At 35.6% G+C, this 72,089-nt stretch overlaps 6 protein-coding genes and 1 long non-coding RNA gene across 9 annotated transcripts in view; all 7 read left to right on the top strand.

The window, feature by feature from the left end:
• The first annotated feature begins 4,919 nt into the window (after positions 1-4,919).
• LOC116165297 (uncharacterized protein K02A2.6-like) lies at positions 4,920-9,998 on the top strand. 2 transcript variants are annotated; one of them, XM_031479600.1, is made up of 3 exons: positions 4,920-5,154; positions 5,197-8,514; positions 9,164-9,998. In XM_031479600.1, coding segments are annotated over exons 1-3 (4,053 nt in total). In that variant the 5' UTR covers positions 4,920-5,152; the 3' UTR covers positions 9,897-9,998. The 2 variants fall into 2 exon arrangements, with proteins under 2 accessions (XP_031335460.1, XP_031335459.1); XM_031479599.1 differs by having other exon boundaries at positions 4,920-8,514.
• A 14,092-nt stretch (positions 9,999-24,090) lies between these two features.
• On the top strand, positions 24,091-37,021 carry LOC116165848 (transmembrane protein 272-like). Its single transcript, XM_031480550.1, has 4 exons — positions 24,091-24,346; positions 33,901-34,023; positions 34,238-34,354; positions 36,815-37,021. The coding sequence occupies exons 1-4, from the start codon at positions 24,259-24,261 to the stop codon at positions 37,000-37,002; spliced, it is 516 nt and encodes a 171-aa protein (XP_031336410.1). The 5' UTR covers positions 24,091-24,258; the 3' UTR covers positions 37,003-37,021.
• Positions 37,022-38,363: 1,342 nt separating this feature from the next.
• On the top strand, positions 38,364-40,583 carry LOC116165833. The gene has a single exon (XM_031480521.1). The coding sequence runs from the start codon at positions 38,364-38,366 to the stop codon at positions 40,581-40,583; it is 2,220 nt and encodes a 739-aa protein (XP_031336381.1).
• A 227-nt stretch (positions 40,584-40,810) lies between these two features.
• LOC116165832 lies at positions 40,811-43,522 on the top strand. Its single transcript, XM_031480519.1, has one exon. It carries the CDS (start codon positions 40,811-40,813, stop codon positions 43,520-43,522), a length of 2,712 nt encoding a protein of 903 aa, XP_031336379.1.
• Positions 43,523-56,822: 13,300 nt separating this feature from the next.
• On the top strand, positions 56,823-59,522 carry LOC116166211 (transmembrane protein 272-like). Its single transcript, XM_031481073.1, has 4 exons — positions 56,823-57,058; positions 58,697-58,820; positions 58,875-58,990; positions 59,135-59,522. Exons 1-4 carry the CDS (start codon positions 56,977-56,979, stop codon positions 59,305-59,307), a joined length of 495 nt encoding a protein of 164 aa, XP_031336933.1. The 5' UTR covers positions 56,823-56,976; the 3' UTR covers positions 59,308-59,522.
• A 3,850-nt stretch (positions 59,523-63,372) lies between these two features.
• On the top strand, positions 63,373-65,236 carry LOC116166208 (UDP-glucuronosyltransferase 2C1-like). The gene is made up of 4 exons (XM_031481072.1): positions 63,373-63,656; positions 63,703-64,503; positions 64,550-64,769; positions 64,819-65,236. Exons 1-4 carry the CDS (start codon positions 63,419-63,421, stop codon positions 65,096-65,098), a joined length of 1,539 nt encoding a protein of 512 aa, XP_031336932.1. The 5' UTR covers positions 63,373-63,418; the 3' UTR covers positions 65,099-65,236.
• A 441-nt stretch (positions 65,237-65,677) lies between these two features.
• The window catches only part of LOC116166209, a 6,586-nt gene continuing 174 nt past the window's right edge, over positions 65,678-72,089 (top strand). Inside the window, exons 1-5 of one of the 2 annotated variants that reach the window (XR_004144289.1) lie at positions 65,678-67,128; positions 68,369-68,462; positions 69,780-69,902; positions 69,953-70,065; positions 71,789-72,089. The exon at positions 71,789-72,089 is cut by the window's right edge and continues 174 nt beyond it. This is a non-coding gene — a long non-coding RNA (uncharacterized LOC116166209). The remainder of the gene's footprint in view (positions 67,129-68,368; positions 68,463-69,779; positions 69,903-69,952; positions 70,066-71,788) is intronic. The other variant, XR_004144290.1, reaches the window with a different exon arrangement.

Raw genomic sequence — 72,089 nt, 5'->3', positions numbered from 1 at the left:
AAAAGTTTTTAAATTAAATGCGTCACCGCCAGGCTTATTCTTTTAAACGGAATACCCTACTGTTTATTAGATTTTTGGAATTTACAACATATTTGTGATAACTTTACTTATAAGTGCTATTAATCTATCTCGTTTACTTTTCGGATATGCCTAGGTGCTAACATAAATGCTGTATCTGTGTTACATCTACAGAATACAATCTTTTATCATTGTTTTTGTTTTGATAGAAAATCTATCACGTTATCTTCATTCATTCGAATTTTTTGAGCATTTATGTAGGCACCAAGGTACATGCTAAATTAATAAAAATTATTATTTTCCCGAAAAGTAAACGAGATAGTTGGTAGCACTTATATGTAAAGATGTCACTAATATGTTGTAAATTCTAAAAATCTATTCAAAAGTATAGGATATTCCATTTAATAAAAATTAAATTAGGAATACGCCATCTGGCGGTGAAGCATTTAATTAAAACGCGTATCACAAAGAGCTTATATTTGTAAAAAGTTTTAAGAATTTTAAAATCTGCATTCGATCCCGAGATATCGCGCTGTCCCATTCCTCGCTGAATACCTGTACAATTGTAAAAAAAATGTATCTAAAGGTTTTACGTGTTATAGATAACATCTATACAATGTGGTTTCGTTTGGACACTTGTCCGACTTTAGTATCATTATCACTTCTTCCAAATCGTAGAGAGAAAGGTTTTGTGGGAGGTGTCATTTGGCAGGGAATGTTAATGAACTCTTCTATTTCCTGGTCTTCGTCTTCCTGTTCAGTTCTGAAAGTTTCAGCTAGGTACTTCGCAAACGCGTCAGCTTTGTCTTTATCCAATCTGGCACATTCTCCGTTAGTTTTGCGGATTGGTGGTACATATACTTGTGGCCTCTTTAGCTTTTTTGTTGCCTTAAAGCGTTTGGTCTGTTGCAGAGAGGTTTGTTAGGTAATGCTCTAAGTCTAACGAGTTTGTTTTGTGCTTCCCGGAGTACCGTTTTTAATTTTCTGATTAGCTGTTGTAAGTAGGCTGGTCCACAAGACCACAACGTTTTTAGTCCTAGCGCGTCTTTTTTCAGTGATAAGTGTAACGGAACAATAGCAATATTCGAAGCATTACTGCTTGGTGGATAGGCTTTCCAAGCGGCATCTTGTACCATTTTCTTGAAGTAATAATTTTTCGTGGAAGTTAATTTTTGGTATACCTTTTATTATAAAAAAATTTAGGTCATCTGGAATTTTTCTTGGGTCACTGGGGACTCCATTGGTAAGGTGATCATATATACACATATCAATAGTTATAAGCAGTCATTGATTTTAGTTCCGTTGTTTTGGCCTTACGACCCTAGAACCCCATTGCGTATACCTGGCATTCCAGTCGACTCCTATATCGAATGTCTTGTATTCTTCGGTGCTTATATTATGCGGGCTGTATACTACTGCGACGTTTAACTTCCAGAGCATATAGCTGCTACTTCAATACTTGCTACTTGTATCTTTTCTGTTTGGTATTTTTGCAATTCATGATGTAGGATCGATTGACAAATTAGTATAACAGATCCTCCATGAGTAGTGCCGTCCGGTTAAGGGGTACTGTAGGTAACGTAATGGGGAATTTTAAATTCTGGCAGATTTGTAGACTAAGGTACAAATTTTTTGGAGTTATAAAAATGTTATGAGTTCCTGCTTATTATGGAGCAGTCCGTTTGAGTTCCACATGGCTATGCGAAGTATCTTCATGAATTTAATTTATTGATAAGTGTCGTACAAAACCCTGCTGTTTTGATTTATTAGTTGGGATAAACTTTGTTTTTAAAGTTTGTTAAAAAATGTCGCTAGATGATCTTCTAAGCTACTTGGTTGTTCAGATCTTCAGGGTGGCCCAATGAAAACGAAACATACGGAATAACTCGCAAGGCAATAGTTTTGTGAAAAATCGCAAAAACTTGGTTAGAAACTTACACCCTTGCTGTCAACTCCCTAAGCAGGGTCCCCACCTCTTCAATAAGTTTAAATTGAACGTTGGGCCGAGTGACACATCATTGGAAAGGGCTCTTAATTTCCTACACGCCTATGGTTTAGTTTTCAAATGCGAGCGACTATTTTGGAAAATTAACCTGACTGTAAGGCTTAGATAAATAAAACAAACTATGTAACATAAGTACGTCTGGTTCACAGAAATAAAATCGTATCAGTATTTTAACATCAGTACCTAAAAACTGAGCTAAACCCCAAACCAAAACATTGGTATCTGACATATCAGATAATTCAACAGTTGTTCATAATAGGGATAGCTTTATCCAGTTTTATGAATCTAAATATTTCAGGATATTAGGAGATTTTATTCTGCTGATTTTTCATGGTTTATGTTCTTCAGGATTGTTTTGTGTAGCAAATATGTCCATTTGAATTATCTGTGCCACCCTGTATCCTACAGCCGACTTGCTCAAATTTAAAAATAAGCCATGGGCGTGTAGGAAATGAAGAGCCCCTTCCAATTATGTGTCTCTAGATCCAACGTTCAATTTAATATTAGTTTCTCTTCCAACCAAAATCGCCGTGTTTATGTGTTTGTTTCAAACACAATTTCCTTACTAGTTATTCAGTCTGTTTCGTTTTCATCGGGCCACCCTCAATAATAGGGATAAGTGGGATGTTTCACACTTTGTGCCCTTCCTTGGTAGTACAAAAAAACACTACCTAACCAATAGAAAATTTAGACATCGACATTTTGAAGTTAATCCGCCATTTTGTGGGCGTAAAACAATATGGAAGAAGCTAAGGGCATTTTTGAAAAAAATACGCTACCTATTATATTCGTTATGGCTGGCAGGCCGGCTGTCCGCGTGAGATCTCCACAACTACAATAACTAGAGAATTCAAATTTTCACTAAAAGCTTTCTGCTGTAGTGTGTATAGATGTGCAGGCACTAGTCTATTTTGAGTTAGATTACTTGTGAGATCGATAATTGAAGAAAATAATTTCGATATGGGTTTCGGAGGTGCTATAATTTTACCAGTATAAAAACTTATTATTTACTTTGTGATTTGTTTTACAAAATGAAGACGTAGCCTCAATTGAAATTAAATAAAATTAATTATTTAACGCAGCCAAAATTACTCGTGAGATAGATAATTTTAAACTTCGCTAATAAAATACTGACCTGCATTACCAAAAATGCGCTTTAATCATGCATATGCTGATTTACAACTTGTTTAAGTGTTTTGAGATATTTTGCATGAAGGATTCTTTGTTTAACTTAGAATTGAGTAATAACAATGTACAATTGTACACCATAATAGTTATGTTATAAACAAACAGAAACAGGAATTTGGATAATAATTTCTATTGAACGTACCTAATCTACCTTGTTTTTAAATTTACCAAAATTTCATATGTTTAGAATAAGAAAAAATGCAATAAAATTAAGACCTTATTTACTTCAATTTGCTGTCGGGCAATGATGTTGAATGTTGATACAATCATACGACAGGAAACCCTCTCCGTACATTGATAATGGGGTTCACGACGGAATAAAGTAATTCTAATGGAAAATTGAACCGCTGACACTCTCACTGACAGATACTGATTTTCTTTTACTGCATGATCCAGAACGTCAACATCAAGAGGATATTCTTCGTACAATGATGATCACAATCAAATCCAAATTTCTTTGATAGTTTAGTGTCGTATTAACGGCTTTTATAATTGTTGTCTTTATTCACAGAAAAAGGAGAAATTGGTTTTCTAAAAATCTAAACAACACATTATTCTTCTGATTAAGTAACATATATTTTCCAAAGTATAGCAGTAGTATTGTTTAACGATTAGGTACCACAACAGCGAAGTCCAAAACCCTTATTGTTTATTCAGATGTGCAGAAATTCCTTCGCGATAAATGGCGCACTACTATTGCAGCTTCGAGAATGTTTTCTTGGATCAAAAATAGATGGTCCCGAATTGCTTATTATTACGATACCAGAGATTTATTTAACTTTTGATAACTCGAGAGTAATTTTTAATTCGAATATTAAACTACCTCATAAGCATCCCTTTTTCGCTAGAAAAAATATGCCACTGAAATTCTTTAAATCGTGATTTAAAAACGTTCTTTCCGAAATGTTGAAAAAACATTATTTTGCCCGAAATCACGACGCTAATTTCAAATCAATTTTTTTTCAAGCCTACCCAGTTAATACTTTGGCTGTTGGACGTCGAACGCTCCCTACTATATTCTTGATGACTTCCCAAAAACAAAATGGCGAAGTAAATGAAAATGGCCATATACAAATTCTCTACTGGTTAGTGCTTCCTTTTCAACCAATCCCGAATGGTTTTCAAAACCCACGCATCTCCAAAAAACGTATACTCAGCACTTTACAGGCTACTAGCTTTATCTCAGGATGTGATAATTAATTTAAGACTATACCTATACCTATTAAAAAGGATGAAACCGCTATCTAGGCGTCAAAAGTAATTCAAAGCTACGATTACAACAGCGATAAAGGTACAAATTATTGTTTATTATCTGTGCCCTTTTGCGAATGAATCACCAATATTTACTACCCTCGTATTTTCATACGAGGAGAGTCAAGGGGCGCTCAACCCCATTGGAAAGTGGTGATGAAGGACGAAGATCATATGCCCAGAAGGAACTACCGCTGTGGATGATCTCAAGCTTTTATTTCATTTCTCAACCCTGAGCTAGTTGGCCGTTACTGCGGCAGGTTTGAGGTAACGCAGCGCCAACTCTGCCTACCGTTATAAGACTCTTCATAATATATGAGAGTCTAAACTCTTTGAGTTGATAATATCTCCTCCATTTTTTTTCAAATTGTTAGGTTGGCAATAAGCGAGTTTGGGACAAGAGACACTTGCAATAATGTAATTGTCAGAATGTATGTACGTTTTATCCGTTAATGTTTGTAATATACAAAATCGTCCTGAATAGCGTTTATCATTGCTCTCGGTATTTATCCATACCCATCCATTTACCACAATTGGCGACGAGGATAATTGGATTAAAGATAATTGGAAAGGATAATTGGTTAAAAGAAAAGGTCGATATTTTTTTTCAACATAACCTAATTGGACGCGTGCTCTAATTTTTCTAATACATATTTTTTTGGGTTACGTTCGTTACAACTTGGTGGAAAGATGCCAGCCGGTGTACAAAACGCTGTAGTTACTGACCCAGTTAGGCCAGCCGGTGCACAAAACGTTGTAGTTACTGACGCAGTCATGGGACACAGACCAATTGTAGGCTCGATGGCAGAATACAATCCAAAGGAAGATTGGGAGTTATATAAAGAGCGTTTGGATCAATTTTTTGAGGCGAACCAGATTACACATGCACCATATTGCACAGCGACACTCATCACGTTAATTGGAACATCAACGTACCGAATTTTGCGAGATTTATGCAGCCCAGTTTTGCCAAAGGAGAAGACATATGCGGAGCTTTGTCAATTGTTAAGACAGCATTTTACTCCAGCGGTAGCAGTATTTAAAGAGAGGATTGAATTCTATAGTGCAAAGCAAGAGGACGGAGAAACTATCAACGATTGGTATTTACGAATTAAAAGCTTAGCTTCAAATTGCAATTTTCATCATTTGGAAGACATCCTCAAAGACAAATTTGTCACGGGAATGTTGCCAGGCAGAATTTTAAGTCGTATTTGTGAAGAAGATCCAACCAAGAAAGATTTGGAAGCACTCAAAGTTTTAGCACAAAGTTTGGAGGTGACGCTGAAAGAGAGAGACAACATTCATTTTGTGGGGCGAAGAAAATCTTCACAGTTGCAGGGGAAATCTGGACAACAGAAACGAGAGGTGCCGTCAAGGAGTTTTCAACCGATTCAAAAATCTTCAAGTAAATTCCAGCCAGGGGCTAATACGAGGTGCTACGCTTGTGGTGAGACAAATCATAATTATAAATTTTGTAAATATAAACGATATAAGTGTACTAACTGTTCAAAGTTTGGGCATATTAGTAAAGTATGTGCAATTAATATAAAAAAGCAACATTTTTTACAAGTTAACGATGAAGAAGTTGTTGAAACAGACGATTTTCCAGAGGCATTGTACAATCTATTTAAATTGAGCGATAAAGACATTGTAGATAGGCAAAGTTTATTTAGTATTCAGCTAGAAATAGAGAACATTAAATTTTGTTTTGAGGTAGATACGGGGGCTAGTGTGTCCATTTTGCCCGAAGGTATTTATAAGGAAAAATTGTCTATGATTCCATTAAGAAGATGTAATACTAGTTTACAATGTTATGATGGGAAAATGATTATTCCATTAGGATCGATAAGGGTAAACCTATGTTATCAAAATAACAATTTTATGACAACTTTGTTAATTGTAAATAGTAATGGTCCACCATTATTGGGTCGAGATCTGATAAGTAGATTAGGAATTAAGTTAGTGGAATCGAAAAACAATAATGTTTATAGTATTAACGTGGTAGGGAATTCTAAGAGCTTGAACGCTTTGTTAGATAAATATGAAATCATTTTTCGTGACGAGTTAGGAAAATTTTCCAAAAGTAAAGTTTCTATTACCGTTCCAGTTAATACAAAACCAATATTTTGCAAACCTTATAATATTCCATTTGCATACAAGGCCAAAGTTGAGCAAGAACTTGATAGATTAGAGAAAATTGGCGTAATTACAAAAGTCGAAACAAATAATTGGGGAACACCACTAGTTCCAATTATTAAGAAAGATAATTCAATTCGTTTATGTGCTAATTACAAAATAACTGTAAATAAGTTTTTAGATAACTTCAATTACCCAATACCTTTAATTGAAGATATATTTGTAGCATTACAAGGAGGTGTAGAATTTACCAAATTAGATTTAAGCCAAGCATATAATCAGCTCATAGTGGATGATCAGACAAAATCACTATTAGCGTGGAGTACTCACAAAGGAGTTTATTTAGTTGAACGATTACCATTTGGGGTGAAAACGGCATGTGCAATTTTTCAAAAAGAAATTGATACTATCTTAAAAGGGTTAAAAGGAGTGTGTTGTTTTATTGATGACATTATTATAACAGGTAGTACTCGCCAAGAACATTTGCAAAATTTAGAAGCAGTTTTAGTTAAGTTAGCCGCTTCTGGTATCAAAGTAAAGCTAGATAAATGTGAATTTTTTAAAAGTAAAATTAATTATCTAGGTTACGTTATTGATCGAGAGGGGTTACACAAAGATAATGCGAAAATTCAAGCAATTAAAAATGTAAATAGGCCTGAAAATGTCACTCAATTAAAAGCTTTTATAGGTATGGTCAATTATTATGGCCGATTCATAAAAAATTTGGCAAATATTCTAAAACCGTTGTATGAACTATTGCGTAAAGATGAAAAGTTTCGTTGGAACAAAAGTTGCGAGGAGGCAATGGAGAAAGCAAAGGATGCTATTAGTTCAGATAATGTACTGATACATTTCAATCCAAAGTTACCACTTCAGTTAGCTTGCGATGCTTCTATGTATGGCATTGGTGCGGTTTTGTCACATATTGACGAACAGGGAATGGAAAGACCAATAGCATTCACTTCAAGAATTTTATCGAAAGCTGAGCAAGGATATTCAATGTTAGATAAGGAAGCTTTAGCTATTTATTATGGAATTAAAAAATTTTCTCAATATTTGCTAGGACATTCATTTACGTTGCTTACCGATCATAAGCCGCTTGTATCATTATTTGGGGAAAATAAAGATATGCCTGCGTTAGCAGCAAGTCGATTACAGAGATGGGGTATATATATTAGTAATTACGATTATAAAATTAAGTACATAAAGGGAACACAAAATTCTAGTGCTGATGCATTATCTAGAATGCCATTAGTAGTAAATTTTGTAGAAAATCTAGATGTACACCCTCAGCTCAATTTTATTGAAACTGAAAAATTAGCAAACTTAAGTCAAATTCAACAAGAAACTCAAAATGATACAGTACTAAAGCAAGTATATAACTTTATAATGAGGGGGTGGCCTAAATATTTAAATAAAAACGATGTTGTATTAAAACCGTATTTTGACAAAAGGAATGAATTAACTGTAGAAGAGAACATTATCATGTTAGGATATAGAATAGTGATTCCTGAAATATTACGAAAAAGTATACTTGAGGAATTACATTCCACTCATTTAGGAATTAATAAAACCAAGAGTATAGCTAGATCATATTTTTGGTGGAGCACAATGAATAAAGAAATTGAAAATTTGATATTATCATGTGATGCTTGTTTGGTGAATAGACCAGAACCACAGAAATTAGTAAAACCATGGCCAAAAACAAATGAAGTTTTTGAGCGAATACATTTAGACTTTGCAGGACCGTTTAAGGATAAATATTTTTTAATCATAATTGATTCTTTCAGTAAATGGCCTGAAATATTTCAGTTAAATACAATTAATACAAAAATTACAATTGAAAAATTAAGGGAAACATTCGCTCGCTATGGAATTCCTAAAACAATCGTATCAGACAATGGAAGACAGTTCACATCTTTTTTTTTTTTTTTATCGATGAAATTCTCCATTTTTATTAGCTTTATTCATATGAGGTTAAAAAACACACAGGAAGTGCAGTCGAGCTAATAGGTTTTTATTTTTCTGTATAGGCTATCGATTTCGGTACGTTAAGCAATACCATCTTCAGGCCGTAGCGTCATTAGTACAAGATACAATATAAGAAGCAGGTGAATGAAACATTGTGTGGGAGATGTTAGAAATATGTAGCTTGGATGATCACAATCAGCAGAAATCATAAAGGTGAACGAAAACACTGTGTTGATGTCTAAAAGGTGGATGTAAGCGTGTATGGTTGAAGTGTCGAATTGTAGGTTATGTGTTCACATAACCTACAATTCGACACTTCAACCATACACGCTTACATCCACCTTTTAGACATCAACACAGTGTTTTCGTTCACCTTTATGATTTCTGCTGATTGTGATCATCCAAGCTACATATTTCTAACATCTCCCACACAATGTTTCATTCACCTGCTTCTTATATTGTATCTTGTACTAATGACGCTACGGCCTGAAGATGGTATTGCTTAACGTACCGAAATCGATAGCCTATACAGAAAAATAAAAAACCTATTAGCTCGACTGCACTTCCTGTGTGTTTTTTAACCTCACAGTTCACATCATCGGAGATGAAAACCTTTTGCGAAAATAACGGCATTAAACATGTTTTTACACCACCTTACCATCCGAACAGCAATGGAGCAGCTGAAAACACAGTAAAAACCTTTAAAGCAAGTTTGAATAAAGCATTAAAGGATCCCAAATGCAGAAGTGCATCCATAGAAACACTGATATCAAGATATCTGTTGTGGTATAGGAATGCAATGCATAGCACAACAGGAGAATCACCAGCCCAAAAGATGTTTGGAAGGAAACTACGAATGAAGTTTGATAGGATTAGATCAAATAATAACATCGAACTGGAAGGCCAAGTAACAGACAAGAAGCAATGTTTGGTGGGGGCACAAGTTTATATAAGAGATTATAGAAATCCCAAAGAACAAAAATGGATTAGAGCATCGATAACAAAGAAGATCGGCGAGGTAATATATGAATGTGAAATTCCGGAAACCGGGACAACGCACAGAAGACATCGGGACCAGATAATACAAGTAGAAAAACATTCAAGGAGCACAGGAGACAAAGGAAAATCAAAAACTAAAAGGATAGGGTATGTACCGAAGACGATGGAAGAAAATAAGACGACATCAAATTTGGATGAGAGAAGCCACACGATTCAAGACGAAGTATTAGTTGAAGACGAAGTATTAGACAATATCGATCAAGGAATTGTTACTGCAAGTACACGACCAAAGCGTAATATTAGAAAGCCAGATAAGTTAGATTTATAGTTCGAAATAGAATTGTGAGGGGGTAGTGTTAGGTTGGCAATAAGCGAGTTTGGGACAAGAGACACTTGCAATAATGTAATTGTCAGAATGTATGTACGTTTTATCCGTTAATGTTTGTAATATACAAAATCGTCCTGAATAGCGTTTATCATTGCTCTCGGTATTTATCCATACCCATCCATTTACCACACAAATTTTGACTTATTGTCGATTAATGAGATGTCAATGAAAGAGAAATGAACTAAATTCTTTCCTTTCCTTAAACCTTTTTACCTGAGCCAGCTATCAAGTAAAAGTATACAAATTACTTTAGTTCCAAACGTACTACAACCAAAAGAAAACGAAGGAAAGGTAAGGAGAAATTTACACCACGAACTACAAATTTTGACTTATTGTCGATTAATGAGATGTCAATGAAAGAGAAATGAACTAAATTCTTTCCTTTCCTTAAACCTTTTTACCTGAGCCAGCTATCAAGTAAAAGTATACAAATTACTTTAGTTCCAAACGTACTACAACCAAAAGAAAACGAAGGAAAGGTAAGGAGAAATTTACACCACGAACTACATCCTGAATCTGAGATGATCATTAACAAGTTGTAAGCACAAAATAGTTCCCATCCGCGGAGCAAAGGTCTCCTTGAGAAGCTCCCAAATTTACATTTTCTTTTCATTTTATTCTGAAGAACCATAAAATGTACTAAGAAAGATGTCACGTCTTTGGATAACGTATTGGGTATGCCCTTTTTTTCCGATTTTGTAAAAATGTTTCCAAAATTCCCAGCTCAAGATGACCTGCGTGTGTGTATGTATATATCAATGGCAGAAATGTGTAAAATCAAATTAATAGGCACAGTTATCCCTTTCAACTCGAAATTGTACATAAATGAGTGATAAATTAAACCACAATTGTAAGGGTTGACAAAATGTAATTGTACTTTTAGTAATCGAATCTGCGAGTGAAATGGGCGCTTTATTCGTTCGTTCTATTTGCTCTGTAATAATAAAAGCGTGATCCCATCCATTGAAAAGAAATGATTGAAAGCAGTGGATTAGAAAGTCAGGCTTTGTCAGATTACACGATCAATTTAGTATGAACAAACTATGTTGAATATGTTAGGTGCGAGAGTCCTTTCCAGTTCGGCTCAGAATTCAGATTGCTCCAATTGATGAGCAGGTTCGAATTTTTGCACGTCTCGAATTCCTTACAAAGCTAGGGATCGAGAGTTTGGAATTTCCTTATTCGTTGCGTGTATACTGTACAAGAATTCAAAAGAAATATGAAAATTTTAGAGTGCTGATTGGGAAATGTAAACAAAATATCTGGAGTCTACTTTTCCGCTGCCAGTCTAGAATAATGAACGTGAGGCTTGAAACGTTGCAACATTCTCTAGCGACTTTTAATTATCTCGAAATAAATAGAACACAAGTGCTTTGAAGTTGCCTTAAAGGAGTGCCGGATGCAATAATGGCAATGTATTTGTAATGTACGAGTACTATGACACCAATTAATCTGCTTACGACGAATAGATAAGCTTTGTATATTGGAAAGTTTTCATCATAGAACTGTTGGTATCAGTGATGTAGTGGCAAAATTTCCAGTGTTGGACAGCTAAATATACTTATTTGACAAATTACACTAAATTTTATATATTTCGGTTGGCTTTGCAACCTTCATCAGAAACTAAAAATGTTAACGTGATTATTCGAGGTACGGAATACAAGAACTTAAGATTTATTATATTGGTCCGAAACTGGTGATCACAACATTAATTAGACTAATTTTGTAAAACATTACTACTGTTATAATAAAAACGTTGACAACGATGTTAAAAGATTACACATTAAAAACAGAAAAGCAAAAAAGGCAAAAGTTACGACGTTTAATCCATGCGGCCAACAGGTGTTCAATTATAAAATTTTTTACAGGTACAGATTTTTAGTAATACACTAGAAAGTTATGAGTACCCACTTAAGTGGTGGTGAAAATCCCTAAAGATTATAATATATACGGTGTATCTTAAAAAGAGACAAACGAATTACATAATGATTGTACCTATACATACAAAATTTAATTTGTTAATACGGCACATTGAAACTGCATTACTGTTATGTTAATATAAACAAAATTGTTGAATTGGCAGTTACTAACTATAACCAAGACTAAATTAAATGGAGGATTAATTGAAAATTTAGAACTATTTTTGTCTTAACTGTGAAAAGGACGGTGTGACAGGGGGGAAAGGACTTACGAATGTATGAGGTTGTTCAAAAACTGCATTTATGACCTTCCTTTCTATTTGGTGTAGGGTTGCTATAATAAACAAGTATAAATTGTGCACAACTCTTGTGCAGATAAAGCGCATTTTTTTAACCGAAATAACTTTTGTTTTGACAAATTTAAAGGAAATTTTGATGGTAGTTCCATCTAAAAACAGTAAATAAAATACATGCGCAAAAAATCATGTTGCAAAACTCAACTTTCTTATTTATGAAACAATTTAAACGAAATTTTCATGGTAGGCAGGGGCGCCCGCAGGGGGGTGTCAGTAGAGGCAGTTGCCCCCTCTGAGATTTTGAGTGGAAAATATGTTAAACATATCATTTGAAGAAAATGACACATATGACATATCCCATTAACAACTGCAGCGCAGCGGTAATTAATTATTGTGCAAAATAATTTGACGATCGTAGCTGGATGACTGTTAAAGAACATTCTCAGACCAATGATGAAGACTTGAAATATAATATGTATTTTATAGACTTACTACAACATGCGCACACCCATTTTTTGCCTGCAATGGCAAAATGTCTTCAGATTGCATTATGCTTACCACCAACAACCTGCACGGTCGAAAGGTCTTTCAGGTCAACAACAAACTAATATAAATTATGCGTCAGCGTCAGTAATAGTTAACACAAGTAATGTTGCGGCAGAACTATTTTGGCTATTATACAATTTTAATAACACATTCTAAAAACAACCAAATCTTTTAAACAGTTCAGCTTATACCCTTAAAATTTATTTCCATTTCCAGTTTCTAGAAATAAATAATAATTTTTACTTTTGGTGGTAACTAAAACTAAACTGGTAAAGACAAATAGACCTACATTTGCCTACATTTATGTATATATGATTTATGGATGTTCTTTAATAGTACATTATATATCAAGGTAGAGAAGTACAGTATTATTGCTTGAGCACCAAGATTACATCTCGAGGCGCTTGCTTCTCTACCGTGGTATATATACTATTTTTTTCACTACTAGTACTTGAAGTCCTCTTTAATTAACATATTATATTGATAAGAAAGTGAACGGTTGGACAGAATTTTTTGTTTCTTAATTTAACATGTCAATCAAGTGCATGGAAGTACAATTCAAACAGGCCGTATTTTGTTCTGTCATTGAAATATTTTCAAAGAGTAATTTCGTTCGAATTTTTTCAAAATGTGATAATTTTAGGTATGTAATTTCTCTAGAAATGGCGGATGGTGGCAATTATTCATTTTAGAGAACTTGTCCAAACGTTTATTGAGCGAAATTTGGGGTTGTGTTTTTTAAAAGTGATATCGTGTCAGTTCTCATTATTGACTACTAGTTAATAATGTCCACATTATTAACCACTTTGAACAAATGCCGAGAAAGCCTATACTTTACAAGTGGAAAAAAGGTTAATAATCATGTCATCAGACGGTAGTAGTGAAAAAAAAATTTATTTTGACTTGATCTTAACCTACTATCTCTTGTCGATAACTAATCTTAACATTTTTGATTCACAGCACTCTCAGACGAGTAAAGACATGGATAAGAAGCACGATGTCAAATAGTCGCCTGATTTGACTGTGTCTTCTCTCTGTCCACAGAGGCCAAATTAAAGAAGACAAGGACAATTTCATTGAAAAAGTTGTTGACAGATTTGCCCTTGACTCAAGACGCGTTAGGTTCCTGTTAAAATAAAAATGTGTGATTATGTGAAGCATACTAATAAACAGCTAGATTTTCTTGAAAATTGTTTGTATTATTTTTCAATTCCTATAGTACCTACCTATATGTAAAGTATAAAATTATGAAAAACTGACTTTGCCTGCCCCTCCTGGCTAAAAATCCTGCGGGCGCCCCTCATGGTCCGTCCCTCTAAACAATAGTAAATAAAATGCAGGCGCAAAAAATCGTGTTGCGCATGCGCAAAACGCAATTTTCTTATTTCTGGAGCAATTTGAACGAAACTTGGATGGTAGATCCCCCTAATCGCGTTTCTCATTCAAATACTAACCGGGAGTAACGTTGCTTGACTTTAGACTATAAATGATTGAATTATTGATAATAATAATTATAAGATTAAACACAAACAACAGTTGGTTTTGAGCTAGGGAGCTGTTCTATCAAGAATTTGGCAACTGGTTTTATCTTTGACATTTTTTTCTGTTTTTTTGTAATAAAACCTGGCACAATTTTTGTAGGTTGTACACAGAGAGTTAGGTCTTTCGAATTCGAACAAAAAAGTTCGATGTGGCGCTCCAAAATTTTTTTTCAAAAATCCGGCCCGTTATTTTTCTGTTCCGTATACCTAATATACATATCCAAAATTTGAACAAAATCCGTCGCGCCGTTTTCTCGCAAAATTACCAACATGCGTACGCACGTACGTACGTACATATAGACGGAAACAATTTTATTCTTTAAAAGTTGCTTAAAATGATCAAAAACGTCGACATTTTAACGAAATTTTGACATCCCCAAAAAACGGCTATCTCAATAGCTACATAGCTCGCGCTAGGAAGTCAAAATTTCACAGATTTCGCAATCCTTGCAACCGTCGGAGACATTGGAAATAACGCACAAATAACCCTTATCCACCCGGAATCACTTGCTATTCCAATGCTAAGGGTTACACAATCATGAAAATTCAGTATTGCTCATTCGGTTACACCGTTGAGTGAAGTTAATTACTCAATGGTTACACAAAAGGTACATAGTTTATTTAATTAGGTCCCTTAATTTTACGATAACAGAGGGCGCATTTTTCTATATTTCTGTGGGCTTTAGATAATGTCGTATACAGCAGACATCCCTATAAACAAGAAAATGCTAGCATAAAAATCAAAAGTAATAAATTGAATCGTTTTTCCAATCCGAAAAACATTAAAATTTATATCATATTCATAAAACTTCGTCCCGCTCTTACGTTTTCAGTTTCACGCGACCTTTTAAAATGTTTTATTGAAGTTCTAGGTAGGGTTTCAGCGATTAAATTAGCGATGCGTAACTTGATGCTAACGCTAACGCTGTACCATACAGCACAGATCGCCTTCTCACATTCGACAGCTTCTTGAAAATCAATACAGAATTTTCTATTTCCACGCATGAAGATGAGGATCACACGTAGTCGGATTTTGGAGTAGAAATCATTGAGTAATTAAATATGAGAAAATATACGTCTTGGTTTTCAGATTCTAATTAGATTGTAGACTGTTAAATATTGTCTAAAATGCGTTTAGTAATTCGAGAGTTTAAGGGATGCTGATGGATAACATACAAGTTACTTTAAGTTGAATTACGCAGTTAGATAGTCCTTATGTTAACCATCGGAACACATTTATTACGTTGTTTTCTTCTGTGTGAAAATTTACGTTAGAAGGGATAGAAATAACCGCCGTAAAAGCGTGGAAGCCTATCTTTCTCATTACAGACCTCCCTTATTACAGACGCCTTCAGAACCGAACGTCACATTAGATTCAATGGATGCCGCCCGCAGCATCTTGGTTAGCGTCGAGTTTTTGATTCGGTATTCCTTTTAATTTTATCCCAGGTGCCTACATAGAAAATGTCATGTAATTCGTTTCATAATTAACGGAGATGTCAAAAGGGCCTTCCTTATTTTTTGGCGTAGATTGGCAATTCACGAACTCCGATCTACAAATTTGATAAAGAATCCACATGAAAATTTCACTGTAATCGGTCCATCCGTTCTCTTTTAGATCGATGGACATGACGCTATCGAGCGACGATTGGAAGAAAGCATCCTTTAAAGATCGACGCTAAAAGGTATAACACCCTTCGCAATCCTTTACGTTCACTCCGGATATCCAGTGTTAACACAAAAGCACATTCTGTGTTGCCCCGACAGCAATAAAATATGTAGCGCTCGTGCCATTGGGATCGCTTACGAATATGAAAATGAAAAAATCTCAATTTTCAGTTCATGATCAGCCAGATGCAAGAATTTTTGTCACTGCACAAGTTTTGGGCACCGCCAACTACAATACATTGGAATAGATTTTTGCTAATGCCTAAAATTCACAACCATCCCCCAATGAAGATCGTTGAAATTGGTTTAGAATCTGGTCTGGTTTTATTCACTCCGTGCTACGCTGCACTGCGTTTAGCGAGTATCAGTAGGTACTCGATTGCAACGAAACCATACCTTTGATTCTATTTCTTAATGATATAATGATAGTGAACTAATGATAATGATTGTATATACCCATCATAAGTGAGTTGCAGTTTAGCAGCTACTTCAATGGGAGGTAAGAAAAGAAAAGTTAACAACGAAAATAGACAGTTCTTATCAGAATGGACGCATAAGTAGTTGTTCATTAGGTACTTTCATGTCAAAACGACGGACGTTTCACCGCACTTTCGAATCTGGGATACAGTCGGTGTTATAACTGGCGGTTTAGACAACACAAATGGGAAAGAAATTGAATAAAAACTTTGCGCGTAAGAAAAGACAAGAACTCAAAATATATTAAGCACACAACCACGCAATGTCATGGAAATCTTCTTCGGGACAAAAACCCTGGCGAGAACTAAATTAACAAAAACAACAAATGAAAATCCAGAGAACATTTCAAATTGTGTAACAATAAAAACTAGATCAACGTGCATCGTTCCAGTGGTTGTTGAACGTCGCAAGGGGGATAAACTTTAATGAAATATTACCGATGAAAAACACGACATATGTTTCGAAACTCAACTAGTCCATTTTCAAGTAGTAACAAGAATAGTATATTAAGTATGGAGAACGGTAAGGGATTTTTTACCGTTCGAAGACAATTGTTTGGAGGAGGAGCGAAGCGACGACTCCAATTATTGTCTGAGAACGGTAACCCTTAACGTTCGACGTGCTTATAACATTTTTTGCGCGATCGAAATTAAAATTATCCAACCAATATAAATATGCACTAAGAAATTAACGAGCAGAATAAATCGAAATGATCGAAGTGGTATGGTGTACATCACTAGGTAACCAGTTTAAATGTCAAAATTGAAATTAATAATTTCATAAAAATGTGCATGTGTCTGATGTAGTTTACTAGCTTTGCACTTCCTTTATGATTTTATGAGCGTCTTGCTATAGGAAACAACAGCACAAATTGTACGTTTAATGTACCTAACAATAATTAAAGATTAAATGTAATGTAAGACTGTTGATTTTTAAAAAGGCGTCGGTAAGTATTTTTGCTGTTCTGTTTTTAGATCGGTAAGTAATTTTGGCGTCGTCGTAATCATAGCAACTGGTAAATTCTACGTACTGTCATGAAAACACCCATGGTAAATAGTCAGAAATGACCGATCGCGCAAAAACAATTTTTCAGTCATTGATGCTGAAAAGTTTTGTAGGTATATGAATTGAGTCAAACAAATTACACTTACCTAGAGGAAAAATTGAATTCCGAAACATATATGTCGTGTTTTTCATCTTTAATATTTCATTAAATTTGTGCATGGGGAGATCGTGAATTTTATATATTAATAACTTTACCCCCAAACACTAGGGGAAACAAGTACAATTTTTAGTGTACACCAAAAATTCAAATTCAAATTAATTCACCTTAATTCAAAATAATTCACGTTAATTCAAATTAATTCGCGTTAATTCAAATTAATGCAGAGGAGTGTACACCAAAAATTCAAAGTTGTTTCCCCCTAGCTGTACCCCATTAGTGAGCAACGAACCTTCAACATGTCTAATTAACAACTACCTGACCGACCGCATGTTTACCGTAAGGGTAGCCGAAAAGCTATCCGCCCCAACACCAGCTATGACAGAAGTACGTCAGGACGGGTGTGTACCACTGACTAATGACTAATGTTTACATAAACAACTTTCCAGTCGAACCATTAGCCTAGCAGGAATGGGGAAATAAATATAAAAGAGGGCCACATAAAATAATTACAGCATTTAAGCGGGCCAAAGGGGATTTATTATAAATAATAAATATCCGCTGGGCAATATAATATTTGTACAACTAGAGAAGAAAGTGGAGTTTTTCCAATTGAACGAGAGTTGAAAAACACTTTCTTCTCAAGTTTTACACATATTTTTTTCTGAAAGTAGGTAGGTACAATGAAAATTGCAAAATTATCGTATGCAATATTGAAGTTTGACACATAGCAATCTAGATACGGGTATTGTCCTTATTAAGATTAACGCAGTAATTGTTCTTTACTTTCTTCACTAGAGAGGAAAATTACATTTTCCTCACCCTGATTAGAGACGAAAGTATATAGTAGTTTCTAAAGTACGAGTAGTTTCAGAAATTCGCAAAACGCTCTCAAGATGTGCCCAGCTGTCCTGTTCATAAATTTGTTTTTGCGATTATAGATGACTCGTATCAACCGCGGGTCGGATCGAACCATGTCGCGGGCCGAATTTGGCCCGCGGGCCGCTATTTCCCTATCCCTGTAGGGCCTAGATTGTGCTATGCGCTGACGACCTTCTTATCTACAGCAGTTACAGATTACCGGGCATTGCAATGATAAAGGTGCTGGTATCCATCAACGCCACCATACAATTGACGAGCTGCTGGCAGCCCAGGTTTTAGTCTCGCAAATACGCAGGCGACCATATACAAGAATAAACAGATCCACCAACTAAGGATCCAGCTTCGCAAGCTGTCATTTACCAAACACGTCGAGGGGATTGTATTCAAAGCCCGGACAAAACGAGCCCGACGATCTGCTGAATAGTAACGCGCTAGGGCAGCAAACCAAGTTGGCGATCTAGAAAATCTACGTTCGACCAACGATCACGACGTACGCTTCTGCAAGTTGGAAGGCGGAAATCTCCAAAACAAACGTGAGCATTTGCAAACGGAGAGCGGTGATATCCATTGCATTACGGACTATCAACAAGGCTGATACATTCATAAGGCACCAAGATATCTGACGGGCCCTGAAGTTCCAAACTTATCAGTCACATATCCGCTCGCTGGCCGAGAAAATATACAAAACCAAATGGTGACTGGAGGTGGAAAATTCATCCATCCAGCAATATATTTGCCCTACGAAACTTAGCGAATTATGTATCTCCCACTGAGTCCCACTGTGTTGAGGATGGCGTACTTTGCCCTTTGCCAGTCACACATGGCATATTGCATCACTATTTGGGGCCATGTCGCCAGTGCAAAAAGGGTTTTCGGCATGCAAAGTAAGGTCATTCGTGTTGTAGCAAGACTACCTTACAGAGCTGACTGCAAGTCTGCATTCAAAGGACTCAGGATAATGACGTTCTATTCGCTTTATGTATATTCTTACTTGTGCTATGCGAAAGCAAACTTGCACTGTTTTAATACATGCAAAGATATCCACTCACACAGCACAAGAAACAGCGAAAACTTACCTACGCACTCCCTTCGTGAGACTAGCCACCTCACAATACGGGCCTAACTTCTGGTCCGTAAAGAAACATGGAAAGGAAACGTTGCCTTGCAATCCCCTATATTGTATAGACGATTACTTTGTTGTTAAGTTTAAGTGTTAAGTTTTATTGTGTTCTCTACTTGACAATTGGCATGTGTAAATATCTTCAGATAATACTACACGAATAAAGTTTATTATTAAAAACGCATCGCTCCAAGAGCAAACGCAAAATTAGTACTACTTTAAGGCCAGAACAAAGCAGCAAGAAAGGAAGGAAATACAAACAAAAAATAGTTATAGGAAATATTGAAGTACGATTGAAAAACAGGAAGTGCCCTTTTGGCTATAAAAATTATACTTATTAAATAAGGAAGCAATAAAATTTTGATTGAGAGGAGGTTGTGTAACTTTTAGATCACGTCTAATAATAATTAATTTAAAGCTCGCGTTATCAATAGTTGATTGTGTGATTAAATACAGTTGTAGACAACATAATAACCGTGTAATAATTTTATCGGTGCGATTGCTGAGGTTCCAGCCGCCCCGTTGGCTGCAATTTTTTTTAATAATTATAAAATTTCATAGAGAACTTTTTATGAATATTAATGTTTCAGTTTTGATAGCTAGTCTGGTAGAGTGATAGGAGGCGGGAACAGTAGTCAGGGAAAGTCCTACTGCCACTGTCATAGAAACGAACATGTCCATCAAAAACGTAACTTATTTGGCAGTACTGACCCACTTAGCCTCCTTGTTTAGTAATATCTAATTCAGCGTGGAACTACAATGGCCCTCGTATCAGTATGTAAGTAATTTAATCGTGCAGTAGGTACCTACCTACGTCAAAGGCTACATAACAGACGGGGAAGTATGACCCACTTGTTCGCTTTCCAATGTTCTTGCTTTTCGCACGTTCAACTACTTGTTATTACACCCTGCTTTGAACCATCGACGATGAATTCTACTCAAAAGTATATCTCAAAGAAACATCTCAAATCGACTGCATTTTTTCGACCGACCTAACATAGTGTATGTATAAAAAGCAAACCAAATCAAAGAAATTTGATCTCATTATTAACCAAACATTGTATAAAGAGTTTAAATTAAATCGATGTTTACTGTACATACAAGCAGACACAAAACATACAGCAAACAAAATGTAAGTTGTGTGGATGCACATTGACATTTAAATGAATGTAGCGATTAAAAGAGTAATTTTAGTGAACATTACTTTTAATTCGTTTTCAGAGTATTTTCCCTTTGTTCCTAATTTTTTATTGAGGATGTGTTAATGTACATTGGATGCCTATCGTTTTGTGGCTCTGACATTAATTAATTAATTAGGCCATTTAATATGATTTCTTTATGAAGAATTTCATTTTATTTGTATGTATTTGTAGAGATGTAAAAATAAAAAGCTTTTTATGAAATTGTGCTTTTGCCGGAATTAATAGATTCACGTAAAAGTCGAGCTCATGATATCAGAAGCAGTGTAGGTATTGGTAATATAAATGATTTTGTGAAATACTCGTAATTAAACGCAGTTGCATATACGATCACCGATCCGTATCTTTCATTTTTTAAAAATAAACTTTTACTGTTTCTTCGTCTTATGTGGGTATACACTGTGTCCAAGATATAAGGATGTCTATCATGGGGATTTCCTTAACCATAGAAGATACGTCGATGGTCAAATTAGACAAAAAAGTGCAATTCATCATGGTTTAAAGAAAGCAAGAAAATTCCGATTCCGATTATTATTCTGATTATATTGTTATTATGATAGATCAGTATTATATTAGCCAGGTTTGACTCCACCATAAATGAGATTTTGTCGGGGCCTACCATATGCCCTTTGTCGGTAACCATTTCAGACGTGCCGTTCACCCGCAATTCGCATTGGATTGGATTTCACTAAAAACCTAGCTAAAAACCCTCTACAACATTTTTACGGCACTTCTCATAGCTCGAGACACGAAAAAGAGAGACCGCGCTTGGAACTTTACGAAACTTTTGGGCGCCAGAAGTCCGCTACCACTCAAAGATGTGCGTCTTGCAAAAGGTAATTAATTTTGCTCCCAGGAAAAAAGAAAATTCCGTCACGCAGGAGTTGTACGCCTTTACAAGATCTTTCCGATGACGCCAATTTGAAAACAATAGGCCGAAAACTGTCGAAGAAGATAGGAAGAAAACTGAAAAATCACCACATTAGTAAAACCACGCTAGGGGATGGCGCCCAGATCATGCAGTCTAGTCCCCAAGAGTGTTAACACGTTGACTGCGGTAGCTTAAAACAAGAACTTGCTGTTGATGCGTTACATATCGCCGGGGTATTGTAATGCAACTTTACCATAGTGCTATACATACCGCCGGGGATATGTAGACAACTGGTCAAGTAAACCCCATCTAGTTTACTTGTGCGTAATTTTTTGAGTTCCACAGCGTGGGGACCTGTAAGCTAACACTATTATTAGCTATACGTAAAACTTATATACGTTAAAAATCAAGGAAGATATGGCTTTCGCACACAACGAATGTTTGGCAAAATTTCGCTTCGTCACCACGGAAAGAAACCCACATATCCCCGAGGATATGTAACGCAGTCAACGTGTTAATTACACGGCCCCGGTAGGTATACGTACGTTTCTCGTCTTTTCTAAGTTCTTTTACGCTCCCTCATTTCAAGCCAGCCAGCCGGCCAATGTGAGATTAGGAGCTTCCTCTTCACAAACAAATTTACAAAAATGGGCTAAAAATAGGTCATAAACTTGATATTTCACTAAGATATTTATTCTTCCTAAAAATTAAAATAATCATAAGTTGCGAAAAAAGCTATAGAGTGGGCCCCAAGATTTAAAATTTTTGTTTAGATGGTTCGGAGCTTAGGAACCACTGGCGTAAAGCATTTTTACGTTTATCCATTGTTTTGTTTCGGGCAGAATGCTGACAGGCCAATCGAACACTTTTGGAAGCACTCGCTTTTTCCAACGCATAATAGGTACAGTTAGTTTTGGTTTTAGCAGAAAAGTTGTTTGTGATTATTTCGCATTTTTCATCGAAGTTTTCATTTCGACCCAATTTACACTGTAGTGTGACTTTAAACTGCTCGTCTTCCTCATATTGCACATGCAACAGAACAAAATCAGGAACCGTGGAGCTTATAATGCTTTTGAATTGTTCTTCATTCATTGTATTTACTTTAAGCAATATAATTGTAAGTGTATGTTTAATTTTTTAAGCACGCCACGTGCACCTCGTAGATAAACAAATAAACAGCACACAAACACAGACTATGGACGGACGGAATGGAGACGGATTTACGTGCGCATTTTCTGAAAATCTAGCAAGAACGAATGCGTTCCGATTTCTTTGCAGGAAATCAATTGAAGACGCTTTTCGAAATACGCTGCGGGAGACTTGATGTATTGTGGGCAGTCTATCACTTAATTTTCGCGCTTTCGATGTAAACTTAAATCGTTTTTCAAAATCTTTCCATAACAATGAATGGAACTATCTCCACAATTGCTATAAAGTTGTAATGTGAATTGAATATCTAGGCAATAACGCCAGAGAAATTTATTTCCTTTTTTCTATTTCATCAATATTTCAAACTATGGCACTCTAATAGTCCTCGAAGTTTCCCTTAAAAGAAAAGGATATCCCAAATCATTTGCTTTCACTGGAATATTGGACCCCTTCTGCATCTTCACTCAGAATTGAGATATCAAGATAATCAAACGATTTCGGACGCAACGAAACAGGTGTACTGTCTATAGCTACTTCCTAACGATTCTAACAGCTTTTGATTTAGAAAGTAAGAGAAGTACTCGTTAATTTAAATTTGTTTATTACTCTTAATTTAAAATACTGCCAGACATTATGAATTAGTCCGTGATAAATATGTCAGGATTAGTAATTGTGCTTGTCTTCAGAGTTCTCTAAAAATACACAAATTTGTACCCGGTAAGAAAAGTGTACTCATGCAATTTAGCAGAGGTTAGGTATCGATAGCACCATTAATAGATAATATTATTGATTTTGCTTCCACATAATTGCAATGTAACTTTAAAGTGATTAGTTTTCAACAGTTCAGTTTTAGCATCTAAATTATATTTGAAAAATTTGTAAATAACGCCCAATGCCGTACACAATGCTCTGTTAAGTATATTACCGTTGACTGAATAATTACTCAATATTACCTAGTATATTAATGTGGTGTGATTCTGTAATAAATTGCGGAGAATTGTTCTGGGTTTTTATTAGCTGAATTATAATTATACCTTTTAGTTGCCAAGTCGAAATGAATAATTAGTACAGTTGTCACCCTTTGGCTTCAGTTTCATATTAACGAAAAAATGTGGTACTAGTTTTAACCGACGTTTTTATCTACCTAAACAAAGTCCTTCTATCTCACTGCTCCTAAACCATCAATCATTTATGGCTGAATTTCGTTCATATAACAAATCGAAAAAATTCACATCCATAATTATAAAATCCAAGGTAAAGTATTTTTACACATTGTTTGCGTAATAAAAATAGTTTAACGGCACGCTAACCCAAAACGTGTGGCATTGGTTTTGGTGCTCCCAACTGTGATGTGTTTACATTAAAATTCCTTAACTGCAATATTGATGAGTGACGACCGCTCTGTTGTTCGTTATAAGTTTAGAGTCGTTTAGAGAAACAAATCGTGCCTCAGTAGTTAGCAGTGGTTAAGTATGGAAGTCGAAAGGACTATAACGAGCCGTAAAAGTGAATTATCTATTCAAGGGATTAAAGAGCACATCACAGAAAGGGCAAATCATCGTAAGTAACTTTGATGGCTACTACACAAATCTTAATTAGGATGCAAAGTGTAATTACAACGAATTTTCTCAGTTGTAACGGAAATTAAGTATTAAATGTGAGCGTCTTTATTTCATTAATTTAATTCGTAACTATGCAGCGTAGTAGTACGTTCCGTGGTCCACATATCGTCTCTGTAAAAGTATAACGTGAAGTTTTAGTTTCTAAAGTTTGTTGTTTTTATTAAAACCTCAACAATTTGTTAGCTCTTTCAACTTATAATCCTGTTAGATTCCTTGAAGCTGTCAACGTGTAGGTAGTCTTTTAGTGAAACGATGACAATTTGACGTATGGGGTAGTTTCCCTTCCTCTTCTAGATCGGTAAGGGATACTATTTATCGATCTCGAAGGGGAAGGGAACCCAATTGCTTGGCCTTAGAAAGTACACTGTGCCACAGTTTCACTAAATGACTATAGGCGTTTCATATACCTACAAAGTGTTACAATTTTGGGCAGTGTTGACCAATTTTCATAGATTCATGTAGTGTAGAGATTCCGGTGCAAACAGAAGACTTACGTTGTGTTTTTGTTCGTAAAATTTCTTCCAACATTGCCGAAATAGTACCTAGGGTTGCTTTATATAATTATTCTTTTGCCCTTGCGTGGTAAAAGTTTACCCGAGAGTTTACCTGACCGACAGCTAAAATTCCAATATGTACCTTACAGAAATTTAACCATTTCCTACTATTGACCAGATAAAATTCGATCCAAATTTCACTCCCTATTACATCTTTCTTACTGAACAGTTTTATACCTTTACAATGAATACTGAATATGACAACTCTATACTGTGGCCATGTTTCTTTTTACCACCCGCACGTGAGTAAATACACGGAAATACACGTTTTGAAGCACCAAGAATCCAAATCAAACAAAATCTCGATGATGTCGATTCCGTCTGTACTCTCATTTCCGGCAAACCGGCTAACCGATTGGAACCAGATTTGGTACACATCTTCTTAGACATAAAAGGGCAGAATCGCGCATGAACAGGTGTGCGGGTGGTACCTGTGCTAGACAGCAAATTTTTTACCTTACTCTTATATGAACAATGAGACGTATGGCAATTTTTTCACGAAAAAAACATAAAATTGAGTATTGTCATTTAAATGACCATACAATTTCAAAAGAATGAAAGCCACCAACACTTCTTCTAAATGAGGCCAAACATTGTTATTAAAAACGATACACATTTGTTACATTTAGCCAATTTACAAAGATGGATTCGTCTAACAATTTTCTGATTATTTTATAACAGTAAACAGAGCTGCTTATACTCAAAACCGCCGCATAAACGGCCAACTAGCTCACGGTTGGAAAATATAATGAATGTTTAAAATCTGTTACAGCGGTAGTTCGTTCTGGGCATACGATCTCCGTTGTTCGTAACCACTTACTAATGGGGTTGAGCGCCACTCAATTTCTAACTTAACTCTCCCCTTATGAAATTGAGAAGATACAAAGGATAGTAATAACAGTACAAATCAATTGAGGTTCCAAAAGAATTACGGTTTCTTCGAAATGTCAAATCAAAGTATCTCCAAAATTCACATTCATTACACAAAATATTCCCATATACGCATTTCCCCAAGTGTACGTTTAACTTCCCAGAAAACTCTCAATTAACTTCCTTCAAAAGAAATACTCCCAAGTCAATAATGATGGATTTAACTAATTACTGAATCTGAAAACCACTTTCTACAAATAACTTGATATTCCAAGGAAAAATTCGCACGTATATTGCCAAGTACAATAAAGTTAGTCGTTGACGCCAAGAAGTGAGCTCAGTTCTCGCATCCAAGCCTGAAAACAATCAAAAAGAAAAACCTCCCAAGCCGCAGGGCTCGTTATATATAATTAGCTGATTAATACCGGAAAGGTCTCCCTCTACTCGTAATCTGCTTCTATGTCAGGTACGACACCTAATCGGCCAATTCCTTCAGAAAGAAGTGGTGGTCTCCTACAACATACGCATTGCAAACTCGATCATAATTTAACCTAAATTGCAAAGGTATTGAGTAGGTACTGATGTTGATGTTGCCAATGCGAGCTTAAATGTAATCAGATATAACGCTGAAGGGCAATCAACTAAGGCGCTAAAGGGTTCTGCCTTAGGAGGCTCGATCCTCGATAATAAATCTCCTTCTTGACCCGCTGACCTATCTCACAGCAAAATCGCCGCCTGTTATCAGTAGACGTGGAATTAAGCCAAGGGCGTCGGCACCCGCGGGTATCAGTGAATTTATTTATTTATTTATTGTCCCTCTTGTTCTAGACTCTCAACAGGCTTACGCCCAATTACAGAGTGACCCGCATATTGCTTTTTAGAGGTGCCCCTGCAGAAGGTCTTAGGTTGCTCTATACCTACTAGGTACTCCGGTATTTACCTTATTACTAGGGAATGCAATACCGGGATATACCGGGATCCCGCAGCATTTTTGCGGGATTAATCCCGCACATAAATGGAGCGGGATCCCGCGGGATTTGTGGGACTGAGGAATTTGTCGACCAAGGGGACGACCCTGTTTACTTTGTTAATGAAACGCATAACGGAGAAGTTATTCTTTAAATAATTGTTAAACTTTTTTCGTTAAAAATGTACTATGATTTTTGAGGCACCTTTTTGTGCTTTACAGGTGAGGTTTTTTTGAGTTTTAAGTTAGGCTGAAAGTATTTTTTTTGTTAAATATTGTGATAATTAGCGAGTTATTTTAATACAGAAGTTAACCGCACAGAATTGCTTATTTGCAAATACCGGGATCCCCGTGATTAACATCTAACAATCCCGCAAATACCGGGATTGAGATTTTGCTGCGGGATTGCATTCCCTACTTATTACGAATTAGGAAAACTGCAGGAAATCCTAATTTGGAGTAGTCGGTAGAATGCTCGAAACTGAGGAAATTCTCATCTCTGCCACAGTTGAAAAATTCACCACAACTCAGGTTCGAACACTCGACCTCTGGTTTTGTAGCCCAACGCTCCATCACTGAGCTACAAAGCCGTTAATTTAAACTAAGGTACAAAACTTGTACGTCGAACAAGAATTAGTAGGTATGTAACCTCGTATGTAACGTAAACCGTGTATGGACTCTAAAAGAAATCAAAATGTAATGAATCCAATCGGATACCAAATTCGAAATCGAAATTTTTTTCTATCACTGAGATCCTATATTGGAAGAGTACCGTAATAGATCCCCGTTAAATTTTCCGCAATATGCAGGTGGGTTCATTTTGTTCTTGGTAGTCATGAAGTAAGACTGGTATTGCGAATAACACCAATATTGATCAGATTCTGTAATTTTAGTTTGATATTCCATAAAATTCCGTGATGCGTTCCAACATGTGCTGAAAAATATCTTGTGTTGATGGTGTTGGTGGGGATCAAGGACATGAATTTAATTCACAAAAATGTTGGTTTTTTGTGGCATTTATCCCTGGGTGCATAGTCCATATGCGGCAGAAAATTGTAAAGCAAATACTGTAACATTCAGCCCTGTGATGTATCAGAAACGTCACAATTAACATGCAGGTTATCTGTCAAAAAAACGTTATTTTGCGAGGCAAAATGACGTTTTTGACAGATAAGCTGCACGTTAACTTTAACGTTAGTGATACATCACAGGGCTGAATGTATTAGATATTTTAAGCGACTAATGTTACTATTTTCTTGTGTGATTGTCATTGGTTGTATATGTATAATGTAATTCTTGCCTTTGTAGAGTGGTACGACGAAAACAAAACATACTGAACAATTTTTTAAAAAACGCAAACCAGGACAATTTTGGTTGGAAAGTGAGCCCTATTTACTTAAAAATGTACACCCCTGGCGTCAACCCCCTAAGCAAGGTTGCCAACCCTTCAATAATTTTAAATTGAACGTTATCAGGCAGCACAGTTAACCAATTTTTCTAGCACGACATTTGATGCCAATGCAATTTAAATTTGGGGAATGGTTACTTTTTTGTTTCAAAACAATTTTGGCGACGACATGGCCACCTGATTGCATATGTGGAAATATTTTAGTGTAAATTTGCATTTCCTTTATGTTTGGTTAACTGGAACCTTGAATGTTCTTACGAAATAGAATTTTAGCTAAGACGTAAATGCAAAATACTGGCAGGTGTGAACTATGTTATTTTGTATAAGTAATGCAAAAGGACGAAGATAACATTTTCGTTTAACCGGTTCTGTTTGCTATTGGTTATTCTACAAGAATGTACACAATAAACAAGATACAAAGAATAACCATAACACATTGTGGGTTCTTCATTTTACTCAGAATGCGATAGGAGTTTAGTTGTTCGACGAACGGGTATTAGGTAAAACAATTTAATCAAAACCGTTGTAAGTAGGTATATTTCTTCACCCATGATAATCCGAAGCAAAATCTCATGTGCGTTGTGGATATCTTCGTTTGCCCATATAGTACAGTCAAATTAGACCAAAAAATGGGCATTCCGTGCATCAGATATGTCATCTCTATTTTTTCTTTTAAATTGTTAGGATGAATATGGATACGAAAAATCCAAGTTTTCGACATTGAAAGACCTGTGCGAGCGACACAGCACTAGGAAAATATGTCATTTTTCTTTCCATTTTTTGGTTTTTGTAAGTTTTAATCTTGAAGGACCGATTTTAATGCAATTATTGTTGTATACTTTTTTGAACTAGACAAAATTTCTGACAATTTAAGCCCTTAAAGATCTCCGCAAGTCTCATAGTTTCCGAGATACGGCGCTTCAACTATTGGTAAATTATTAGTTTTACAAGTTTTATCAACATTTGCGTTTTTCTTCGCAGAAATTAAACTTACCAAATATGCACGATGAATTGTCGTAAGTCGTGAGTCGTAATAAACTTGTTGTTGAAGAAGTGCTAAAAATTGCGGATAATCAAAGCAAATTAAATATTGATTTTTGTCTTTTAGTGGAAAAACATCCATGTTTATATGATGCCTTATTCATTCAAACCATAGTGTTGTGAGTAAGCTTTCTGATACTGTCACAGATCTTCTATATTCGGTGTCCCTTTTGAATGGTCGAGCAAGGTCAGCCAAAAGGAAAAAAATCACAGATTTCGCAATCCATGCAACAGGTAGTGGATCTTGCTGAAGAAGAAGAAGATGACAACTTTCTTATTATGGGAGATGCTGGGGATCCAGAGGATATCAACATTCTAGCTCTTTCTGTGCGGATTTATGGAGACTCCGCACCACAAAGTTCCCCCAAACGAACAAAATTATAAAAATGTTCATGAGGTTTTTATGCGAAAAAAAGGCAAATTTGATTAAAACTGAAGAATTTACGAATTTTTGAAACGCTGTATCTCCAAAACTATTAGACTTACGAGGCCGGTTAAGGGCTTGAATTGTCACAAATTTCGTCTAGTGTAAAAAAGTATGCTACAGTAATTGCTTTAAAATCTGTCCTTCAGAACTAAAACTAACCAAAACCTAAAAATAATAGAAAAAATGGCGCATTTTCGAGTGCTGCGTTGCTCGCACAGGTCTTTGGATGTCGAAAACTTGGATTTTTGACATCCATACTCAGCCTAACAATTTAAAAAGAAAAATAGAAGTGACACATCTGATGCAAGGTATTATGATAATTTGACTGGACTAATAATATAATACTTTTGAATTCTCTATCAAATGACCCAAAAAGTAAAAATTACTTCCATAAGAAAAAACAAAGTTGACGATGGTTAATCGGAGACGAAACGTCAAATTTAAAATTTGAAACTGCCATCTTGTAGAGGAGAAAAAATTGACCGTAATAATCTGTTATGTATTTCGAAATATCTTTTTAAATACCTTCAGTAAAAAATGAAAACGATTTTGCAAGATTTCGTTTTTTTCCGGAAGTAGTCGGAGTTTTTGCAGTTTCAAAACTGCATTTTGTTAAGCATCAAAATACGCGACTTTGCCAAATTTAAACTACCTATCTATTTCTTACAGTTTCCGAGATCCCCACGGTGGCCCTCGAAGTTGAATCAGCCTGTATATTCTGATATGTAGTCCGGTTTTAAATTTGGTACTGTATTATAAAAATACATTTGAATGTTAATTAATCAAATCTACATTATGTATCCGACTTTGTATCTCATTTTATAAGTCTAGGTATATCCGATTATCAGAAACATCAGTTATCCGAACACCCCTAATCCCCAATTGTTTCACATAATCCAATCTCTACTGTGTATGCTCTACTACATTAGTTGTTGTTTCTTCACTATTATGACGTTTCATCAGAAATTATACAAGATAATTAAAAAAAGATCCTTTAATTTCGAAAATTTGTACGTATACATTGCTGTACTTCCCTTAGTCACAAAATACGTTACCTACACTATAAAGTCGTGTAGAAAGCTTCGTGTCACTGTCACTGGCAACATCAGCCGTTATAAATATAAAACAAATATTAGATGACAGGGGGGGGGGGTCCATAGATGTGGCGTGTGACCTTTATTAATATGACACCCTGTACACAAACCCAACGATTTCAACTGCCTATTGTCCCGTTACGTAACGATTGTACTCATTTCACCGATGGTAAAGATTCAATACACATTTCTCCTGAAGCCACAACGCGGATCAGAATGCGACACCATTTCGACTAGCGCCAAAACAAAGATAATTGGAAATTAGGCATCTTAAAAATTGGTATAACGTAAAATTTTCTGCAACATGAGTGCTTCCAAACAACGAATTATATTCTGTTTTTGGAAACGTGTTTTCGGTATATGGGAACAATGTTATACAATGTGAGCAACAATGATTGAAGCGTGCGTCATCACCGCTTGTTCCTATTAATATCAAAACTACCTTCTTTGTATGGAGTTGTATACGAAAATGACGTTCTGCGCTGTCACGGTGACGTGCGTCTATTCGTATTTCGTATCTTGTATCAAATCAGCATATGCTATGAGCGGCACATTGCCAATTTAGCTGAAGCGGCACGCTTCAATCTTTGTTGCTCACTCTGTAGAACACAAATCAGTTACATTTTATTTACCAGCCCTCCCACCAATAATTGATACAGCTTTTCTGCTCATTCAAGGACCTTAGCTGCATCTAAGGCTGAGGAATGCATTGTGTCACAATGCAGGACTCCTGCCCCTTGTATCGGTATCAATATTACAATAAGTATTTCAATACCAGATAACGGATACAAAACACAGATACTGTAACGATGCTTCTAGAACATGTTCGAGGCGCCATAATAATATGATATGCCCTCTAGATTTTTTAGGAAGGCTTATTGTTTGCTATATACGTAATAGTTATTTATGTATTAAGGGCATAATAGTGATGTTTATATTCTCGAGGGCGACAAGTTAAACAGCTCGAGGGCCTATGGCCCGAGAGCTTTTTAGTCGCCCGAGAGTATAAACATCAGTTTATGCCCGTGGTACATACACAATTTTATGATTTACAAATAGTGTTCTTCGGCAAAATTCGTTTACAAAATAATTCATTATGTTTGATCGAGTATGCGTGGTTCGAATTTGTTAATGTGATTAAAACCATCCAAACGTCAACCGTAATTTTTAATAATTCAATTCATCGCGAATGAGCAAGAAGTTCCAGAAACTATACGAAATAAGGCCAATCTTGTGATTTAGTAGGTATTGACAATTAATAATTTACGTTTCTAATTTTCAATGGCCTGCAAATATTTGTTTGTTTTGTCATTAAGTATAAATGAGTTACTATGGTGATACTTAATGCCCTAGGGCATAAAGTGGTACTTTATGCCCGCGTATCACAGATATAAAATGTGCTATTATAGGTTAGTAAGACATAAATTAAATTGTGTTTAGTCTCAGTATTAACATCGATACCGAATTAACAAATCCGCGCTAGTGTTATAAACATGTTATAAAATATAAATGTGGGTACATGTAATGATAACTAATAATTAACTGCTTTCACTTTCACTTCTCAAAATTGGGAAAGATTCCCGCGTTTTCTTTTATTAACGTACTAGTTGACTCGACAGACGTTGTCCTATTCCTATCTTAGCTATGAATATTCAATTGGAACTGGAATAAATAATGATAAAAAAGTACCTACTTCAAAAACATATCGTTTATTGTAATGCTTTTGGATACACAGCATTGTTAGTTTTGTTTTGTGGCGCGTAAATAAATAATGTTGAAGGTTTTCCGACATGGGAACAGGCGACATACAATTGGTCATGTGAGAAACATGGATTTTTCAAATTGATCCCACAAATACGACCTGCCCTTGTGATTTAATTGTCGACATTGTAACCGTCGAATTGCATGTCGTTCGGAATCATAGGGATACGTGGAATCACAACGTCTTGGCTTTTTGGAGAAAATCGATGAGCTTCTTCGTAATCTGCCCCTTTCCAGGAAATTTATGCGATAGGTATGGCGTTGTGTGCGGGTGCACCATCCTGTTGATACCAACAATTTCCAACTTTTGTTTGTTGTGTGCCGCATCGTTGTATTCTTGATAAAAAATGCTACTCAATGCAGTTGATAATTTTTACGAAACGAAACGTTGTATTGAAAAACCCTCAACGCTGTCTTCTAGTTCTCAAATTGCGAAAGAACAAATTTATTGTTTTTTTTCACAACTTTTGGTTCATGTAAATATAAAATATCTGAACGTTTTTTGTATGAACCAAGGCGGAAGATTTTCACTACGTAACGGTGTTTAAAGTCTTTCTTCTTGGTAGTTACTGATTTTACAAGAGTTCGCCCTTTGCATTTATTTATGACGATAATATTTACAATGGAATTTTTTCTTAAACGTTCCATGACCGAAACAAGATACCCGTTTCACTACGTTCTTTGTGAAACTACGGTTTAATTCATGAAACGGAAATTGCACGTCTTTTTGATGAGTTTATATAGGATGTAATGTGTTCTTACGCAATAATTTCTCTTCCGATAAAAATTACGCCACCCTCACACACCATAAACCGCGGCTCTGAGGCGCTGGAGACTTCCGGGGCTAATTACATAACAAAGAACACATAAAAAAATAAACGTTCCTAACCCTACAATCACCAAAACAATTACTTTACGTTACACCCAGAACAATATTTGTCTGAAAAAAATAATTTCGCGACCAGAAAAAATACTTTACTTATTTTTGCGCAAAAAAATCGAAAACGTAAATTCAAAAAATAAAAAGATACCGTAACGTGCTCTAAAGATTGCAAATGTGGCAAGCATCAAAATTAGGCGCAATTCTTTAATTTGAACAGCGTATTTCATTTATACAACCTGAGATAATACAGATAAGTAATTATGAAAATTCCTGGTGCAAAATTACATATCAAATATTCATTTAGCCATATACTAAAAAATTTCCAAAACAGAAATGCTAACTAAGCATTTAAATTATAGATTCTTGTAGCCTTATTTGTCAACGAACGGTCACGCAATCATTTATTTCCGATGACCAATTTAAAGTATAACAAAATAGCCCTATCATTTATTTTTCAACTATGTTAAAACGTGCTTTTTTGTTTTAGCTACGGCCAGTGGTACATTGGTACTATTCCTAATTTTAAATGCCGTAATGCTAATAGTGGGATCTATAAAGAAGGATGACTGCCCAGCTGAACCGTTCATTCCAATTTATCTTATTGTTGCCGGTGAGTATTTATTAATAATGCTATGCTCCTTGCATTAGGTTTGTTCGTTGGCCTGTCCTGAACGATTAAACGATTCCAGTATTACATTTGCATTATACCAGGAAACGTTTTTACTTCTACTCCTAAAATGTGACCAACGAATAAATCCTAACATGTGTGTTTATTGGTGATTCACCTCTTTGACATGTTGGTTAATAAAGACTCACTTTTTCAGGTGCCGTTGGGGTTGTTTCCAAATTATTACCTTTTGCGAACCGCAAATTAGACCTAAAATGTCTTACGCTAGTGATTTACATCCTGTATATATTCGAATTTGTCTGGATGGTGTTTGGTAAGTAAAATACACGCATGAACGTGTACCTTAAGATATTAAGTACAATAACAGTAATTACTAATTATTGGTTTTAGTCCAAGGTTTTAATTTTTTCGAATTCACATTCTTTTACATAGGACAATGCCTCATTTGATCTCAGTTTGACAAATAAAGAAACATTTTGCGATCACATCGGTAATATAAATCTTATGTAAGATAAATTATATATTGTTGTGTCTCCTTATTAGGTAATTATTAATTTAGTATTATATTATTACTTACCATCACTCGATCGAATTAAATTACACCATTGAATAAAAAATTACACATAGGTGTTCGTATTAGTACATAATGGAGAGTCCGTACCAAACCACGAATTATTTTTATGTCTTACTAACCTATAATAGCACATTTTATATCTGTGATACGCGGGCATAAAGTACCACTTTATGCCCTAGGGCATTAAGTATCACCATAGTAACTCATTTATACTTAATGACAAAACAAACAAATATTTGCAGGTCATTGAAAATTAGAAACGTAAATTATTAATTGTCAATACCTACTAAATCACAAGATTGGCCTTATTTCGTATAGTTTCTGGAACTTCTTGCTCATTCGCGATGAATTGAATTATTAAAAATTACGGTTGACGTTTGGATGGTTTTAATCACATTAACCACGCATACTCGATCAAACATAATGAATTATTTTGTAAACGAATTTTGCCGAAGAACACTATTTGTAAAACATAAAATTGTGTATGTACCACGGGCATAAACTGATGTTTATACTCTCGGGCGACTAAAAAGCTCTCGGGCCATAGGCCCTCGAGCTTTTTAACTTGTCGCCCTCGAGAATATAAACATCACTATTATGCCCTTAATACATAAATAACTATTATAATCTACCAATCATATAATACTAGTTTTGCGAATAGTTGATAATTATCAAGGCTGAGGTGATCAGTGCCTTGATTGGAGAAAGTTAGTTTCAGAAATTGCATTTCAGTCCGAATGGAGTTTGTGCCCACACGGAGATGATTCTAAGGATTGTTTTCAAATGGGTGTCGTCGGAAAGATCTTGTCAACGCGCACAACTCCTGCGTGGCGGAATTTTGTTTTTTTTCCCTAAGGGCAAAATGACTTTTACATGACGCTCTTCGAGGGTGGTAGTCGACTTTGAGCGCCCAAAAGCTTAGCCCTTAGAGCTTGAATCGCGGTCTCTCTTTCTCGTGTCGCCAATAGAAGCTCGAGCTATGAGAAGTACTCAAAAATGGAGTACTATTTTGTACTGGGCTTTTAGCGAAATCCGCCAAAATGAGAATTGAGAACGGGACGTCGGAACTGTGTACCGACAAAGAGAATCTAGTAGCCCCCGACAATATCTTACTGATGGTGGAGGCAACGCTGGCTAATAAAACACTGATCTGATGCCACACACAAATGCGCTAAAGTCCCTTCGATCTTACACGAGGACTTTGACAGTTTTTTCCATAAAAATTCGTCATTTTAGCAACTAGGTTGAGAAGTTGTTTCAAATCATGCCAGATCAAAATGTACCTATGTCCATCTGCGTAATAGACATGTAACTGCTCAACATTAAACCTAATCTAAGTTCAGAAGTGTAGGTTTACAATCTGAAACAACCATTGGGCCAATAATCATTGCCATGGATTTTAATGTAAATACTACCACTAAGGTCCGAAAGTGTTGTCACCCCCCTCCCCTCCCCCTTTTTGTTTTGTCCAGATCTGATATACGACAATTCCATGTTCGGAATAATTAATATATAAGCAAAACGTCTTGAAGCGATGATACCAGACAGTTGAAACGGGCTGTTCGAGAAGGGAAATCAGATGTTGGAGCTTGGAGTATCAACGTTCATCACACATCTACTATGCCAAGTTCGAAATAAATACACATCAACACCAAAATAAAAGAAAATGATAAAACTTTTGGATCTTACTGTAGAATATGTTCTAGCTGGCAAGTTTGATTGATTGAATGTTTGTACATTTACATTTCTGTTGAAAATAATTATTCAGAAACACCTCACATCGTAAATAGAGTGCATCGGTCAAAATCCCTTTATTATTATGACAAGGATCGGGTGTGGTAACAATTATCACCTACGACGCGACGCGATGTAGCGCTTTGCGACTATGTTTAGCTTTAGAGTTTATAACTAGCCCTCCTAATGTTACCTAGCATGCAGGAATCCCTCCGCTAGATAGTGAAAGACAGAAAATTGGTTGGTAACAGGGCTGTTTGTAAAAGACAGAATGCATAACTGCATTGATAATTCTAGTCATTAGCTTACAACCAGTTGCATGGGTCTCACAAAATTAACCACTCATGCAGTGATTCGAAAATACTAATGTAACCATTGTGGTAGACAAAATAAGATGGCCCTTATCGTTAGTATGAGATTAGATAATTAATGAGATTGAAATTTACTAATGCGAATTATTTTCAGGTTCCTATTGGGTGTTTAGTAATTACAAACCAATTTTTGACGATAGTGGTGATAGGAGTTGGTATTGCAATCGTACAGCATACTATCTCGCATTTGGACTGCTAACTGTTAATTGGATTTTATTAGGTATTACAGTTATGCTAATCTGTTGTGCTTTTGTTGTATCTATATTCTTAAGGGACAAATAAATGGAATCGAGTTTTTGTATGCATGCCCTATTAATTAAGTAATGAATCATGGAGGTATTTGCGAACAGTATTTTTTTTACAGTTGTACACAATTAAAAAATTATGGCACCCAAAGGAAAAAGACTACAGCGCGCGTTGTTTGACAAGTAATTAGACAATTTTAAGTTTGAGGTTGTCCATTGGGATCTGAGAAACCGAAGTCAGTTAAATGGAGGTAAAGTTGCACATTTTGGAGCCCGATGTAACTCTACTTAGAAATTTAAGGAATTCCAAATACTTTCGGAAAAAAATCCGAAAATTTTTTGTGACTTTATTTGAAAAAACTTTTGTCTCCTATAAGCTGGCATGATTAGATTTTAATGCTGACGTTTCTGTTTTTTGGGACCATTATCAACGTAATGTTAAGTTTAGTTTGAGACGGACTATACTAATGTTTTTGCTATTCTTAAAAATGTTCCGGTAGAAGAAATGTGGGTTCAGCACAATGGTGACCCATCTCATACTGATGTATCCTTAAAAAAATGGCGGAATCAACAGTTTCTTGGCCGGTGGATAGGTCGAGGAGGCACTATGAATTCCCCAGCGCGATCTCCAGACCTTACATTACATCACCGGAATCTTATGAGGATACATGAAAGGAATTGTATGCAAAGAAGTCCCATAACAAAAGATAATGTGAAAATGCGCATTCGTAATGCTTTCGCATCCATAACGGCAGTTATGTTTCGTCGTGTCACAAAATGCTTTTCTAAACGCATCGACACATGTGTTAAGTCCGGAATCATATCACCTTTTTTTTAATACAAATTTAAATTATGAATCCCGCATATCCTATCCCAATCCTGCACGAGGAGAGGGACAGTGCCGGAAAGAGTGCAGTGCAGCGCGCGCGCTAGAGCAGAAAAGTTGGTGCCAATAAATACTGTTTTTTTGGGGAATTGGGGTAAGTGCAGGTCCTTTTACTACACAAACATTGATGGTCCTTCGTCCCGGATTTAAATCCTTTTAATTACCATTTCATAAATTAAAACTCATCATAATTGATTTTTGATTTTGATAGTAGTTTGGTTACGGTAATTTCATATTTCCACCACATAAATTATACACGCATTAATCCTTATTAATTGCTTAATTACGCAATTACGTTATTAGCTCAAGCAATAGATAAATAAACAAATTCGATAATTTTGTTCGCAACGACAAGGTTGTGTCGTTATCAATACAGCCATACAATTTTGGTGTGTCTGTGTCTGCGCTCTATCTGTACCTGGTCGCATTGTAGTTCCGTATAACGATAAAAATTCGGATTCGATATTTTTTCTCTTATTTTTCATATTGCTTAAATTTACTATTTTTCAAGAATGAACCCAACCGTAGCAGCTAAATTTAACAAATCTATTCTTTTACGAAATACCGCGATGTCTAGATTAAAAGAAACTTTACGGGAAGGCGAAGGGGAGTTAGATGAATCAAGAAAAGCTATCTTCTTGGCGAGAGCACTTCAAGTAGATACCAATTATAAGGAATTTCAAGAATATCACAATTATATCATAGGGTTAGTTAAAGATGAGGATTTTCCGGAACATGACAAAATTCGTTCAGATACAGATATTATTTTTTATAAAATAAAGGCGTTATGTGCTATAATTAATAAATCTCATATACATACAGAAAATTCTAACGCAAAAACAATACAAAAATTACCAAAAATTCAGATCCCAAAGTTTGCTGGTGATATCAAGGAATGGCCAGCTTTCATAGACTTATTTAATTCATTGGTGCATAACAATGACAGTATCTCTAAAATCGAAAAATTTCATCATTTGATAACTTCAGTACGCGACGAAGCTCATAATATTATTAAAGGTTTGCCGTTAGTTGAAATTAATTATGACACAGCTTATCAAATTCTAAAAAATAGATACGAGAATAAAAGATTACTTGCTACAGCCTATTATCAACAATTACAAAACGCCACTGCTTTGCAGCGCCCTAATTCCAAAGATTTAAGGTTACTTTTAGACACGTTTCACGAAAACATTGAATCTTTAAAGGTTCTCAATTTTCCAGTCAATTCTTGGGATTTTCTATTGTTTAATATGCTTTTGCAAAAGTTAGATACCAAAACCCGGACAGATTTTGAACTAGAACATAGTGAAATTGAGCTTCCTTCATATAAACAATTAATTACGTTTTTAGAAAATCAATCAAAGGCACTTGACTCGTTACAATTAATGTCTCCCAAGTCGAAGATGGCAGCCGCTTCACCTACTCCACAAACTATTAAACGTGGTTATCAGATTTCAAATCTTTTAAATACTGACGCAACCAATACTTCACAAACGCAATCTAGTACTAGAAATACTTTGAAGTGTTCACATTGTTCGGGGCCGCATGGCATATATAAATGCACTGAATTTTTGTCAAGACCAGTTCAAGATAGAATTCAAATAGCTAGCACGAAGAAACTTTGTAAAAATTGCCTTAGTTCTTTACACAATACTTTTCATTGCAAATCTACAGCAAGATGTCATGTCTGTGATCGCAGGCATCACACTCTGTTACATCTTAACGCAAAGGTTTTATCAGTACCAAGTGAGGATACTGTAATTCCTTCGACTTCTTCAGAGTCCGTGAGCGCTAACGAAATAACGCAAACGCAGTCATTGAGCGTAATGACTAATATTACTTCTAATTATCAAATTTCGACAGTGCTTTTATCGACCGCAGTTGTTAATGTTAAAGACATACGGGGTAATTATCAACCAGTTCGCTTATTGATTGATTCTGGAAGTATGATCAATTTTATTTCCGATAATTGTGTTAATCGGTTAGGTTTAAAACCCAAGCGTTCATCGTTAACAATTCATGGATTAAATAATATGTCCACTCAGTGCAGTAAAGGAAGTGTGCTATGCCACATGCAACCTGCACATGGCCAAAATCCAAAATTTAATTTTGAAGCATTGATCGTGCCCCAAATTTGTTCGAAGCAACCTCAAATGGAAATTGATGTTTCAAATTGCAAACATATCACCAATTTATGCCTCGCAGATCCCAAATTCCACATACCTTCGTCTATCGACATTTTAATTGGTGCTGAACTCACACCGTACATATTTAACAAAGATCGCATATTTGGTACAGCCGATCAGCCAGTAGCTATTGACAGTATATTTGGTTGGATACTACAGGGCAGCGCTTCGGTCCTTCGCAATTCCATCGACAATGCAACTCCGTTTTCATTTCACGTCTTCGCACAAATTTCATTGAACAGAACTCTACAAAAATTTTGGGAAGTTGAGCAGGTTCCGAAGAGTACCGTAATTCTGACTCCAGAGGAACAACTGTGTGAAACGATTTTTTCTAACACAGTGAAACGAGAACCCAGCGGCAGATTCATTGTGTCTTTACCATTTAAAGCTTCTCAGCCAGTTTTAGGCGACTCTTACAGTCAAGCAAAACGCAGATTTCTTTCCTTGGAAAACAAGCTAGCTAAAAACCCATCTTTACGGATTGCATATGCTGAATTTATGAAGGACTATCTCGAGAGTGGTCACATGTCAGTACCTAGTTCGTGATTTGAAAATTAACAATGGGTTCTATTTGCCACATCATTCATTGTGTGTATCGCCCCGACAGTTTATCTACTAAATTGCGTGTTGTATTCGATGCTTCCGCAAAAGCATCGTTAGGATTATCTTTAAATGATACGCTACTTATCGGTCCTAAACTACAAAAGGACATATTTGCAATATTATTAAATTTTCGATGTTTTCCAATTGCAATTATTTGCGATATCAAACAAATGTTTCGACAAATTAATTTGGAACCCAAACATAGAGATTTTCAACGCATTTTGTGGCGTTTTTCCCCAAACGAACCCATTAATGAATATCGTCTTAACACAGTAACTTATGGGCTCGCTTCTTCGCCTTATTTGGCTAATCGCACAATCCAAGAACTCGCCAAAATATACGAAAATAGATTCCCTTTCGCATCGCACGTATTGCAGAATTTTATTTATGTCGATGACGTTGTTTACGGTGCAACTAGCATAGAATCGGCGTTAAAATTACAGAAAGAGTTAATTGAACTTATGGAACTAGGCGGGTTTCAATTGAGAAAATGGGCAAGCAACCACTCAGAATTAATTAAATCGCAACATCAACATCTCATCGATTTTAACAAAGAAGCACCATCTTCCGTTAAAGTTCTAGGGTTACATTGGAATCCGATAGATGATAATTTCTTTTATTCTTACACATCCCATGATCCGTTGGTCACTAAGAGATATATTTTATCTGAAATTTCCAGAATTTATGACCCTTTAGGTTTCCTATCGCCGTGTGTAATGTTCGCAAAAATTATTATGCAACAGTTATGGATCTCAAAGGTCGGGTGGGATGATCCTCCCTCAGATTCTATCGTACAAAAGTGGAATCAATTCAGATCTGAGTTATCATACCTTTCAAAAATAAGCATTCCTAGGTTGTTTTTATGTCAGGACGCACTTTATACGGAGTTGCATGGTTTTGCCGACGCGTCGCAAATGGGATATTGCGCAGTTGTTTATTTTAAAATTGTCTTATCCGATAGTTTAACTAAGTTATTCCTTGTTTCTGGAAAATCTCGCGTCGCCCCGCTAAAAACTTTATCTATACCGCGTTTGGAACTGTGTGCTGCTGTAATGCTGGTAGATTTGATTGCCAATATTCAGTCAATGCTACCTAATGTAGTTATTAATGAGCTACACGCTTGGTCGGATAGTCAAACCACCCTCGCTTGGATTAATTCGTTACCTTACACAAAAAAGGTTTTTGTTGCATATCGAATTTCGCATATTCAGGAAACATTGCCAGAAGCTCGATGGCATTACGTTCCAACAAAAGATAACCCCGCCGACGTGGGGTCTCGAGGTATAACCCCATCCCAGCTACTCGCACATTCGTTGTGGTGGGCAGGTCCTTCTTGGCTTTCACGATCAAGGGAGAATTGGCCTTTGCAACCAAATCATTTGGAAGCAACCGCAGAGGAGGAAACGAAATATGTGGTCCTAAATGCAGTCGTGGAGCAACATTGTATCACTTTACTTCTCCAAAATTTCTCATCACTTCAAAAGATTCAAAGAATTTTAGCTTTAACTTATCGTTTCATACATTGTTTGAGGAACAAAAACTTTCAACCACCAAGAACAATCAATATTAGTGAAATAGAACACGCTTTGACGGTTATTATAAAACATGCTCAGCTCGAGAGATTTTCTGACATTTTCCGAGCAATTCAGCAAAACACTCCGGTTCCTAAGCCGTTTCGCAAACTTGCTGTTTTCATTGACCAGGTTGGTTGCCTTAGGGTGGGTGGAAGATTACGTTATTCAAATCTCGCATTTGACGCAAAACATCCGCTTTTATTGCCAAGTAATCATAGGATAACACAATTAATTGTAGAACATACGCATCAAAAATATTTACACCCAGGATATAAAACCCTTCACTTTCTATTATTACAAAGATTTTGGATTCTGTCACCACGACGTGCCATAACTAATTGCATATCTAAGTGTATAAGATGTTTTAGAGTCTGTCCAAGAGTTAATGTGCCGTTTATGTCCTATAGAGTATCGCAGTTGAAACCTTTTTCTGTAGTCAGTTTAGATTATGCGGGACCCGTTATGATAACTTTAGGAAAAACTCGAAAACCAAAAATTCTAAAGGCATACATATACATTTTTGTCTGTTGTGCGGTAAAAGCTATTCATATAGAGCTTGCATCAGACCTCTCTTCAGATTCATTTATCGCCGCTTTTCGCCGATTTACAGCCCGCAGAGGCAGATGTTCCGAAATATTTAGTGACCAAGGTACTAATTTTATTGGTGCAAATCGTCAATTTATCGAACTTGCTCAACAAGCTGCAACTAAACTTAATTTAAATTGGAACTTTAATCCACCTGGAGCGCCACATTTTAACGGTCTAAGCGAGGCTGGGGTGAATGCTGTTAAGACTCATCTTAAGAGAGTAATCGGTACTCAAATATTAACCTATGAGGAACTATATACCTTTTTAACGCAAGTAGAAGCTCTTTTAAACTCTCGTCCTTTATGCACCATTTCACAAGATCCTAATGATCTGCAGGCACTCACGCCATCTCATTTTCTAAATTTGGAGCCATTAAATTCGGTTATACCGGATCCAGATCTTTCACATATAAAATTAAATAGATTAAATCGATGGCAGCTATTGCAGAGAATGCATCATGATTTTTGGAAACGGTGGCATTTAGAATATTTACATATGCTTCAACAGCGAAGCAAATGGTACAATAAAACCACTAATATCCTAGAGAATGCACTTGTTCTAATTAAAGATGAACAAAAGACTCCATTATTTTGGTCTCTAGGACGGATAATTGAGGTGCATCTAGGTACAGATGGAGTGGTCCGCGTTGCCACTGTAAAAACATCTCACGGTATTTATAAACGGCCAGTGGTAAAATTGTGCCCACTGCCGATTCAATAATAATTTCTTTTCTCTTCTTTTTTTTTGTTTTGTTCTTTCTCACATATACCTAGTTAGTTAAGTTGCTTGAGTGAATAATACAAGTTTTTATTTTATTTTGTGTCACAGAAAAAACTATTGTTTTTTGATGGGTGGTAATGTTAAGTCCGGAATCATATCACCTTTTTTTTAATACAAATTTAATTTATGAATCCCGCATATCCTATCCCAATCCTGCACGAGGAGAGGGGCAGTGCCGGAAAGAGCAGAAAAGTTGGTGCCAATAAATACTGTTTTTTTGGGGAATTGGGGTAAGTGCAGGTCCTTTTACTACGCAAACAACATGTTTGGTTGAATATTTATTGAAATAATTGTTATTTTTATTTAAACTTTTTATTTTGGTTTTTATGGTTTTTGAGTTTTTGTTCTGTTTTATTTGGAGTAAATTTTTTATAATTTCAATTGGATCCTTTGGAAATTAGTATTTGGGTTGAAAACTATACCGTTCCTTCAGAAACGTACCGTACCTACTGTGGATACGTGCCTGAATCACCTTCATGACGAACTGAGATAAGGATGTTTCCAGTAAGATGGTGCAGCAGCTCATACGGCAAACGTCACTTTTCAGTACCTCCAACAATTTTACGATGATCGTTTAAACAGCAGAGGTTTATGGCCTCGGGTTCGCCAGATTTAACCCCACTAGATTTTTCTGTTTCCTACATTAAAAAATAACATTTTTTGAAATTGCTGCACACTCTTGAAGAATTTCAAAATGCGATCGTAGAAGAGGTAATGAACATCACACCGACAATCTTAGAACGTCTATTGAAAACATGACCCGTCGAGTGCACCGCATCATTTTAAACAAACTTGCACAGCATGGTTTAAGGTTTTATAATCAATCTTTAGTGAATTTATTAAAATTTATTTAAGCGACGCCAGTTTGTATCATATAACGGATACAGATCCAATTCATTCACTCCAACATCAGGGGTCCAACTTGAGGCCCCTTCTATTCTTAATTTTCATAAATGACCTACCCTTAATTATCTCCCCCAATAAGCTTCTCTTTGCAGATGACCTCAAAATTTTTACTGAAATATCTAACTATCAGGACTGTAAGAAACTTCAAACAGACTTGAACATGCTTAATCAATGGTGCCAGAATAACCAACTATGTTTAAACATTTCTAAATGTATGTTGGTTACTTATTCTCGCAAAGTCAACACGATCGAATACAATTACACCCAATTCAGGATCTAGGAGTTTACTTTGACAGTTCCTATACCTCAACTCGCATTAACACGGTTATAAAACGGCCTTTTCAAACCTTAGGTTTCATTATTCGTATGCGCTCAGATTTGACGAGCCCAAACACAATTAAAGCTTTATACATATCTTTAGTAAGATCTACGCTAGAGTATTGTTCAATAATATGGTATCCCATACATAAAAAGTACCAGGACGAACTAAAACGTGTTCAACGTCGTCTTGTTAAATATTTATACTTTCGTAAGGAAGGCACTTATCCGGAAAGAAGGTACCCACAAAGTACATTAAATGACATGTTTAACCTAATGCCTAATAAGCGACAAAGTGTTACCTTTTTATTTAATCTGTTATATAATATGATTGTAACGTACTCGTAGAGAAAATTAGGTTTAAGGTTCCACGATTATCGGCATCAACGTTTCATTTGTCTACATGTCGCACTAATTTGATGCAAAGGTCGCCTATTTACGCTATTTGCCATAACTTCAATTGTCTAATCCACCATACAGATATATTTAACGCCTCTTTGAAATCTCTACTGTCAGAAATTGGATAAAACCCGGCAATTTCTGTTTTCCTTTGTCATTTTCTTTTTTGTTTTTTCGTTTATTCTTGTCGCATTTTTTTAAGGTGATGTTAAATTACGAATTTATGATTTTGTTACATACCTATATGGTAAGGTTAATTAATTAAACGTAGGTGTAGTAATTTTAGTTAAATTTGGAGTATACTCGCTATTCCACTTACTTTATTTGTTTAAACTTTGTCCTGTATTTGGATTTTCTGTAAGGGAAAGTTATTATTATTATTATTGATAAATTAATTTTCTTTAATTAAGTTAATTACGATAATTTTTAGTTGCTCATTGAATTGATCTGCCACTGCTTTTAAATAAATTTGGCGGGTTGCCAACTTCTTTTGTTCTGCAGGAAATTCAAACTGTCCGCAGTACTTTTGGATCATCCGATACTGTATGTACCTCACTAAAGAAACTAGAAAATTGATACTTCGCTTGTAAATAGCTTGAAGCATAATTATAATCGATATTTATTCATTGTCGTTACATCATCATAATAAGAGAGAGGAATGTAGTGATGATATCAATGAAAAATGGTATAATGTAGACACAATGTTCTAAAATAGCATAATTTTGTATTAACATTTACCAACAGATTTCTAGGAATTTATACGTTTTATAAGGTGAGCCCAGTTTCTATTAATTAGAGTAACCTAGAAATTGTAGTCTATTACATTCCATTAAAAGTATTACTGTCAAGATGACATCATCCGAAGTTACGCTTTAATGGCCATAACGCTGCATCCTTTAAAATGAATTTATTAAGACGAAATTTGAAGTTGTTCTATTTTGTACAGGGCGATTATTTAAGCGGCCGTCTATCTGGGCAATATCACTGAGGGGAAATGGCTCACCCTGCACAGACTACACTTTAAAACAAATATAGTCTGTAAAATGAGTTTCGATTTCGGATTAGCGCTTAATTAACGCACGCCATCAGTTTATATATCTTTGCCGTTCTAACACATAATAATTGTGGTAGAAGGCAAGTGGGTAGCCAGGTTTGTCACCGCGGGCGGTGAACTAAGAAGAACGCTCTACGTTAAAGGAATTCTAAATGGAAATACATGCACCAAAAAGAGATATCAATAGGTAAGTCATGCTTTGGCGCGTTTCGGGAAACGCCCATTTAAGTGGCACTGCATTGCGCCATTGAATAATAAATCTGAATAGAAGGTCAGTGAGATAGGAGAAAAGGTGGCCAGTATTCTTTATCTAGAATGTGCTGGTATCGTACGGCAAGTAACAAAACGTGATTAAAGGAAACTCTTCAACATTTTTTAATTCATACAATATAGCCGAGATACTCACTTCAAAATGAGTAGAGAGGTGAGAGAGAATGTTTTGACTACGGTGACATCATGCCATTGATAAACTTACGCACGTCGGTAACTGGATACCTTTGATACAACGATCGTCTAAATATAGTTTTCAGATGAATATCCGACTTAATTTTTTAACAAGTTATAAGTTCTTAATTCAATAATAATAACAGCGTTGTTGCAGAACGTAAAAAGTCAATTATTGGATACAAGATAATTAGACAACAATATGCTATGATAATATGATAAAGGGTCCGTTCACTTAGCCAAAAATGAACTAATTTTTTTACGTATTGTGCCTCAATAATCATTTGTGCTCAATAGTGCATTTATTCGCACCGTTTGTGCCTTTTTGGTTTTGGAGATAATAGGACAAATCAAATAGGGGCAACTTAAATCGTTATTTTTTTGTTATTTGTGACATTTTCAACTAACTACATACGAAATTAGATCATTCACTATAGTAGTAGGCGAGAGACACTTTGCCCCAAGGCCCATTCTCCAAACGAGTACCTATAACTTTAGTTTGAAAAGTTATTTTAAAATTTTGTTCCTTAACTCATCCAGTATGTACACAACCAATTTCGTGGAATTCTCTCCATTTTCGTTGTCCGGCCAAGAATTGCAGTGGAACTTTTTTTTCGAATTTTCAAAAACTAATTCCAGATTCGTGATTTTTATGTTCAAAAACCGCCAGGCACCAAATTTCGTCGAAGCAGGGGTGCGCCCTTCCGTGATAGGAATTTTGAAAATTTTTTTCAAAATCGGAAAGGGCATACCCGAAAACCTAATTAAAAACGTGTCACTCATCTTTGTAACTGTTGTGTAGTGATTGTTTCAGGTACGGTGAAAATTTTTTTGCGGTTTTAGGTCACTAAGTAGGTCTATTTTAAGAATCCGCCCAAAAATGTCTGCAAAAAATACAAAAATTAAATTTTTTAAAAATATGGGCATGTAGCACATCGATTTTAGGGTTTTGAAGTTTTCTGAATTTAAATTTTTAGTTAAAAATGTTTTTGGGGGCATTTTGGAGGAGTGGGGGGTGTTTTTAAGGGGTGGGTTTTTATATTTTTTCAATATTAACGTGTCGCTGTCATACATCGATTTATATGTTTTTATGGATAAGGATCTCGAATTCCATATCAAAATGGAGGTACAGCAAGTTATTCAATGTTCAAAAAGTAGAACGACGCCGACAGACGGCCCGAAAATAACATAAAACGCGCGGTACGCCTCGCCCGCGCTGCACGACATCATTTTAATAAAAAGATAATAATTTTGACGCTATCTTGTATATCTTTCTAGGATTTATTCAAAAATCATACTTTGACATCAAAATTGTAATCTCCACCCCAAGAAACTTATAAAAAGACGTATTGCATTTGTTATAATTATTATCTTTTTATTAAAATGATGTCGTGCAGCGCGGGCGAGGCGTACCGTGCCTTTTATGTTATTTTCGGGCCGTCTGTCGGTGTCGTTCTACTTTTTTAACATTGAATAACTTGCTGTACCTCCATTTTGATATGGAATTCGGGATCCTTATCCATAAAAACATATAAATCGATGTACGACAAGTTAATATTGAAAAAATATAAAAACCAACCCCTTAAAAACACCACCCCAATCCGCCAAAACGCCCCCAAAAATATTTTTAACTAAAAATTTAAATTCAGAAGGCTTAAAAACCCTAAAATCGATGTGTTATATGCCCATATTTTTTAAAACTTTAATTTTTGTATTTTTTTGGTCGCCATCTTGAATTTCTCAAAATGCTCAAGGGTGTCAAGGTGGCATTCTCCTTACGAACAAAAAACCGTCAAAAAACCTTCACCGTACCTCACTTCCAGGTTAAGCCAAAAATCCCAGTTTGGCATCCAGACTATTAGGGAAGCGATTGAAGAATGAAAGGACACGTCACGGAGAACGGCAGCGACCGCGCGGTACAGCAATAGTGCTGTCGCTTGTTTACTTACATGTTTTCTATAATATTAATAATTATGTTTGTGTGCCAATTAATATAGTTTGCGTTGAGCAGATTGTTGCTGCCCTTTCTTCCAGTAAGACAACACAAAAGTAACTGGTGATTGCTGAGAAAAAAATTAAAGAACTCCAAATTTCACCACTTCTTTGGGAGTGGCTCCCAAACGAAACACGTTTGACCCTCGGTTTATTTGAAAAAAAGTGCTTATCTTGAACCCCTCGGCCCTCTACCACCCAATTTTCACCCTGTATAACCAACTTTAAATGACATCCTTACCTTTCCATGTCTGTATATATTAGAAGTTTTAGTTTGATGAATTCAGATTTTCAATTTTCTGAACGTTAATCATCAATACAACACAAGGTATGGTCATAAGCTGCAGTATGAAAGACATAATCTGGAAAAGTATAAACAAGTATAAATTGTGCACAACTCTTGTACAGATAAAGCGCATTTTTTAACCGAAATAGCTTTTGTTTTGACATCACTAATTGATATATTTCTTGCAGACGTCTCAATCGCCCTTTGTGAGTACCACGAACTTATAAATAAATTAAGATGGACTGTTAATGCTGAATTGACAAATGACACCTACATGGGGGCCGCCATGATGTGCACTCACATGGCGCGAAATTCAAATCAACTAATAAACAATTCCCTAGAAAATAACTAGAATGTGCACATCATGGCGGCGCCCATGCTAGGGCCATTTGTACCTCTATGCAACTGTTTGATCAGCGGTCCATCTTAATTTATAAGTTCGTGTGAGTACCCTCTTCCGACAATCCGATCTTGAGGTATAAGGGAATATACCTGATCACGATAAGAGGTTGAGGAGGAGGGCTATGGTTGGTAGAAATTAATTCCTTTCGTTGAGACTCTTTTCATTAGAGTATCATGATGAAGGATAAAACCAGTTCCACCCCCCCACCCTCTGATCTCGAAAATGAGTCGCCCGGAAAAGCTATAGTTTGTACAAATCAGTTTCTTTTGATGAGACCTAAGCGTTCACTTAGCCCCAGGCTTAGCCCCCATTTGATTTTTCCTATTATCTCCGAAACCAAAAAGGCACAAACGATGAGTATGAAAGCACGATTAAACACAATCGAAGTACTACGCAATACCGTCGATGAACTATCAAAAAGTTTAATTTTTGGGAGGGCTAAGCGTTCACTTAGCCCCCATTTGATTTTTTCGATTATCTCCAAAACCATAAAAGCACAAACGGTGCGCATAAATGCACAATTGAGGCACAATACATAAAAAAAATTGGTTCATTTTTGGGCTAATGGGGGGCTAAGTGAACGGACCCTATGATAAATGTATGTTCTCTTGATTTATTTTTTGACGGTAAAAAACATTCCATTGAATGCGATTGACGACTGCGTCTCTTGCTATGGAAATTCATAATAGCTTTGAAATTTCTTATTCGATCCGTAAACTCGAGAACTTAAGCCGTTTTCTGCATACGACTAGGAAAGCGCTTCAATAGAAATTATACCTATGGGTCGAAATGTCGAATAGCGTGTCTAGGTGTGGGACTTAGTATAACATTTGGAGTAAATTGGATTCTATACCGTGTTGTTAGGTGCCGATGTAAAGATAAAGGACACATCTATGCCTCTATTGTAACAGATTTTTGATTTAATACTCGAATTTTGCATAAATAATTGTAGAAGTACTTGATATTTATGGTATTTTCAGGTGCCGTAATTATTAATATTTAAAAAATATCAAAAATATGTTACAAGAGAGACGTAGAAAAAGGTTTAGAAGCAAACGTGCCGGCATGGCGTTTTCGAGTCTTCGTTTCGTAAAAGTGCAATACAATTTCTTTCATGAAGCCGATTTAAAAAACCTTTCATTTCACATCATAATAGATTATATTGCACTTCTCTCATTTGAATTTTAAAGTTGTTGTTTAAAGTAGTACTTAATTCCAAATTTTGTCTCAAAAACATGTTATTTGTGCATTTATATACGGAAACAGCAATTAAACAATATCTGTAAATGCTCGCACAACTGAGACTGACAGTATATTGCATATTCTGAAATATCCCAAAACATTGTCTATAGGTACAATAATAGTAAAGTTTAATTTCGATCTTAAAGTCTACATAAGGTAAGATCGTTGGAATCAAGATTTACTTGTAAGTTGATAACTTTGACGTCATTTCCTAAGAGGTGTGCAAATAATAACATGTATTACGTAAGCATAAGTTTGTAAATACAGAGATAATATTGCAATACGATCTTCACCTGCTGTTATAACTCCCACGCAGTCTACGAGATAAGTACGCGAAAGTAGCGTCATCTAAAGAAATATAATCACTTTGATTCAGTTGAGTAGGTGGTATAAAACCTCGATTAAAATTTAGTTACTTTTAATAAGCGGAGTTTGTCCCAGAGGGCAACCTACGGAGAAACTCCGTTAAAGTGGACCCTTCAAAAAGCATTGCGTTGTCTTTCTATTCAGATTTATTATTCATGATTGCGCTTTTAAATAGAGCGTCCTTCTTAGTTCACCACCCGCGGTGACAAAACTGGCTACCCACTTGCCTTCTACCACAATTGTTATGTGTTAGAACGGCAAAGATATATAAACTGATGGCGTGCGTTAATTAAGCGCTAATCCGAAATCGAAACTTACTAATTTTACAGACTATATCAAGCCACTACAAGCTTGATTTTATTTAATATATATATAATACCCAAATACCCTTAAGCGATGTCGTTAAATACTGTTCCTAGTATGGTACCATAGGATTCATACTTCGCGCCACACACTGTCTGAGACCCAGGTTTTTTTGTAATTTCAACATAGAACACAGAGCGTGTGTGACCGCGGGTTGTGTTGCGTACACCGCGTGCGTCTCAATGTGCGCCTGACCTTATGTTTGCACCCCCGGCACCGTTTTGGCTACGTCATATTGGTGTAGAAAGTTGGATAAAACTTTATATGCCCCAATCCAATGCATACCTACTTGTTAAAGAAGAAACATAAACGCAATTTTTAGCGAAGTGACACCACCACAGCCAAACATATTTGATACATGGTTGATTTAAAAAATGTACTTTTGGCCTCCTTCACGACTTTGAGGGGAGTTTCACTTCGCATTAATTGTCGATACGGATTTTATTTTTTATATTATACCAAGAGGTGATAAAGACATGATGAATCAAAGTGTGCCAACTCTAAAATCCCGAAAATGACCGAAAAATATCGATATGTTGGCAGTTGTTTCAGTTTTTTACCTATAATAACTCAAAAACGGTCTATCTCTATGAAAATATTTAGTATTAAATTGTAGAAGATTAAATTTTGCATCTCACGGACACCAGAACGTTATATATTTCGACTAGAAAATAAGGTCAAAATCGTCTATTGGAAACTGACAAAGTCGTTTTTACCTTTTGCATACTTTATGTACGCCCTCATGTAGCACTATTAACCATTTTGGAGGGTGAGGGAGAGGGGGGCATGTTATACCTCAAACGATTTAAGCATGGAATTTGAGCACAGGAGTATTTACTAAAATGAATCAGTGCTGTATAAATGTTTTATTTTGAACCAATATGTAAAGGGTAATGCAAGGGGTAAACCTAATACGAGCATAAAGGGTGTTACATATAAGTATGTAAAAAAAATGGGAGGTAAAGGGAATCAAAACAAGCACTTTTTCCAAATCAACCGAAAGACTGCGTATATTATGCTTTCCGATTTCGCAAAAAAAATTTTCAAAATTCCTACCACGAAAGGGCGAACCCTTAAATGGAGGCGCGAAAGAAAATTCTGATTTTGACGAAATTTGGTATCTGGGGGTTTTTGAAAATGAAAATGTCGAATCTGGAATTAGTTCTTGAAAATTCGAAAAAAATCCACTGCAATTCTTAGCCGTACAACGAAAATGGAGAGAATTCCACGAAATTTGCTGTGTACTTGATGAGTTAAGGAACAAAATTGTCGAACAGTTTGTCAAAATCACTTTTCAAACAAAAGTTACACTCATTTGAATATTGAGCCTTCGGGTCACAAAATGTCCCCTGCCTACTAGTGAGTGATCTAATTTCGCATGTAGGTAATTGAAAATGTCGCAAACACAAAAAAAATAACGATTTAAGTCGATATTATGCTACTTGGAATAATTCTTGAATCGATGCTGGGCTGTTGGCGTAGACCTTGTCTTTCACGTGGCCCCAAAGGAAGAAGTCGCAAGGTGTCATATCACAAGATCTCGGTGGCCAATTGTGATCACCTCTTCGAGATGACACGGCTCGGAAACTTTTCCCGTAAAAAATCAATGGTTTTGTTGTTTGTGTTTGTGTTGAAGCGTGTATAGTTCTATTTTTAGTAATGGCGTAGTTTCTACTTGTCTAATGTCAAAAAATGACAGCTTCAAAACTGATATCTACCTAAATAGCGGACTATTCAAAATAACACCTCTGATTGGAAAACCCTTTATTTATCGCATATGTCACAGTAGCAAGTGTAGTTACTTCGTTTTTCCTTTTCAACTTCAGACTGTGAAAGGTCTCACCAAGTATATTTTAGTTATACAGAGTCTATCGTTCTTTTATGCTTGTGCTTGTCCGTGTTCTTTTGTTTTCTCTCCACCAACAACTCCACTGCTGATTGACATTATTGTGTAATTTTGGTTGGATGGTGTTGGTCAAACCATTGGTTCAGCTCGACTAAGTCGCTGTTGCCCCGAAACCAATCTAGATGGAGGAGGGGAACGAAGAGAGCCTTATTGCATGCGATATAGCCGTCACATTCTTCCTCCACTCTTCAAGATCTCTCTTCTTATACTTCATCACTACAATCGTGAGAAATGTCAGCAATGTGGGTAGTATTAGTGCTTGGATGTTGGATGTTTAGGAGGAACATATTGTTATTTTTTGTAGGCAACAGAACGATTTTCCCAGCTGCTTTTACGATTCGGACGTTACTTTTGGGTATTTGTCATCCTAGAAGGAGTTTGAACGAATTTTGGATCACACTCAACAATCAAGACATCGTCACAATATTTTTATGGTAGCCTCGACTTGGTTGTTTTAACATCTTTCGGGCGATCCTCCTCATCTACGTGATTCAGTCATTCGGGTAGAGAAAATTGGGTTATCTTCAAGGTATGAGTCGACGACCTGCCTCATTTGAGCTGAGTACCACGTCTTTCTCCAAAGCCGTTTACAGTAGGCGCTACGATACCATGCGTCTACTATCTTTGGCCCCACTCATCTTCCATACGAGTACCTAAGATCAAAAAACTCTCCTTCTCGCCATACAAAAACACTGCTCTCGAAAGTTGCTCTAGAACGAGACAATTGTTCTCGTTGCTGTTTTTCTAAAGCACCTGCTTCTTTATACCACCTTCCCACATTTGTGAATAGTCCCTTCTTCTAAAAACCGAATGTGTTCTGTCTGTTTTCGGTGTTGGATACAATCAACCAGGATTTTCAAACCTTTTTTCTTCACTCTTTTACATTCTCGCACGTATCTGCGTTTGCAAATACATTTAAAACGGCCGGTACTGCTCAACCTCAACTGACGAACTAAACTGTTGAGAACTCGGCAGACACGGAATGTTCCCGTTCGCTCCTGCATGCGATACATTAAGTTGAGAATGGATAAAATGAAAATTTTACATTCCTACTGTTCTTATGATCGAATTTCAAAATTGAGGTACTTTTTGAGTTTAGAAATGAATTCTCTCCAATTTTTATTCTATGGGCTTTTTCATTAGGATGAAATAGTATATTATATACCGGGGGACTGAAGTGGTACTTTTAATCCCGAAGGTAAAGTTTATGGCGCGACCGAAGGGAGGGCCATAATTTACCTGAGGGATTAAGACCACTACTTCAGTCGCAAGGTATATACGATATTTTTCGTACTTCCGAAACTGAAACACTTAATATGTATGGAGTTAGAGAACGCGTTCTTTAAAAAAATCGCTGATTAACCAGTTACCATAGGAACGTTGCGTTGGAACGACAATCCCTATGCTATGGTAACAAAAATAATTTGGAAACTGTCATTGCTAGTGTCATAATTTTGGTGGTGGGTGACAAAGGTGTATTTGATATTGATCAAAAGCAGCCAAAGTAGGTAAAGAATTGATACCACCAAAATTCAAAACACTATATGAGCAGCAGTACGATGCGTTTAAAAGCCGCTTTACATTAGGCAATTTTAGTGCAATGCAAGGCTTGTGCTATGCAATCTAAAATTGCCTTGCATTGCTTATTACGGTTTTACATTTATGCAATTGTGTTGCAATTCTTCTTGAAACTTAATAAAATTGACCATTAGGTATGAGCAAACAAAAGGAAATTAAGCTGGCTACAGCTTGTTATGTGGTGGCGCTTGCTATTAAAAAAAAAGACACACGCGAAACCAAATAAATTGTGGTATTGACAAAAGTACTAGAAAAGTTACTAGAACTTGCGCCAAACTTGCAAGTGAAATAGAACTTTCTCTATTTATTTTTCTTGCACCTGAATTGCGTATGAACATGCGCAGTAACGTATTTCTAACTTGCATTGCTCTTGCATTGCACGAAAATTGCCTAATGTAAAGCGGCTTTAAGAAGTAGTGCCGCATACAAAATGTGAAACAACCTACGGAAATTGCCTTGTTAGTAATTTCATCCTTCCGGGATTTTCGTCCAAATTTAATCCCGGCGGGACAAAAAGTGACACTTCAGTCCTTGTCATAATGGAGTGAAGTTGTCATTTTAGTCTCGGAAGTACGAAAAGGTACTTTACCATGTAGTCTCAATAGGTACCCCCCCCCACCCCCCAATTCACTGGTTTATTTTTTATACAACCCCCTAATTCATTGTAATGTGTTACGTTACCAATATACTCATCGTTCTTCGCTTTACGGAAACACAAGTATTTAAAAAAATGTGGCAATGCCTTCGCAAAAAAAAACAATTTAGTTAATTAGTCCACCTGGCGCAATTCAACGATTTTAGATACATAAAAGAGAGAAAGCTAGCGCAAACGCCTCATAATTGGCATTTTTCCTTCAGAGCTGAAAAACCTTCAGTCTCAACTCTCTTCACATCTCTCAAAAAATAAAAGGCACAATTTCAGTTTCTTTAAATTTATGATTAATGACTTCAAACGACCGTGCTCAAATAGTTGTAACTAGCAGTGGCTGTGCATACAAAACTCGGTCGAATTCCAAATAAAGCATGACTGTTTGTGTTGGTGGGTTTTATTAGAACGCCCAAAAGTTGCACATTGCAAAATAAATGAAAATTCAACAGAAAAAAATTGTTTACGAAAAAATGCTTGCGTCTACAAATTAACCTTAATTTGCAAACACAAGTTTTTCGAGTTATGCGATGGTTCCATTTGTTTGAACAATTTTCAGGTAACGTCTCAAAAAGCTCCCTATATTGTCATTGATATTGTGATTAACTTCAAAATAATTTGTTTATAGAAATTAATTCTAAATTTAAAGGTGACAACTTTCAGATTAAATCTGAATTGTTTATTAACCAACTGTTCAAACAATCATGAAAGTAACTTATGTACAAACTCGTCTTTAACGCAAACTATTAGCTTCACTTGTTCGAATCTAATTTGGAATGGTGGATGTGCCCCCTTTCTTTCTCCCGACGCGACGGTTCAATTAACGATGTTTAATTAATCTTTTTTATCAACAGATTTTTTGGGTGAAATTTTAAGATTTCATTATTTTGCGAGCCCTTTATCATTCCGTAAGTTCGCGAAACAAAGAGACGTTGTCGTACTTCAACCCTTGCTTTTATCGCATTGAAATACATTACTGTACTCAATTTACAACAATTGCTTGTAGGGTTACAATGGTCACTATGAATACGTTAGAGTGCTATTAGGTCTTAAATATGCATCGATTACTGTTCAATTCGTTAGTATTATATAAAATGAGCTCAGAAATTGGGTGCTATCTTCGCAATCTCAATACAATAAATTAGTCAGAATTTGGAATTAACGTTTATTGCATATTCTTAGGCCCCACTAAATGAATTACAATGTAATTGTCTCAAGGTCTACAAAGATTTAACGGTGACCGCTTCCGTAAATTAGAATTTCAAGGTTCTGTATTACTCTGTTTTGTGTGTAATAAAAATAGTGATGAACCGACACAATGACCCAAATAGGAACCACGTAATAATTGCACACACCCAACAGTCGTCTTGTAATACGTCTCAACAGTAACATTCTGAAATCGCCAGTATCATCTGTTCAGTAGACACGCAACTTGCGTTTGTGAATCAACGTAGTTTGGTTTTTGAGAAAGTTTTCCAGTAAAAAGTTGGCATGGACGTAGAAAGGGGACGTGGAAAGAACGATCTTTCTTTCGGTTCTTTTACCGATCGAATTAAGGAGAAAGCTAACCATCGTGAGTATTTAGCCTTTAACAATATTTTTTAATAAATCAATGGCGAAGAAGCGCCTGTCAACCAATATTTTTCTGCATTTTTCAATTTATGATAACATTAGAGCCGAGATTATATGCCCAAAAGCATTTTAGTTCAACTATGACCTTCTCATTTAGTTACAGGAACGGCATGGGCGTTAGTTAATGTCTTGCAATTTGTGTAGGATAGTAATAATACCAAGGACAGAAGACCTTAGCAGATTATTGCTTTCCTCATTTTTTCGCGAAAATTTACATCCCTCAAACTATCATATTTCTAATCTAAAGAGACCCACTTTAAACTTATTTTCAAGTTAGATCAGATCCTCTTGGTCCCACCCTCTTGAAAATCATAAATGACACGATTAAAATTTCGTTTCACTTCTAATCAGATCTAGCATTAATGTTTGTTTCATCACTATCAGAAATACTTCAAAATGTAGGTAAATGCACTATGATCGTAGGGGTTTATATTTGGATTCCAAATAGTATTTTTTTATTTTATGCGATATTCTATAAACTCAATGAAAGGAATAATTTTAGTTTCATTTTTTATTGCACCACATCGATCGAAATCATAACTTTAAATATGATCTATGATACGAATTTTAGGTGTTCAAAAATAAGTTGTAGGAAGTGATAGCAACATTTTGGAATGCGTCTTCATTATAATAACATAACTCATTCAACATTTTATTTTTAGCAATGATTTAAAACGAGATTTTAAACAATAGGTACATTTTAATTTTTTCAAATAATATACACTCTTTCGAAAATTTATTTATAATACCTATGCGTCAGTTTGGACGCTGTTAGTTTTCACCCGAATATAAAAATACCTCAAACTAAGTGTTTATGACCATTTAATCGAGGTGAACACCAAAAATATTGATTAAAAAGAAACATTTAGCCGTTTTTTCGATATCGTTCAATTTAAAATGCAAGCCCTTTAGTTTCACAAAGTAAAACAGAAATGAGAGAAAATTAAAAGATCGCATGTCAAGGAGAACAAGCAGTCAGAAATGTACTTAATTACATATTCAAATCAAGTTTGATTTAATAAACGCCCAGAGTTCGTGAATAGACAAGGTCGTTTGTATTAATTTTCTTGTGGCGATTCCGAAATTGGGAAGATAGGAATTAGTTTAAAATGGTGCAGTATTTTATACAGCAAACAAAATTTTCATCTGTGGTTCCATTAATCGATTTTGTCTATTTAAGGCAACAAATGTTAGAGATGGAATGGAAACGGGGGTGCTGAGATTAAATAATAATATCGCCAAAATAGCATCAATCTTCATGAATTTCGTGATTCTAATTTTGATAGTGATCTTTTAACTTCGCCATGGATATTTTAAGAAGCATTATTAATACTTACAGTTATTTCTTATATCATTATTTTATTTATTAAGATGAAATCACCATTACCTAATATAGTTTATTATCTATTACCGCCCTTTACAAGGAAAGTAAAATTTTCGTAGCGGCAACTATTTTCCAATCATTTGTCAAAATTTCTGGTGTGAGAAATGTTTGTAACAGCGGCAGTTAACCGTTACCGCAACCTTTTTTCTATAATTTACTGTAGTGCCTAAATTAACATGGATTGATGTTTTTCAGCTACTGTGAGCGGAGCTTTAATTGTGTTCCTCGTCCTCGATGTCGTCATGTTGGTGTTTGGAATAATCAACAAAGACAAATGTCCAATTGATAACAGGATACCAATATACCTTATTGTGGCAGGGTTGAACATAAATAATAACTTAATTTGATGTGTTGAAAAACCTTGCGTTTTAGGAGCTGTCGGTATCATCGCAATGATATTGCCTTTCATCAATCGAAAGTTGGATTTGGCCATTTTATCGATCATAATTACTATACTCTACATCTTCTCGTTTGTTTGGATGATTGTAGGTAAGAGAAAAATAATTCAATACCTAAACAAAGGTTGAAAGGGTCCCTTCTTCGATTGCTTTATACGTACTACCTATACAAGTCTTTAATGCTGATTAATTTCTTATATGCAAGGTCTGTAAACTAAACTGATTTTTATTGTAGGTTCCGTCTGGGTTTATAGAATATACGAACCAAATTATATTGAAATCTTCAACAATTACTGCAATAAAACGGCTTACCTCTTAGCGTTCTGGACGTTAACCATTCGATGGATATTTATCGGCCTTTCCATTATAGCGGCGCTAATCACCTGTTGCTGTTCACTGTGCAAATAAACCAATTACTGAACGAACAGCAGTAACGCCAATTTATCCGTATAGTACAAACATATCCAGCATTAATTCCAATCAAATATCTCAAGAGCATTTGCATAAATAATTACAATAAAAGTCCAGTGATTGACAGCTTTCTGCGCTCATTTTGTCAATCGAAATAAGCTTTTTTTCTATTTGTTATAACGTTTGTTGTTTGTTACGTATGTATTTATATATTTTTCTATATAAGCTTTAGGGAGCAAATCTTTTTATATACATATTTCTTGTTCGGCTATTAACCACGAAACTAGAGTTAATTTTGTTAATTTAGTTTTAACTGAATATTTTTTTGTAGTTTTATTTCCAATATAAAATACCTATACCTACCTGAGAATTATATATAATCGTTTTTCACTCAACGATATAATGGAGAAAAATCAACACAATTGCTGCCTGCGGTCGCAGAGAACCCTCAAAAATCATCAGCAAATAGTTAAAAGCTAAAAACTTTGCTGTCAAAATGCGTGCTTTATGGCAAATGCTTTTACTTCATTGTGTTACAGCCATATGTTATTTGCACAGAGCATATGTACATAATGCACCAAAATTCATAATGACCGGCATTTTGTAGTGGTCAACTAATCATTAGTATATATTTGTAAAGTTGTGTGTCATAATGTGGCAGGTGAGTTTAAACCTGTTACACCTTCCAAGGCGGTTTTTATAAACGCACTGTAATGGGGATTACACATTATTGCCTAAATGTTTATGTGACTCAAAGGAGACCTAAAAATCTCACGTTCTACTTTCAAGGTAGGTACTCTCCTTACTCAAATGCGTCTTCTATAAGCTTCTATACTTCATCCTAACCTATCTTTTTTTCTAACTAAAAAAATAGTTTTCCCAAAAAAGTTCAGCATGGACCCTGCAACCATTGCATAGGTACATCTACGCGTTAAGCGTTGGAAACTGAAATTTGAGTAGGTAAAGTACGTAATCGATGGACCAACTGTGACTACTTACCTGTAAGTGTAACTTGGATCTTTACATTCGCAATCTAATTGAATCTATTTTTTTAAAAACTTTACTGTTAAAATGTTACTGAAATTGGTCCACTTTGCTTCTATAAAAATAATCTATTGATAAATTAAAAAACATACAAAATGTTTTGAAGCTACTTCGCGTTTTTAACTTTAATTTGTTTGCCATAGGAAGATGAAATTAACAGATTTGCTAAGATTTTTGTCAGTGCCTTTTATGATTTTGAAAAATTCAAAAAACTGCTTTTGGAATTTTCAAAAGTTAATTTCAGATTTTTTCTTCTTGTGACTGGTTGTGTAGAGATCAGATTCTTTTCATATCTCAATATTTGAATTATTTGTTCAAAATCGAAAATTCCTTGATGTGAGCGTTTCTTGCGAGATTTTTGCAACCGGTTTACTGAGATAGGTATCTATGCTTCATACCTCGACATTTCGTTGATATGTGGTCATTTAGATATGTGAAAATTAATATGACAGATGTATCCGATAGGTATTCTGACCCTGTTAAGATGTTGTGCGCGGGTGCACCATTCGGTTGAAACCAACAGTTTCCATCTTATTCTTAACAAAAAAATGCTACCCAAATATGCACGTTACGGGTCGTATAAAAAATAAAATTGATGATGATTTCTCGGATTTCTCGGAAACGACCGAATCGAAACGAAGAATTAAAAATCTCTCAACGCGGTCTTGTATAGCTCAAAAAGTGGCAATGAGAAAGTGATTTTTATGTTTTTGTATCTTTAACTTTAACTTTAAGTTTATTTACTGACTCCAAAAAAGAAAAGATGCTTATAAAAATTTGAGGCGAAGTTCAGCTTCCAAGTAATGCTTATTAGCTGCTCTTACATTTACCTAACCTCGTTGGCGGCGTACTAAAAACGTAAACCAGACAAATTTACAAATATAGCTATATTTAACATAATCATCAACATCAAAAATCTGTTCAAATAACATCAGAAAAAAGTAAAAACAAAATCGGTAAATTACAGTTTTTCTGGCATACCCTCATATTTTCTTTACAGCACTGTAATTGCACAATTTTTCCCTAATTTCACTATCGTCGTACCTTGTGTTGTTTCCGAGATCCCCATCCTTATCTTGGCGATAAGCCAGCTTTTTCATCTACTGATAAATTTCTTCGCCAAATAAATACCTTGACGTATAATGGTATCCATGGAGTTTATCGAGAGAATAAAGTTTTTGGAAGGTAGAAAAACTTAGGTAACCAGGTAATTCATTATATCTGGATACATTCATCTATGCTTTTAACAACAAATTATAAAACAAAAAGGTGGTATAAAAAAGTATAGTAATTAGTTGAATAACAATAATACATTATTCGTCCCAGAAAACCCGGAATATCTTTTCTAAGACGTGATAGAAGTATAGGACTATGCAGCTTCCGGCCTCCTCCAAAGCTGTATTGACAGGGAGACAGGCTCCATGGTGTAATAAGTGGTTGCTTTAGGTTTTAAAAAGATCTTTTCTGTTAAATTTACTGGTACAGGAAATTTCATACGTGTACCGCTTAATACCGCATAATAAAAAAGAACAGAACTAATATTCCAGAAATAAAGTGCTTTAAGATAAGAGCAGATAAGACAGTGGAAACGCTACAGTGTGGCCGGCTCTAGAAACCGTCGCGAGAGAGCTTGAGCTATGCTTGCCGGTGTATCAAAAACCGAGTGAATGCCGGTTTTGAGATGGATCCGTTTCAGAAGTTTTGTCGACGAGGTACATACTTAAGTGAAAATGTGGTGGGAGAACGTATTGATTTCTTAGCCGAACCTTCTGTGCAAACTTACGGATTGTAAGCTCGGATATTTATATATGGCGTAAAACCTTTGCCAAACTGTCAAGGTGAATATTATTATTTATGTACTTAATTTTGGGATCGTTGTGTGAGAGAATCGTTGACCTCGCAACCCAAAAAAGTGATGCCATTCTGAACAAGTTTAACGAACCTGGGTGTCTTCTCAACTCACTTTTTTTTCGAATTTTCAAAAACTAATTTCAGATTCGTCATTTTCATGTTCAAAAACCCCCAGATACCAAATTTCGTCGAAATCAGAATTGTTCAAAATCGGATAGGGCATACGCGAAAACCTATTCAAAGACCCATCTTTGTAACTCTTATGGTTGCTGAGAGAAAAATGAAGAAATCCAAATTTCACCACTTCTTTGGGGGTGGCTTCCACACGTAGGGCTCTCTGTTTATTTGGAAAAAGTGTTTGTCTTGATCCCATCTATCGTCCGATTTTTTTTACATGCGGTCATGTAACACCCTGTATACGAATAGCCTATAGAGAACTAATTGAGCCATAGTTAGTCAGATTAGAACGAGAGGATGTATTTACGCCAGTTTCGGATTCTTTGTGGGCTACCAACATTCAAAAAAGATGGCACAATACGGTTATGTGAATAGTTATTTGAAAAATGATAAATAACCTCTGCCTTTATTTGAAAATTTCTTTGTCGCTTTGCAAGATGGAGGGAGATTTTCGAAATTAGATTTTGTCAAGCACCAATTAGAGTTAGAAGAAGCGTCCAAACTCTTTTTAGCGTGGAGTATGCATAAAGGCATATTTAAAGTAGAAAGATTACCTTTCGGAACAAACCCAGCGTGTTCCATTTTTCAACGTATCGTGGATAAGGTGTTGCAGGGGATAACAGGTGTGACTGTTTTCTTATATTAGATTTTTTGATATCTTTGGTCTTTGGAAATAAATGAACGCCAGCGCATTTTCGAAAATGAAATTCGGTTTTTTACGATAACTTCGTTATTTGTAGAGCTACAAGAAACTCTGAAAGGGAAACTTAATCTACATAAAATTCTGCAATTCTTTGCCCATTTGAGCGACTTTCTATCCCTTATGGTTTACGAGATCCCTATAATATACATCGGAAAAAACTCACCCTGTATATGTCCTTTTATGCAGCTAAACGAAGCTTGAAACAAAAATAACCCTCGTAGTTGTCTGTTGACTTTTACAATAGAGTTATCGTTATCGTAGTGATTAGGTGTTAATCTAGAACATGCGGAAATACACTCAGATCACATAGTTTGAGCTTTACACTTTACGAAAATGCACCTTTTGAAAATAGTGCACCTTACATTTGAAATAATTTGTGTATCAAATGCCGCGAAAATTCTTGGAATTTTTCATTTACCATCATACAGCCATTATCAACTAGGCGAGGTACTGTTAAAAGAATTGGCGTCAAGAGGTCATGATGTTACAGTAATATCACCAGTGGAAGAGAAACAGAAAGTCAAAAACCTACGAACAATTTACTTAGACAATGTTATGGATGTTTTAAAAGGTAGGTATCTCAAAAACTATCATGGGACTGTGTAATCTAATTTTAGAGAAAAATTTTAATATGTTTGCGTTAGCTGATGATAACGCCATTACATGTATGTTTAAATCTATCGAAGATATGACTACGCTTGTTAAGAATACCTTAAACCACACGAACGTTCAGAAATTAATTACATCGAATGAGAAATTTGATCTTGTCATCCTTGAGCGGTTAATGAATGACGCATTTCATGGTTTTTGCGTTCACTTCGAAGCCCATTGCGTTATTTCTTCATCCATACCTCCCACTCATACTTCAAATACCCAAATGGGAATCTTTATACCACCTTCATATCTACCAGAAATACATACCAGTTTTTCAAGTAAAATGAATTTTTTTGAAAGATTATACAACGGAATAGTACATGTGATCAGTACAGTTGTATTTCACACTCAGACACTTCCTACCCAAAATGAAATGATGCACAAATATTTTCCCACCGTTCCTCATCTCACAGATATTTTTTATAATGTATCCTTAACGCTATTTAATTCTCATATTAGTTCAAGTACGCCCATTCCCCTTTTACCCAACATGATTGATATAGGTGGTTACCATATTAAACCAGCCAAAGCCCTTCCACAGGACTTGCAGGAATACTTAGATAATGCCAAAGAAGGTGTACTTTTTTTCAGTATGGGTTCTCATCTCCGTAGTAAAGATCTAACCGATAATCGCAGAGAAGCTATTTTGAAGGCATTCACAGCGGTAAATCTAAAAGTGCTATGGAAGTGGGAAAACGAGTCTTTGGTCGGTCGGCCACCAAATGTTAAGATATTAAAGTGGGTACCACAAAACGATGTGCTGGGTAAGTTGGATTTAAGATTCGCAGTGTGATTATCGTAAAAAATTAGCTCATCCTAACATCAAACTGTTTATGACACATGGCGGATTACTAAGTACCCTAGAAGCCATTTATCATGGAGTTCCCGTTGTGGGTATTCCGATCTACGGCGATCAACATTTAAATATGCGTACAGTTGAAGATAATAATCATGGTATTATTGTAGACCTCCCAGGTATAACTGGTGAAAAACTGTTAAATGCCATCAATACAGTACTACAAAATCCAAAGTACATGTGAAAGATATATGCTAAAGATATTCAAAATGTTACGTTTTAGGTATTTAAATAACGCACGTGCAAGATCCAAAATATTACGAGATAATCCCCAGAAGCCACTGGATAAAGCAATTTTTTGGATAGAGTATGTCTTAAGACATAACGGCGCTCATCACCTCAAAACAGCTGCATTAAATTTAAGGTGGTACCAATATCTATTGTTGGACGTGGTTGTTTTTTTCGCCTTCTTAGTTACGACACCTATTTTGATTTGTTATGTCATTTATAAGACTAGGCGATCATCTAAAGTTACACTATCAAAAACAAAAAAGAATAAGTAAAGAATGAAAAGTAACTCCCTAAACCTACTTCGGCAAGTCTGAGTGTTACCATACTAGGTTTTATGTACTAGCCATTGTCAACAGAAACAGTAATGCCCAATAAATCTACATCACAAAATAGGTACATATATACCCGTTAGAAGTTATCATCCAATCCTTGTTCCTGTAGTACCGAAAAAAAATCCCCAACAAATATTTCCCCTGTAGTGGGGAAGAATAGTGCGGGAATTCATTATTCGTCTAAGTGTCCGTTGGGATCGTACCTCCTGAGTCAGTGACTAGGGTGGGTAGTTGTGTCGATGTCAATGCGTCTATTCGATTTTGTCTCGACAACTGTAAGTGTTATCAAACATATAGTTTAGACAAAAATTGTAGATCAGAAAATTATCTACAATAGTTATTTGTACAACTAGTTTTGAAAGTGATACTTTTTTTCATGAATTTGCAATTTGATTAATGAAGGCGAATCCCGAGTTAATCAAGCAAATTCATGGAAAAAAGACACTTTCAACACAGGACTAAACTCCATGGAAACGCATAGTAAAAATCGTGAAAAAAAAGTACCACTTCCCAAACGATTTTTCACTTATAATTGCACAAGAGGTTTGTATTTTACCGAGTAAATTTGGGTTGTTTAGGTAATGAAAATCTGTTGCCTAGCAATTAGACGAGAAAAACTGTCAACTAATAAAAATGCGACACCTGTAACCAGCTCGAAGAATGTGGTGATTGAAGGCGTCGCTAGTTGGAGGGATACTACATATCTCGCGGTTCTTCTTTATGAAGAGGGCTTTCCTCATTTCGCTGACATCGACGAATTCCAACGATCTGTTGATGTCTTGCCTCAAACCTTCATAATTTGTAGTATTTAGAGTAATCGTATTGGGGTCGATAGACCGGATCGACTCGGCTAATTTATTATATCTAAATAACAAAAGGTAGAATTCAATGTGAAATTGACAAAGTCATTACGTTTTGGAATAATAACCATTTACCGTCCATAGTGATCATTTACAAATTAAATTTTCTTTTAATCGACGTATCAGGTTCCTAAAAAATGAAATCCATGAAAGAATAACTGTATGCCATGGTGTATAATAAAATGTAAAAATGCACGTGGAAGTTCAAACATATTTTATGGGTCATTTTAAATTCCAGCGTCATTTGGCTAACACTGCAATTACAATTGGTCAAATCCCAATCAGTTATGTTGCTATTTGTCTAATTGCAAATCCCTACTGAGATAACGTTATTCAAACGTCTCGTTAACGCATCTGAAACAATCGTTGAAATGTGTACCTGATGGTAATTTATTTATATTTTTAGCGCATTTATCCTTGTGTTTATATCTAAAGACCCACCTTACAACTCAACCATTTACTATGCTATTTCGGTTTTAAAAAAATGCGCTTTTCTGCACAAGAGTTGTACACAAATTAGATTTGTTTTATGTTGTCCTATTTTGAGTCATGAGGAAATGGTATGGCTACCTTATCATTTATTTATGACCCATACTGGATACTGCCAATATCGTGTACCAATTTATCATTCTGGGAAAACAATTTTATGATCGACACTGTTTTCTTCATATTGCCCTTGCGTAGATAAAAATGTTGTACCTTTATTTTTGTTAATCTAACTATAATCCACAATAAACCACTGTCCTTCTCGATCGCAATGAAAATATCGACGATGGTTTTTTCCGCATAAAATTTTCGAGTTTATAATCGCCCACAATTCCGAATAATTAAACTGCCTAATCACTGTACACTGATACACTCATACATCAATTACGAAAAAAGAAGTGACGCGTTTCCTCATTATAAGAGTTTTACCATCCGACTGACTGTTAAGTGTTGCAATGCAGAGTACCGTCATTGATTATATAGTTAGTGTATGTAATCAATGGTACCGTATACCTTTTTAGACGCGGAATAAGTAGCAGTAGATGTAGATATAAAGTATAGCCAGTGTGCATAATGGAAATGGTAAAGAGCATTTTTTACAATTGAAGGAGGCATCAAATCACCGTAAGTACCTAATGTTTGTTGAGCGTTTGTTATAACCAAATCATTTACTTTAATTTAATAATTAATTTATTTAATTTATAAGGATAGGTTGATATAAAATACTACGTTATCTATATGTTAAAGTTGAGTCACAGATAAACGTATATATGTGGTTGAGTCGTTAACTTCCATACATTTTGATCAAGTTTTTACAAAATCAGTTCCAGTTAGTCTTTTATTTCAATGGTTCCAGTTGTTGTCTTAGATAATATAGGTATATACAGTGTGTTTTTTTTTAGAGTTGGATCTTCATATTTTGAGAATCGCTTCTGTTTAGTCTCACACTAAGATATTGAAAAAATTAGCCAAATCAATTAATATACAGTGTTTTTTTTTGCTGAATTGTAAAGATTAGTAAAGAGTAAACTGTCTTTCTATAATTACAATAAAATTCGACGTTTTCGTCAATAACTTTTCTTCGGCGCCGAATTTTTACACGCGCCTCGAATTCCGGCGGCGCGACTTTTTCGATGTGCCGCTACCCTCACAAAATATCCCCTCCCCCCCCCCCGCGTCACCCCGACCCGGGCTACAGGAGAAAAAAGTTCTGAGAAGATAAAAAAAAACCGTTAAACTCGGAAAAGAATCCCCGAGTCACGGCTCGGGGTTGAGGGTCGAACTTTCAACGGCGCAGTCCGGAGGTGGTTCATCCTCTGCGGGAGGGCTCGTAGGAGCAAACGGGTCAAATAAGGCAAAAATGTCGAATTACGATGAAGTAATTTCTCGAGAATGCTCAACAATATTCACAAAACCATTTTGGCCAGAAGGAATCCGCAGTGTGTACTATGAAGAATAGACCCCCCCCCCTCCCCCAACTCACCAATTTCGATAAAGGCTAAGGGAAAAGGGCAGCAATTGGTAGAAAACTCGTACTTTCCCTGAAACCTTTAATTAGAATACCTTGAAGGCAGAACGTGTGTTGACTTTTTTTAATATTTACGAAATGCGCTAACAAGAAGATGATAAAGGGGCCCAAAGAAGACGTTTTTTAAAAATAATTTTTCCTGAAATCATTGTACAAAGTTTGAATGAGAAGAACGATCGTGCAAACATGCAGATGAAAGGAAGGACGATTGGTAGATTTATTATCTCATTGTATTTATTTATTCAAGGCCTAGGGTATTTTACAAAAGTAAAAAGTTACATTTGATAGATACTGTTGGTGATGCAAAATTTTTTAATAATAATTTCCCTCTTGTAGGACAACATTCAAGTCAAGCGATCAAGCTGGATATTCATCAGCATATGGTTGACCCTCAAATCGACCGGTCTATCAAATAGACAATTTTATAAGGGTATATTGATTCGATAATATTTTTAGCGCATTTCCACAAAAATAAAAAATAATGTACTATTGTGGCCACTTTGTCCGTCCGTCCGTCCGTCCGCTCGTTTTGCGACGCTACTAGTTCTTTATCTATTGTTCTACTTTTTTCGCTGTTTGGTTCGTTATGGTGTCGAGTCTTGTACCAAGGAAGGAATTTTTTCTGTACCGCTTACANCTATTGTTCTACTTTTTTCGCTATTTGGTTCGTTATGGTGTCGAGTCTTGTACCAAGGAAGGAATTTTTTCTGTACCGTTTACAAAAAAAGTTATTGTAAAAAAAACAAAAAACCGTTTTTTACATGTTCCATAATTTTACACTTTTGCCGTGTATTAACGATCCTAGAGATCGTTTATAATTTTGCATTGCTATCTGTCGCCTGCCGGTTGGTCTCTCCGTCTGTTCCTTTGTCTGTCTGTCCATCTATCTGTCCGTGTGAACGATAACTTTTGTTTAGAAATGTTCGATCGCTTTTACATCTCCGTTAGTTATGAACTGAATTGCATGAAATTCAATATGGGCATAGCTTTAGCCATATAATACGCAATGCCAAAAGTTGAATCAAATCGATTCAAAATTCACAGTGCCCTTTTCGCATCTCGACCATTTATAAACCGAATTGCAAACTTTTTTACTTATAAAAGTATTTGAATGAAATTTGATACATAGGCACTTGAAATAAAGGAAAATCTAACGCCAGTTTCAAAATTTGGTTTTGCGCATGCGCAGTGCGAACTTTTTTATTTATGGAAGAATTTAAACGAAATTTGATACATAGGCACTTGGGATAAAGGAAAATCAAACGCCAATTTCAAAATTTGGCTTTGCGCATGCGCAGTGCCAACTTTTTTATTTATGGAAGAATTTAAATGAAATGTGATACATAGGCACTTGGAATACAGGAAAATCTAGCGCCAGTTTCAAAATTTTATTTTGCGCATGCGCAGTGCCAACTTTTTTATCTATGGAACTATTTAAGTGAAATTTGATACTTAGGCGCTCGGAACAAAGGAAAATCTAACATTAGTTTTAAAATTTAGGTTTGCGCATGCGCAGTTCCAACTTTCTTATTTAGAAAAGCATTGAAATGAAATTCTTCTCATAAACTGAAATTGAAGTAGCACGTCAAAAATGGATTGCCCATGTGCAACGCTATCTTTCATATTTGTGGCCGGATTTTTACGATTTTAATAGAAGTTGCATCTTACAAATGGGAAATGAATGCAAGTGGAAATGCGCTTTATGTAAATCGTTTACGATTACTTTTTAACTTGTTTTTGTTTCTAGCGATATGTGTCGTTTGGCTAGCACTATTTCTTGCACTAAATGGTATAATGTTGGGCATGGGTGCAGTAGAACTACCCGTCTGTCCAATACTACCCAAAATACCATTATACATGCTAGTAGCTGGTTAGTATTTCCTTTACATTAAGAAAAAAAATAGCTAATTGTCATTTTAGGTGTGATTGGTATTATATCTAAATTGTTACGACGAATTGAAAACTTCACTGGCGCATAATTGATGTGCTGGTGTATGTTGCACACTTATTTGATTTTATTTGGCTTATATTAGGTGAGTATACGAATTTCGTTGTATAATGCGTATGGAAAAGAAGTAGTCGAAGGTAATATTAAACGAGTAAATACTCGAACATATAGATTTACGATTTGGCTGTACTCCAAAAATCAAGAAGAGTGTTTATTAAATTGTTTAAGAACCTCTGTTTATTTTTTAAGTACATTTTGGCTATGATTTAAAGTAATAAGCATATAACTAAGACATAGGTTCTTATATATAAACGTATCTGTAGTAATTCATGTAAAATTTCATTTACCTGAAACCGTCAAGAAAATCTAAATTTCAGGGCTATTTTGACATTAGAAAGTTGATCTTTACCTGACTAGTACTGTAATATTTTTGCCTGACTCCCATTACAGTCTTAGTACATGCAAAATAACAATTAGATCGTTCATTGAATAAGTTATTCAATCAACGATTGGATACTAACAATTAATGGAATATGTGTGGAAGTAATTATTCCTTTAGTTTTGCGCCAGTCATTAAGGGCCGGTTTTACAATTACACTTTTACGGAGAATAAGATATTCTTGGAATAACTGCCATAGCGACACGTATGCCATTGGTTGACACTATGGTAATCAACGCAACCGTCGACATTTATTCTAGGTATATACCTTCATTGTAGAATCGGCCCTTAAAGGTTTGTACGCCTTTTCGTACCTCTTTCTTGACTTTGTGGGGAGAGACGGGGGCGGCCGCAGCTTCGGCTACATTATAACAACGTCTCGCGTAGGTAATCTTCTTCACTGATACCTGCTTTTGTACCTAATTATAAAGACTGTATAGTTGTAAAGTACAAAGTATAAATCTCTATGGAAACAATTAAATAATAGTTATTTATGGTATAAGTGTGTTATATTACAAATAAGTCACGCGAGAAAAAAGTAAGCCCACGAGGCCGTCAGGCCGAGTGGGGTTATTTTCTCAAGTGACTTATTTGTAATTAACACACGTGCACCATACAAAACTTTATCCAACACCTCCTCAAGCTGGTTTAAAACGTGGAAATCTTAAAAACTGCGTGTTCCGCGAAAAGCTAGAGTGCATGGAATACAAAAGCAATAATTCGTTGCTATGGGGAATAATAAACAACAAAAAATTTAGTCAGAAAATTTATATGGATTTACTTATGGTTCCTGTACTTTATCTTGCTAGTGAGTTATTTTACGTCCATAACTCATTAGTGGGTTATATTATACCTTACTCGTTTAATTTCGTCATGATAATGACTGGATAACATAGAGGTGTTGGATAAAGTGATTTTAGCATGCGAGATTAGGTATCAAAATTTCACACATATGAATAATTTAATTTGGAATAGTTATATACATGTTGCAGTTTCAGGTAAAATTTTATACATAATACGTGATGAAAGTGAGTCCACCTGGCTTGGAGGCATTAAAGAGATACTCGGATACTGCGCGTCCTCGTACTTTTCAATAAGCCTCCGCGTCATGTAAACGACCACTTTCATGACTTATTATGTAAATAACTATTATTTTCAAAATATATCAAGAAATACTTAAAAAAAATAAGATTACTTATCTGATTAACACGATTGTTTTTGGTTACCGCAATAATAACGAAGATATCAATAGTGGCGACCTCACTTTGAACACATTGCATAATAGCAAAATTTAAACTTTTTTTATTTTTTTTTCAAAATATTCACACTTTGTATAGCGAACACCGGCTGATGTTGTTTTATGTTTTAGGATCTGTGTGGATCTACAGTCACAAACCCAACTTCAACCCAAAGGTAGGACCGTATTGCGACTCGACTTTCTCCTTGGTGACACTTCATTGGATATTTCTAGCTGGATTTTTCGTTACAGTACTTTGTTGTTATCACCGTGCCCATTTTACCTATGAAACACTGTAACAGTTTCTAACGCTATCGATCCCTCAGTACTGTGGTATTACAACTTACATATAACGTGTGAAATTGCTTCTGAATTTCATTGTACGTATCTAATCTATAGAAAACCATGCATTGAAGGATTCTTACTGAAAAAC

This window comes from Photinus pyralis, unplaced genomic scaffold (genome assembly GCF_008802855.1).
Source record: "Photinus pyralis isolate 1611_PpyrPB1 unplaced genomic scaffold, Ppyr1.3 Ppyr1.4_LG3a, whole genome shotgun sequence".
Classification (NCBI taxonomy): Eukaryota; Metazoa; Arthropoda; class Insecta; order Coleoptera; family Lampyridae; genus Photinus; species Photinus pyralis.
This window is presented reverse-complemented; position numbering and strand designations above follow the sequence as displayed.

Excerpts from the sequence above, each read along its gene's own strand:
- LOC116165297 (XM_031479599.1), top strand. The coding sequence starts at position 5,153 with ATGCCAGCCGGTGTACAAAACGCTGTAGTTACTGACCCAGTTAGGCCA. Across the intron at positions 8,515-9,163 it reads GACAATGGAAGACAGTTCAC|ATCATCGGAGATGAAAACCT; the intron begins ATCTTTTTTTTT and ends CTCACAGTTCAC.
- LOC116165848 (XM_031480550.1), top strand. The coding sequence starts at position 24,259 with ATGGAAGTCGAAAGGACTATAACGAGCCGTAAAAGTGAATTATCTATT. Across the intron at positions 24,347-33,900 it reads CACAGAAAGGGCAAATCATC|CTACGGCCAGTGGTACATTG; the intron begins GTAAGTAACTTT and ends TTTTTGTTTTAG. Across the intron at positions 34,024-34,237 it reads AATTTATCTTATTGTTGCCG|GTGCCGTTGGGGTTGTTTCC; the intron begins GTGAGTATTTAT and ends TCACTTTTTCAG.
- LOC116166211 (XM_031481073.1), top strand. The coding sequence starts at position 56,977 with ATGGACGTAGAAAGGGGACGTGGAAAGAACGATCTTTCTTTCGGTTCT. Across the intron at positions 58,821-58,874 it reads ATATACCTTATTGTGGCAGG|AGCTGTCGGTATCATCGCAA; the intron begins GTTGAACATAAA and ends TTGCGTTTTAGG. Across the intron at positions 58,991-59,134 it reads GTTTGTTTGGATGATTGTAG|GTTCCGTCTGGGTTTATAGA; the intron begins GTAAGAGAAAAA and ends TTTTTATTGTAG.
- LOC116165832 (XM_031480519.1), top strand. The coding sequence starts at position 40,811 with ATGTTTCGACAAATTAATTTGGAACCCAAACATAGAGATTTTCAACGC.
- LOC116166208 (XM_031481072.1), top strand. The coding sequence starts at position 63,419 with ATGCACCTTTTGAAAATAGTGCACCTTACATTTGAAATAATTTGTGTA. Across the intron at positions 63,657-63,702 it reads TGTTATGGATGTTTTAAAAG|AGAAAAATTTTAATATGTTT; the intron begins GTAGGTATCTCA and ends ATCTAATTTTAG. Across the intron at positions 64,770-64,818 it reads ACAGTACTACAAAATCCAAA|GTATTTAAATAACGCACGTG; the intron begins GTACATGTGAAA and ends GTTACGTTTTAG.
- LOC116165833 (XM_031480521.1), top strand. The coding sequence starts at position 38,364 with ATGAACCCAACCGTAGCAGCTAAATTTAACAAATCTATTCTTTTACGA.